This window comes from Podarcis vaucheri, assembly GCF_965113315.1.
Source record: "Podarcis vaucheri genome assembly, chromosome: 2".
NCBI classification, from domain to species: domain Eukaryota; kingdom Metazoa; phylum Chordata; class Lepidosauria; order Squamata; family Lacertidae; genus Podarcis; species Podarcis vaucheri.
Window position 1 is genome coordinate 270,001 of NC_138760.1, and position 56,037 is coordinate 326,037.

The 56,037-nt window shown below is 45.4% G+C and overlaps 2 protein-coding genes across 2 annotated transcripts; one reads left to right on the forward strand and one right to left on the reverse strand.

Moving 5' to 3' along the window:
• Nucleotides 1–2,038: 2,038 nt before the first annotated feature.
• LOC309527596 (olfactory receptor 13H1-like) lies at nt 2,039–29,128 on the reverse strand. The gene is made up of 3 exons (XM_082214418.1): nt 28,223–29,128; nt 3,818–4,232; nt 2,039–3,494 (listed from the first exon to the last, which is right to left on the reverse strand). The coding sequence occupies exons 1-3, from the start codon at nt 28,260–28,262 to the stop codon at nt 2,951–2,953; spliced, it is 999 nt and encodes a 332-aa protein (XP_082070544.1). The 5' UTR covers nt 28,263–29,128; the 3' UTR covers nt 2,039–2,950.
• Nucleotides 29,129–37,960: 8,832 nt separating this feature from the next.
• Nucleotides 37,961–39,150, forward strand: LOC309526314 (olfactory receptor 13H1-like). Its single transcript, XM_082212225.1, has one exon. The coding sequence runs from the start codon at nt 38,111–38,113 to the stop codon at nt 39,041–39,043; it is 933 nt and encodes a 310-aa protein (XP_082068351.1). The 5' UTR covers nt 37,961–38,110; the 3' UTR covers nt 39,044–39,150.
• The last annotated feature ends 16,887 nt before the right edge of the window (nt 39,151–56,037 follow it).

The window sequence follows — 56,037 nt, forward strand, 5'->3', positions numbered from 1 at the left end:
CCCTAACCCTAACCCTAACCGTAACCCTAACATTAACCCTAACCCTAACCCTAACCCTCACCCTAACCCCAATCCTAACCCTAACGCCAACCCTAACACTAACCCTAACATTAACCCTAACCCTAACCCTAACCCCAATCCTAACCCTAACGCCAACCCTAACCCTAACCCTAACCCTAACCCTAACATTAACCCTAACCCTAACCCTAACCCTAACACCAATCCTATTCTTCCCTAACCCTAACCGTAACCCCAATCCTATCCTTCTTATGCTGTCCAAAATGCCCTGCCATGCAGCTATCGTGGAATTGCTTGAGAATTCTGCCCCCAAAGGTTTTCTCCTGGAACATACAAGGCCCCTTTGTGGTACAGTAGCCTCCCTTTCACTTCAAAACCCCCCTCGGCACCCCCTTTTTCTCTCAATTCCCCCATTTTTTGTCTGGCAAAGACATCGTCTCTGAGCAGTTGCATCAGTTCATCCTTGACTAACGTCCCCCCGCACATCCATTTGCTCTCCAGGAACATCAGTCTTGCCACCGGAGGACCTTCCCCCATCATATACCGTATTTTTCGCACTATTGGATGCACCGGTCCATAGGACGCACCTAGATTTGGGGGGGGAAATAAAGGCCAAATAAATTTATCCAACCCCCCCCCCGCCAGGCGCAGGGCTGGGGCGGGGGAAGCCCGAGCTTCCCCCTCCCCCAGAACGGGACCCAGAGCCATGCCGAAGATGCACGCAGCTTTGGCATCGCTCTGGGAGCTTGCGGGGGGAAGCCCTCCGCCAGCCTCCAAACCATGTCGGGAGACAGCGGGATGGCGCGCTGCGCCTCTCCCGCTGTCCCCCGAGTTTGCGGGGCTGGCCCAGCCTTCTAACCAAGTCGGGGGACAGCGGGAAGGGCGCGCTGCGCCTCTCCCGCTGTCCCCTGAGTTTGCGGGGCTGGCCCAGCCTTCTAACCAAGTCGGGGGACAGCGGGAAGGGCGCGCTGCGCCCCTGCCGCTGTCTCCTGAGTTTGCGGGGCTGGCGACGGGGAGGAGCAGGCTTCTCCCCCCGCCAGCCTTCTAGCCAAGTCGGGGGACAGCGGGAAGGGCGCGCTGCGCCCCTGCCGCTGTCTCCCGAGTTTGCAGGGCTGGCGACAGGGAGGAGCAGGCTTCTCCCCCCGCCAGCCTTCTAGACAAGTCGGGGAACAGTGGGAAGGGCGCGCTGCGCCCCTGCCACTGTCTCCCGAGTTTACGGGGCTGGCGACGGGGAGGAGCAGGCTTCTCCCCCCGCCAGCCTTCTAACCAAGTTGGGGGACAGCGGGAATGGCGTGCTGTGCCTCTCCCGCTGTCCCCCGAGTTTGCGGGGCTGGCGACGGGGAGGAGCAGGCTTCTCCCCCCGCCAGCCTTCTAGACAAGTCGGGGGACAGCGGCAAAGGCGCGCTGGACCTCTCCCGCTGTCCCCCAGGTTTGCGGGGCTGGTGATGGGGAGGAGCAGGCTTCTCCCCCCGCCAGCCTTCTAACCAAGTCGGAGGACAGCGGGAATGGTGCGCTGCGTCTCTCCCGCTGTCCCCCGAGTTTGCGGGGCTGGCGACGGGGAGGAGCAGGCTTCTCCCCCCGCCAGCCTTCTAACCAAGTCGGGGGACAGCGGGAATGGCGCGCTGTGCCTCTCCCGCTGTCTCCCGAGTTTGCGGGGCTGGCGACGGGGAGGAGCAGGCTCCCCCCCGCCAGCCTTCTAACCAAGTCGGGGGACAGCGGGAATGGCGCGCTGACAGCGAGTCAGAGGCAGGGAGGGAGGAGGATGAGCCTGGAACAAGTCATTCTGTACACAGAGGAAGTCAGGGGTGGGGTTTCAACAGACTTGCATGCTGGGTAAAAAAAAGGAAAAAGAAATCAGACGCGGCAAGTGTGCCAAAAGGGTTGGACGTTGATTGAAACACTGGAGATGTACTTTTGAACTTTGTCAATAAATCAAATAGATTGGAACTGGATGTGAGCCTGGAGTTTTATCTATGCTGGCTTGACAGCATAAAGCCTCTGACAAATGGTACCCAAAATGTACTTCTGAGGGTTGTGTGATAGATCTTTCACATGGTAAATAGAAGAGTTGGACTTTGCTTACTGTGAAAGATGTTTAATATGGTTTAATCTTACAAAAAACATTTTATGCACATCATGTACCACTCAAGTTTAAATGATACTAGAACATGGTGATTTAAATTTTTAACATTTGGTTAGCTGGCCTAAAAAGTGTGTTTTAATGCAGAATTTCTGAAGACAAGCTAGGAAACAATGCTCCCCAAGAGAAAGAAGGAAGGAAAAGCAAACCAAAAACCGATCTCATGCAGCTAGTTGTGATTAAAAAAATAAAACTGCTTCTGAGATCATACAATTTTTGGAAAGAAGGTGTCAAGAAATCTGCAGAGAAGAAACTGTAAATATCCTTGCCTTTTACTCTTACTCAAGCAAAGATGGAGAACCTGGGGGCCTCCTGATGCTGCTGGAATACAGCTCCCATCTTCCCTGATCACACTGGCAATGCTAGCTGGGTCTGATGATAGTTGGAGTCCAAAAACAGCTGGAGGACCACAGGTTCCCCCAGCCCATGCCTATAGTTAGATTTGTAAACTGCTTGGGGTACAGTTAAATATTTTCCTTTCCTCACTATGAGAAGCTATATTGCCACCATAACCACCAGCAGCAATAAAAATATTGGACTAGATTCAATTAAATAAGTTGTGCTAGTGGGAGCCAGCATGACTCATGCTAGTGCAAATGGGCATGCCCCCCCATTCTGCTCCAGAGAAGCACATTGAAGTGGAAACCCTTCCTTTCAGACAAGCAGAAATTCTTACACTGATGGCATGATCTTCTTAGCACTACTTTGAACTCCACCCATTTGCAGAATAACAAAGCACTTTACGTATTCCTGCTGATATCTATCAATATAGAATTTAATTTCTGAAGTGCTTTATTCCTCCACTTTCCTTCCAATTGCTCTCCACAGGGCTCCTTTCACATCCCTGTTCCTCAGGCTGTAGATCATGGGATTGAGCATGGGAGTGACGATCCCATAAAACACAGCCACTACTTTTTCCTTGTCAGTGAATGTTTTGGCTTGAGGCCTGAGGTACATGGCCAAGGTTGTGCCATAGAAAATTCCCACCACAGCCAGATGAGAACCACAGGTTGACAAGGCCTTACTACGGCCTTGTGATGAGCGGATACGCAGAACAGCGACACCAATGCGACCATAGGTCACCAAAACAAAGGAGAAGGGGAACACCAGAGTGAAGACACTGGTTACCATCATGCTGACTCCACTGGCTTGGGTATTAGAGCAGGCCAATTTCAACACTGCCTGGAGCTCACATTTGAAATGATTCACCACATTGGGCCCACACAAGCGTGCCTGCATACTGAAAAAGGGAACAATGGTCAGGAGGAAAGAGCTAGACCACAGGCTGACTGCCAGAGAGATGCACAACTTTTGGCTCATGATTAAGCTGTAACGTAAAGGTAAAGGTAAAGGTACCCCTGCCCGAACGGGCCAGTCTTGACAGACTCTGGGGTTTGTGCGCCCATCTCACATCTATTGGCCGGGGGCCAGCGCTGTCCGCAGACACTTCCGGGTCACGTGGCCAGCGTGACAACGCTGCTCTGGCGAGCCAGAGCCGCACACGGAACGCCGTTTACCTTCCCGCTGGTAAGCGGTACCTATTTATCTACTTGCCCCCGGGGGTGCTTTCGAACTGCTAGGTGGGCAGGCGCTGGGACCGAGCAGCGGGAGCGCACCCCGCCGCGGGGATTCGAACCGCCGACCTTTCGACCGGCAAGCCCTAGGCGCTGAGGCTTTAGAGGGTAGCATATTGCCACAAGACGGTCATACGCCATCATTGCTAGCAAAAGGCACTCGGCCACTGCCAAAAACAGAGCAATGCTCATTTGTGCAAAGCATCTGCCCTTGGGGATTGTGGGCCTGTCTGTGAAGCAGTGGGCCAGCATCTGTGGGACAGAGGTGGTGACATAGCAGACATCAATGAGGGAGAGGTTGCTGAGGAAGAAATACATGGGTGTATGGAGGTGCAAATCCATCACAATGAGCACCACAATAAGTCCATTCCCAGCTACAGCAACCATGTACATCAGCAAGAAGAGAATAAACAAAACAGCACGTGCTTTGGGGTTTCTGGAGAGGCCTATTAGAACGAATTCAGTCACTGCAGTTGTGTTGCCCCATTCTTCCATGTTACCTGTAAAAAGTGATATCAAATATCATTGGACCTCATGTAGGACATTCCAGCCCTTCTGTTTATTTCCTCAGTTGTGAAATGTTATAAATGGAAAACAAATTTAAAGTTCATGTGTAGAGATCATAACTAAGTCCCAGCCACTAATGAAAGGCAAATGTAAAGCTTTTGTTGATTAATCTAATTTTGTTGTTGTTTGGTCGTTTAGTTGTGTCCGACTCTTCGTGACCCCATGGACCAGGTCAGATCCCCTTCATGGATCACTGCCTTGTCGTGGCGAAGGGGCTTGAATAACTCAGAGAAGCTATGAGCTATGCCGTGCAGGGCCACCCAAGATGGACAGGTCATAGTGGAGAGTTTTGACCAAACGTGATCCACCTGGAGCAGGAACCGGCAAGCCACTCCAGTATACCTGCCAAGAAAACTCCATGGGCAAAGACAACAGGCATATAATCTAATTTAGGTGATACATTAATATTCACCAGGTTGTACTGCAAACTGACTAACATTTGATAGCAGATTAAGAAATTCAATTGGCTCTGTGTAATTAGGAAACCATAGAGGGTATTTTCCCTTTCTTCATTTGAATTTGGAGGGTGCATTGTACTGGTTTGCACTATGCAGAAGCAGTGGTGAAAAAAGTCCATGTGTTCCCTATGAAATCTTTGGAGAAGATAACACTTTCCCTCCATTCTACTGAGTATTGGATATTGTGTATGCATCCATTAATGCCAAACAAGCATAGATCCCCAGGTCACAACATGCATTGGGGAGGCGACAACCATACATTCACCACCAGTCAAGCCATGAAGGGTGAAATAATTTGCAAGCAAACTCACTCCACCTCACCCAAAGCCTCATTTAATTCATGTTGTAATGAAAGCCAAGAATAATCTCAGATTTAACCTTTGGGGGGGATATTAAGGTGCCCTCCAGATGTTTCTGGATCACAACTCCCATCATCCCTGGCCTTTGGCCAAGCTGGCTGGGTGAGCGCCAGCGATTAATGGCGGATTTCCCTCCGAGCTCCGGAGGGAGTCTGCTCCGCGAGTTCGGGTCTTGCCGCTACGGCGAAGCGGGGACCCCAAAAAATCACAGGCGGCGAAGCCTGTGAGCGAGGAGACTCGGCGGGCACCTTTGCGCCCCCCCAAAACCGGGAGGAAGCCTTTTTAAAGGCTTCGGAACGGCAGCGGGTGAGTGGCGCGGTGTTGAGAGTCGTCACCCGGTCTGTGGAGCGAAGCCGCGTCGCCATTATCGGAGAGCGCTGATTTCTTCCTGAAAATTGGATTTAAAAGCAACTACCCGTGAGTAGGTTTTAAAGACTTAACTGGATTCGGAACAAATTAACAAGAAATTGGGCACTGAAACGGGAAAGGTATAAAAAGGAAGTCTGCCTTTCCGGTCTGCAGACAGATCAAAGCAAAGAGACTGCAAAGCTGTAACTTAAGATGGGCTAACTTTTGAAAACGAGTAAATCCCACATCAAAAAAAGCAACCCCCCTCTTGCATGCAGGAGCTGAGGGGGAGAAAGAGGTACCGTATTTTTCGCTCTATAACACGCACCCGACCATAACACGCACGTAGCTTTTAGAGGAGGAAAATCCATAGGCATGCCACCCGTAGGCATTCCCTCCATAGCACGCACAGACATTTCCCCTTACTTTTTAGGAGGAAAAAAGTGAGTGTTATGGTGCAAAAAATACGGTACTTTATATACCTGCTTGAAAAGGAAAGAGTGAAAATTTATCTGCCGTTTTTAACCCTGGGAACGGACTGCCTGACAGGGAAGCCGACTGGAGGGCTGTCAATTTGCTGAGGGGAAAACTTTAAAACTGACGTTTGATGTAACTCTGTGGAAAGATACAGTATTACTGGACTGCCTTTTGTTGTTGTTTAGTCGTTTAGTCGTGTCCGACTCTTCGTGACCCCATGGACCAGAGCACGCCAGGCACTTCTGTCTTCCACTGCCTCCCGCAGTTTGATCAAACTCATGCTGGTAGCTTCAAGAACACCATCCAACCATCTCATTCTCTGTCGTCCCCTTCTCCTTGTGCCCTCCATCTTTCCCAACATCAGGGTCTTTTCCAGGGAGTCTTCTCTTCTCATGAGGTGGCCAAAGTATTGGAGCCTCAGCTTCACGATCTGTCCTTCCAGTGAGCGCTCAGGGCTGATTTCCTTCAGAATGGAGAGGTTTGATCTTCTTGCAGTCCATGGGACTCTCAAGAGTCTCCTCCAGCACCATAATTCAAAAGCATCAATTCTTCGGCGATCAGCCTTCTTTATGGTCCAGCTCTCACTTCCATACATCACTACTGGGAAAACCATGGCTTTTACTATACGGACCTTTGTTGGCAAGGTGATGTCTCTGCTTTTTAAGATTTTGTCTAGGTTTTGTCTTCCGGTTCCGGTCGCGGACGGCGAGGAAGCGCGGAAAGCCAAGCTAAGGGCTTTCCGAATATCTCGGAGATAAGGGGTGTCGCAAGGGCACTGCGCCCCCCAAAAAATTGGAAGCCCAGGGGGGAACCCCTGGGGGAAGGTTTCCCAGCGGCGCGGAGCGGCGTTTTACATCCGCGGGTCCTCCCCGTACACCAGAGAGGAGAGACAGGGCGGAGCCGCAGGCGCACAATGGGGAATTACCGTCTCCGAGCTACGATGCCTCAAGCTTCCACCGAAAATTGCGACGAGCCACTACGGGTTTAAAACGGATACCCCATCGTTTCTGGACTTAAAACAACAAAGAAGAGAAGGAGTAAAGATGGGTGAGTCCGGGTATTAACTGCTTTACATACGGTCCCCACCCGACAGAGGGCGAAAAGGGCGCAGATTCAGAGAAGCACAGTTAGTAAGAAAGCAGAATAACTCATAACGACCGAACTGTGTATGCGCAGAAGGAGGAGGGTTATTTTTTCTCTTTACAGACTTAACTAAAGGAACGAACTGAACTTCCATTTATCGGAAGTTCAAAGACTGTTTGCCTAAGTGACGTATATTTTCGCTAGGAACTTGAAGTGGATCCACGAGTACATTTGGACGCTTATTTGGATGCTTATTTCGGGATATTGCTCAAGTTTTGTTTCCCTCTGTGACTCTTTATTGGCGAGCCAGTGGGCACACACAGCGGTAAGCGTCAAGGGAACAAACTCAAGAGAACAGGAGAAGCACAAAGGGGAGGAGACAAACAGAATATGGTCACACCCTGAAGAGACTTACTGCTGATAGCCGGGGATAATTGCTGATTAAGGACTATACCAGCTCTCCCTTTTTATTTACTTAAGATATATGGGACTTTTACTTAAGATATATGGGATTTCTCCTTTTGGGCCGATGTAAGAGTCTTCTGTTAATGTTGTAAAGGAAGTTAAAGACGGATATCTATTTGTAATAGAAGTAACAAAACCCCATCTTCTCCTTAGTGACTTAGACTGATTGTCACTTATGGTCTTTTGTAAACTGGTGTATACCCCCTCACTTATTTAATCTCTACCCCCTCCCCCTCCACCTAACTAACTTAGTAGTAGCTCAACTCTCTGTACAGATATTGTTATATCCCTCTACTAGCCTCCCTGATTGACCTCTCTTTTGTATATCCTGCAAAGTTTACACAATGACCCGTCTGTTCCCCCTCCACCCTTTGGCCTCCCCATGTGCGTCTTTTGGATAACTTCCCCGATATTTTGGTATTCTGGAGATAAGGGACTCTGTTAAGTTTTGGGTACTTTGTGTGGGAATTTGTTGGGAGTATAATGGTACTCTTCTAGGTAACTAAACAGACTATCTGGGACAGCCGCACAGAGGGGAATAAGGAGATTGTGAGCCCTTAAAGGGAGAGAACCAGCACTGGAAAGTTCAACGGGTAAATAGGAGCAAAAATGCAGGGGAAGAATGGGAAAGGGGGGGGGAACACCAGGGGAAAGAAAAATCTCAAGACAAGAAGAAATTAAAGACTTGGATTTTCTGTGGTTAAAAATTAAGGAGGAACTCAAGCAGAACGAAAACAATATAGAGAATAAATTAGAGGAAATGCAAGATAGGATAGACAAAAGAATAGAGGGAGCTATAGGAGAGCTTGGAAAGAAAGTTCAAGAGTTAACAGTCAAAGCAAAGACATTTGAGGAATCTAACAAAAAAATTCAAAAAGACATGAGAGAACAGAAAAGGGAGACAGAGAAAATGAAGGAGGAGTTGCGAGAGTTGAACAAATCACAGGAGCAGATATGGGACAATATTGCGATGACTGAAATGCGACAAAGACAAATGCACTTAAAATTTAGAGGCATAGAGGAAGAAATGAAAGAGAATATTAAAGAAAAAATAACTATAGAACTAGCAAAATGGCTAGAGATCAAAGAAGAGGAGGTCGCGTATACAATAGAAAACGCCTTTAGGATTAAAATGAGAACACACCAGAACAAAACCAGGAAGTCCATTGGGGATTGCCTAGTAATGTTTAACTCAATAGGAATGAGGAATCTGATACTTAAAACAAGTTATCATAAAAAGCTAGTAATAGGCGGTAGACCAATAATTGTCCTGAAAGAGATTCCGGTCAGGCTACTACGCAAGAGGGAAGGGTACAGACACATAATAGGTGTCCTGAGAAGGAACAACATCCAATATAGATGGGAATTCCCTGAGGGAATTGCTTTCTTTTTCAAAGACAAGAGATTCAAACTGAACAGCTCGTTAGAGGTAGAGAAGTTCCTGAGAAGATACGAGAAGGAACTTACCAAAAAGGAGAGTGGAATATTGGATAGAAAGGACGTGAGGGAGGGAGGAGGTGAGGGAGGGGGGAGGGTGAGGCTGCAGAGAGGGGAGGGGGAAGGAGAAGGAGAGGAGGTTGAGGGGGAAAGTGTAGCGGAAGGGGAAGAAACAGGGGAAGAAACAGAGGAAGAGGAAGAAAAAAAGAATTAATAATCGGACACAAACGCTACATCTTTCCTAAATAATGTCTTTAACTTTTTTAACATGGAATGTCAACGGTCTAAATGAGAAATCCAAAAGAAATAAAATATTGAAAGTTTTGAAAAATAAGAAATGTGATGTGGTATGCTGCCAAGAGACCCATGTGGCTAAAAGGCATAAACATATACTGATCAATAAAAAGCTGGGAAAGGAGTTTATTAACTCAGAAGTGAATAAAAAGAGAGGGTTGGTCATCTATGCTAAAGAGAAACTGGAACCTAAAGTAATATGCAAAGATGAGGAGGGGAGGATCCTAGGGATCCAGATTACCAACCAAGGGGAAAGATTTAACGTAGTATCGATATATGCCCCTAATACAAATAAAACCGAGTTCTACAAAAAAACTGGAACAAATGCTATTAGAATTAGAAAATTATAAACTAATTTTACTAGGGGACCTGAATGGAGTCCCGGAACCTAATATTGACAGAAGCGAAAAGAGAAGGAAAGGGAAGCAAGGGAAACTCCCAAAAACTTTTGATGATCTCCAAGAAAATTTAGATCTATTGGACATTTGGAGATACAAAAACCCTACAGAGAAACAGTTTACCCATTTCTCTGGAGTACACCAGAGCTGGGGCAGAATAGACCAGATCTGGGTCTCCAGAGAGCTTACGCTGAGAGCGGGGAGGTGTATAATAGAGCCCAGAACATTATCGGATCATAATTCAATTTTTTTGGAAATAAAAGGTACTCCATCAGGCCCGTATAGATGGAGAATGAACGATTATCTACTGGAACAAGATGAGATTACTGATAAGGCAAAGAATGTTTTGAAAGAATATTTTGACCATAACCTGCATAAAGAAACAAAAATTAATGTGGTCTGGGATGCCAGTAAGGCAGTCCTTAGAGGCTTTTTGATCCAACAGAACAAATTTAGGAAGAATTTGAGAGAAGCAAAGAAGGAAGAGGTAGTTAAGCAACTAAAAGAAGTAGAGGACAAATTAACAAAAAACCCTGGGGATGAGAGGTATATTCAAATCTATAAATTATTACAAACTCAATACTCAACACTGCTTAATCGTGAAATAGAATGGGGAATAAAGACGATGAAACAAAGATATTTCGAATCAGCAAATAAAACTGGTAAGTTGCTAGCGTGGCAACTGAGGAAAAGGCAAAAGCAAAAGGTGATTAATAAAATTAAATTTGAAGATCAAATAATAGAGGACCCCAGTGAGATCAAAGAAAAGTTCCTTCAATACTACGAAAATCTGTATAAAAAGAAAGAGGCGGAAGATACAAACGAGATAGGTAGGTATCTGGAAAGGAACGGGAAAGAAGACCTAACAGATGAGGAAAAGATAATGCTAAATGAACCAGTAACGATGGATGAGGTCAGAGATGCAATCAAGAAAATGAAACCCGGAAAAGCCCCTGGCCCAGATGGCCTCTCTCAAAAATATTATAAAACCTTAGAGGAACATCTGATCCCGGTACTCTGTAGTGTAATTAACAATATCCTCCAAGGAGGGGAAATGCCGGATTCGTGGAGAGAGGCATATATCACATTAATACCCAAAGCAGACTCCGAAATACTTAACATAGCAAACTACAGACCAATATCATTGCTCAATAATGATTACAAGATTTTTGCAGGAATAATGGCAAACAGGTTAAAGAAATATCTGAATAGAGCAATCCATAGGGACCAAGCCGGATTTCTGCCGGGTAGGCAGATAAAGGAGAATGTGAGGCATGTAGTTAACATAATTGAATATTTGGACCTTAGGATTGATATCCCTGCCGCCCTAATCTTTATAGATGCCAAAAAGGCTTTTGATAATGTATCCTGGGAATTCCTCATTAAATGTATGGAGAGGGTGGGAATAAGAGGGCCATTCCTAGAGGGCATTAGAGCAATCTACTCAAACCAGAAAGCGAAACTTAGTATTAACGGTAATTTAACAAACTCATTTAAGATCACAAAAGGTACAAGGCAGGGGTGTCCATTATCACCCCTGTTTTTAACATGGTACTGGAGGTTATATTGAACAAGATTAGAGGTACTCCGGAAATAAGAGGGATTAAGATAGGTAAAAAAGAATACAAGGTTAAGGCTTACGCCGACGACCTAGTAATATCAATAGAAGAACCTCTAGAGAGGATAAATGCAATCATTGATGCAATGGAGGAATTTGGGGGACTATCTGGGTTCAAATTGAATAAAACAAAAACAAAAATGCTGGTAAAGAACTTAGACGAACAATCAAAAAACAGAATTGAACTAGAATCTGGGATAAAGACATCAAAAAAGGTTAAGTATCTGGGTATTTGGCTCTCAACGAAAAATATAAATTTGGTGGAGGACAATTACAACAGAACATGGAGAGAATGTAAAAGAGATCTGGATAGTTGGAGTAGACTACACCTCTCATGGGAAGGCAGAATGGCCGCCATCAAGATGAACATCCTCCCCAAAATGATATTTCTATTCCAAAATATCCCGGTAATCAGGGGTACAACGATGTTTAAGAACTGGCAGAGGACCCTTTCTAGATTTATTTGGCAGGGCAAAAGGGCCAGAATTAAGTATAAGCTGCTTACGGATAAAAGAGATAGAGGTGGATTTGCGCTACCGAACCTACAACTATACTATGAGGCCTCGTGTTTATGCTGGGTGAAGGAATGGATTGTACTGGACAACACCGACTTACTGGATTTGGAGGGTTTTAATGCTAGGTATGGATGGCATGCTTACCTATGGCAGGATAAGGGGAGAGTGCACAAAGGTTTTTCTAGTCATATCATAAGAGGGGCGCTACTGGAAGTGTGGAACAGATGTAAGAACTTGGTAGAAAAAGATACCCCTTTATGGCTGTCACCTATAGATATTCTAGTAAGTAAAAAAGTGAATATGGAAGGTAGAAGATGGACCTATGCCGAACTTTTGAAAAGATCTGAGAAAGGTTGGGAAATTAGGCCCTACGAAGAGTTAAAAGATAAATTAACGGGGTGGATACAATTCCACCAAATTAGCTCTTTATGGAATGAACACAAAAAAGCTGGGATGAGCAAAAACAAATCCAAATTCCAGTTAGAAATAATAGAAGGGAAGTCTAAACACCTAACTAAAATGTATAACCAACTATTAGACTGGGATACTATGGATGAGGAAGTTAAAGAAGTTATGATCAAGTGGGCCATAGACATAGGACATCCCCTAGAATATGATAAATGGAAAAAACTATGGACCAAGGATATGAAATTCTCAGCATGTGTCAGCCTCCGAGAGAACATGGAAAAGATGATGTACCGTTGGTACATCACTCCAACAAAATTAGCTAAAATGTATAAAACCGGAGACAAGACCTGTTGGAAGTGCCAAAAGAAAGAGGGAGACTTCTTTCATATGTGGTGGTCTTGTGATGTAGTAAAGAAGTTTTGGGGCTCTGTCTATGACGAATTAAAAAAGATGCTAAAGTACACCTTCCCAAAAAAACCCGAAGCATTCCTTTTAGGAATGACGGGTAGTGAGATCAATAAGGATGACCAAACCTTATTTCAGTACGCAACCGTAGCCGCTAGGGTGCTGCTAGCGCAGAAATGGAAAAACCCCAGCATCCCAACAATTATGGACTGGCGAACCAAACTAATTGAATATATTGACTTAGCAATAATGACGCAGAAGATTAGGCATCAGAAAAATACGAAATTTATTAATGACTGGAATAAATTTTTTTCATACATGGAGATGACATTAGGAAATACCAAAGTCACAGTAGGTATAATTTAAAAGCTGTGAGGTAAAACATGACGATTAGTATAAGACACTGCTGTAAATATCGTTGAGATAGAGGTCTCGTCGTGGTGGTGGGAAGTCAAGGATCGGATATATTGTATATCGATTTTTGAACTATTTTATTGTCTTTTTATCTTTTTTGTGATTTGCTTTAATATTAACAATGTATATGTATTTTTTAGAGGTTGGGTTACAATAAAAACTTTTTAAAACTTAAAAAAAAAAAAAGATTTTGTCTAGGTTTGCCATCGCCTTTCTCCCAAAGAGCAGGCGTCTTTTAATTTCGTGACTGCTGTCACCATCTGCACTGATCATGGAGCCCAAGAAAGTAAAATCTCTCACTGCCTCCATTTCTTCCCCTTCTATTTGCCAGGAGGTGATGGGCCCAGTGGCCATGATCTTCGTTTTTTTGATGTTGAGCTTCAGACCATATTTTGCGCTCTCCTCTTTCACCCTCATTAAAAGGTTCTTTAATTCCTCTTCACTTTCTGCCATCAAGGTTGTGTCATCTGCATATCTGAGGTTGTTGATATTTCTTCCGGCAATCTTAATTCCGGCTTGGGATTCATCCAGCCCAGCCTTTCGCATGATGAATTCTGCATATAAGTTAAATAAGCAAGGAGACAATATACAGCCTTGCCGTACTCCTTTCCCAATTTGGAACCAATCAGTTGTTCCATATCCAGTTCTAACTGTAGCTTCTTGTCCCACATAGAGATTTCTCAGGAGACAGATGAGGTGATCAGGCACTCCCATTTCTTTAAGAACTTGCCATAGTTTGCTGTGGTCAACACAGTCAAAGGCTTTTGCATAGTCAATGAAGCAGAAGTAGATGTCTTTCTGGAACTCTCTAGCTTTCTCCATAATCCAGCGCATGTTTGCAATTTGGTCTCTGGTTCCTCTGCCTCTTCTAAATCCAGCTTGCACTTCTGGGAGTTCTCGGTCCACATACTGCTTGAGCCTTCCTTGTAGAATTTTAAGCATAACCTTGCTAGCGTGTGAAATGAGTGCAATTGTGCGGTAGTTGGAGCATTCTTTGGCACTGCCTTTCTTTGGGATTGGGATGTAGACTGATCTTCTCCAATCCTCTGGCCACTGCTGAGTTTTCCAAACTTGCTGGCATATTGAGTGTAGCACCTTAACAGCATCATCTTTTAAAATTTTAAACAGTTCAGCTGGAATACCATCACTTCCACTGGCCTTGTTATTTGCAGTGCTTTCTAAGGCCCATTTGACTTCACTCTCCAGGATGTCTGGCTCAAGGTCAGCAACCACACTACCTGGGGTGTACGAGACATCCATATCTTTCTGGTATAATTCCTCTGTGTATTCTTGCCACCTCTTCTTGATGTCTTCTGCTTCAGTTAGGTCTTTACCACTTTTGTCCTTTATTATGGTAATCTTTGTACGAAATGTTCCTTTCATATTTCCGATTTTCTTGAACAGATCTCTGGTTCTTCCCATTCTGTTGCTTTCCTCTATTTCTTTGCATTGCTCGTTTAAGAAGGCCTTCTTGTCTCTCCTTGCTATTCTTTGGAAATCTGCATTCAATTTCTTGTATCTTTCATTATCTCCCTCGCATTTTGCTTGCCTTCTCTCCCCCGCTATTTGTAAGGCCTCGTTGGACAGCCACTTTGCTTTCTTGCATTTCTTTTTCATTGGGATGGTTTTAGTTGCTGCCTCCTGTATAATGTTGCGAGCCTCCACCCATAGTTCTTCAGGCACTCTGTCCAGCAAATCTAAATCCTTAAACCTGTTCCTCACTTCCACTGTGTATTCATAAGGGATTTGGTTTAGATTGTATCTTACCTGTCCAGTGGTTTTTCCTACTTTCTTCAGTTTAAGCTCAAATTTTGCTATAAGAAGCTGATGATCTGAGCCACAGTCAGCTCCAGGTCTTGTTTTTGCTGACTGTATAGAGCTTCTCCATCTTTGGCTGCAGAGAATATAATCAATCTGATTTCGATGTTGCCCATCTGAGGATGTCCATGTGTAGAGTCGTCTCTTGTGTTGTTGGAAAAGCGTGTTTGTGATGACCAGCTTGTTCTCTTGGCAGAACTCTATTAGCCTTTGCCCTGCTTCGTTTTGATCTCCAAGGCCAAACTTGCCAGTTGTTCCTTTTATCTCTTGATTCCCTACTTTAGCATTCCAATCCCCTATAATGAGCAGAACATCCTTCTTTGGTGTCACTTCTATAAGGTCTTGTAAGTCTTCATAGAATTGGTCAATTTCAGTTTCTTCAGCACCAGTAGTTGGTGCATAAACTTGGATTACTGTGATGTTAAAAGGTCTGCCTTGGATTCGTATCGAGATCATTCTATCATTTTTGAGACTGCATCCCAGTACAGCTTTCGCCATTCTTTTGTTGACTATGAGGGCCACTCCATTTCTTTTACGGGTTTCTTGCCCACAGTAGTAGATATGATAGTCATCCGAACTGAATTCGCCCATTCCCGTCCATTTTAGCTCACTGATGCCCAGGATGTCAATATTTATTCTCGCCATCTCATTTTTGACCACATCCAACTTACCCAGGTTCATTGTTCTTACATTCCAGGTTCCTATGCAATATTTTTCTTTACAGCATTGGACTTTCCTTTTGCTTCCATGCATATCCGCAACTGAGCGTCCTTTCGGCTTTGGCCCAGCCGCTTCATCAGCTCTGGATCTACTTGTACTTGTCCTCCGCTCTTCCCCAGTAGCATGTTGGACACCTTCCGACCTGAGGGGCTCATCTTCCAGCGTCATAACTTTTATATGCCTGTTGTCTTTGTCCATGGAGTTTTCTTGGCAGGGATACTGGAGTGGCTTGCCGGTTCCTACTCCAGGTGGATCACGTTTGGTCAAAACTCTCCACTATGACCTGTTCATAGTGTTCAATTGGGACTGCCTTTAGCTTGGAATAATTTTGAAATTGAAACTGTGGCTTTTTCTGAGACTTTGGGGACTTTTAAAGGAGACATTTTGTTGCTAAAATTGTAAAGTGAAGTTGGAAGTATCCCCCCCTAGAGGAGATTCTGTTGTAACAGTAACAGTTAAGACATTAGCAGCTAAGCCACTGGAAATTTCCTTTTGAAAACAAATCCACAAGCGTGGGACTGACCTTGGCTGTGTGTGAGAGTGTTATGGCAGATGAAAGAATCACTAGGTCTGGAAGACAATACAAGACTGACACTCAACACCAGCGAAGGGCCTCAGTATCTGGGGGCATAGGAGCAGCTGCAGCTGTGCAAATAAAATCAAAAGCTATGCCATCAGACGCAGTGGCACAAGCACTTTGCAAAATTAATGAATCTTTGGAATTCTTAACGAAACAGGGAGCTGAAACAATTAAACAAGGCCTAGAAACTAATAAACAAGTGGCTGAAACCAACAAACAAGTGGCTGAGATCTCTTCAAAAATTGATTTGAATACCACAAGCATTAATGAATTGGGAAAGAAGGTGAGCTCTAATACACAGTCCATTGAAAAACTTTTAGAGGAATCGGCTACAATATTAAAATCTGCTCCCACAATATTAAAATCTGTTAAAATCTGGCCTGAAGGTGCTATTCACCAGCTGCAGGACTGTTTTGAGAGAACCAATTGGGATATTTTCGATAGTTCAGACCTGGAGGAGCACACGGCGGCAGTTCTGTGCTATATCAATCACTGCACAGACACTGTCACAGTAAATAAATCCATCCGGTTTTACCCCAATCAGAAACCCTGGATGAATAGAGAGGTCCAGTGCCTGTTGCGGGAAAGGAACAGGGCTTTCAGGTCGTGCGAGGTGCAGCTTTACAGTGTAGCAAGAGCAAACTTGAGGAGGGGTATTCGACGGGCAAAATTGGACTATAGGCTGAGGATTGAGGATAATTTAAGGAGCAACAACACAAGACAGATGTGGCAGGGGATTCAGCATATTACCAACTACAAACCTAACCTTGGTGCTGTCGACGGTGACCCCTGGCTGGCAGAGGAGCTTAACCTCTTCTTTGCTCGCTTCGAGAAGGAGCCACCTGAGACGCCGGTATTACAGCCACCAGCCCATAGGGGCCCCTCATTCACGGTAGAGGAACATGAGGTGAGACAGGTTTTGAGGATGGCGAATCCGAGGAAGGCGGCTGGACCTGATGGCATCACTGGAAAGGTGTTGAAGGGCTGTGCGGATCAGCTGGCGAGGGTCTTTACTAAGATCTTCAATAAGTCCTTACACCAGTCTATTGTCCCACCCTGCCTGAAGTCGTCAACTATCGTCCCTCTGCCTAAAAAATCCACAATCAGTAGTTTGAATGACTATAGACCAGTTGCACTGACTCCAATCATCATGAAGTGTTTTGAGAAACTGGTGCGCCGTCACATTATCTCCTGTCTTCCATCAACTTTTGACAACTACCAGTTTGCATACAGAGCAAATAGATCCACAGAAGACGCCATCAATACCACTCTCCATGCTGCTCTGTCCCATCTGGAGCAGCCGGGGAGTTATGTGAGGCTGCTGTTTGTGGATTTTAGCTCTGCTTTCAACACTATCCTCCCCCATAGACTAGTGTCCAAGCTAGAGGCGATTGGACTCTCCAACTCCACCTGTCTCTGGGTTTTGGATTTTTTGTCAGAACGTTCCCAGAGGGTTAGAGTAGGGTCACACATGTCCACAGCCCTTAGCCTTAACACCGGCTCACCACAGGGTTGTGTGTTGAGTCCCCTGCTCTACACTATCTATATGTATGACTGTACAGCCATCTATTCCAGCAACAAAATCATCAAGTTTGCTGATGACACTACGGTGGTAGGGCTCATTTCAGGAGGGGATGAGTCCGCCTATCGGGACGAGGTGGAGCGGCTCTGTGTTTGGTGTGGAGAGAACAATCTGGCTCTTAATACGGCTAAGACCAAGGAATTGGTGGTGGATTACAGGGGAAAAAAGGCGGACATTCAGCCCTTGTATATCAACGGGGAACGGGTGGAGAGGGTGGCGGAATTCAGGTTTTTGGGAGTAGCTATCGATCAGGGCATGACTTGGAGCGCACATACCACTGCTCTGGTGAAGAAGGCCCAGCAGAGAATTTATTTCCTCAGACTTTTAAAGAAGAACAATCTGAGTGAGAGACTGCTGGTGTCCTTCTACCGAGGCTCCATAGAGAGCATTCTTACATACTGTATTTGTGCTTGGTTCTCCAGTTGTACAGCTAGGGAGAGGAAGGTGCTCCAGAAGGTCATAACCACAGCCCAAAGGATTATTGGTCATCCTCTCCCATCTTTGGAAGAACTGTACGGTTCCCGTTGTCTTAGGAAAGCAAATAACATCCTGCAGGATTCATCTCACCCGGGACACTGTCTGTTTGCACTACTGCCTTCTGGCAGAAGATATAGAAACATCAAGTCAAAGACAAATAGACTGAAAAACAGTTTCTATCCAAGAGCTGTGGCCCTTTTGAATGCTGTAACTCGTTAGTGTGACCTGGGAGTTTGATGGGTGTGGTGTGGGTGTGGCTGGAATGTGGTTTGTTTGGTTGTTGTTGTTGTCTTGCTTTTGTTGTTTTAAGGGATGGCATCCAATTTCGTTGCACTTTGTGCAATGTTGCACTTGTGTAATGACAATAAAGAATCTATCTATCTATCTATCTATCTATCTATCTATCTACAACTCGAAAGATTGCAGAGGAAGCCAAAGGTATCGCAGAGGAAGCTAAAGGCATTGCATCTGCTATCCAGGAGATGATACCACCAGAATGGAAGCAAAGGCTGTGAAAAAACTCAATATGGAGGCCAAATGGCCGAAATATTGGGAGATTTTGGAACAAGAGGGGGATAAACTGAAACTGCAGAGTTTTGAGAAATTAAAAGACAAAGTGCGAGATTGGCTCCATTATTATCAAATAATGGAGGTTTATAAGTTGGACAGGAAAATTGGCTTCTAGGTGGAAAAATCAAAATTAGAAACAGAACTGATAGAACCCAATACTAAGAATTTGTCAAGAATGTATAACTTGCTGTTGAAATGGAATACACAAGATGAAACAGTGAAATCAGCTATGATTAAGTGGGCACAAGATATTGTTCATAACATTATGTTTGCTGACTGGGAACAGTTGTGGACCACCGGTATGAAATTTACGGCATGTAATGCCTTAAAGGAAAATATTATGAAAATGATTTATAGGTGGTACATGACTGTCAGGGAACTGACATCAGAGGGAAAGGAGGTGATAGGGCTCCCAGAGACGGGGAGAGACTCAACAGCCAAAGCAGGGACCAGCAGGGGGAGCGCGGGGTCTCTGGAGGAGGATCTCAGTAATACTGAGAGAGACGCAGCAACGCAGGCAGGAAGCAGGGGAGAGAAAGGGGTGAGAGACACGTCCAGCGAAAATAGTGGGGAGGTGTCAGAAGCAACTGCAGGGAGACCCATGCTTCGGCGGAAGCTGTCACGTCGTGAGTCCAGGAGACGTGTTTCCGTTAAGGAACTTCTTTGTTGGAGGCGTTTCCGCAAACAGCCACTGTCGGACTCTAATAGTGACTAGAGCAGACATGTCTGAGGAGCTCTGTTACACACAGAGGTTTGTGGGGCCGCACAAACTCTGAAGGGGCACCATTTTAAGCACAAGCAGCTAATCATCCCCTGATAGCAGTCCGACAGTCTCTGTACGCTGCCTGTGCAGGAGAAAGCATCATGAGCGACCCAGCCGGAGCCGGAGTAGCAGGGGGAGGAGCTGATCCAAGCTTGGAAGAAAGATACCGAGCATTGGAGGTCCAACTGGCGCTGCAGACGGCGAGGCTCGAGGAGAGGAGGGCTCAAGATGCAGACAAGAAGGGGAGAACCACTCAGTTCCCCAGAAAGGTACCAGGATTGGTGCAGAAGTTTGGGGGGGACCCCAAGGATTACCATGCCTTTAGGACTGAAATGCAATATGCCCTGAATGTCCAGTTTGATGAGTTCCCTGATGAGGAATCTCGAGTTGCTTTTGTAATTGGGCATCTTGAGAAGGGCGCGCGAGACTGGGTTCGACCCCTGATGGCAACGCACAACGATATCCTAAAGGACACTATGAAATTCTTTCGTGCAATGGATATCATGTTTTCCAGCGACATTGAGGAAGGGGCGGTGCGCAGACAGTTAATGGCTTGCAAGCAGGGAAGCAGATCTGTCCGTGAGTACTGGACTGAATTTACCATGCTGATTCACAGATTGGGGTGGGATTTATCGGCAGCACCCATTCAGATGCTATTTGAAGAAGGTCTTTCTTCAGCTGTGAAAGACGAGCTGGCCAGGAGCCCCAGGGCGGTGTCTATGGATCAGCTGACCAAATCTGCGCTGACCATTGGAGCGCGCCAGGAGGCAAGAGCCTTGGAGAGGCGGGAAGGGAGAGGGGAACGTTGGAAGGAGTTACGCATTCCAGACATTCCTGAGCCAGCTTTCCCGCCGGCAGAGCCGATGGAAATCGGAACAGCCCGCGCGCGCGCAGTTTCAAAGCCCAGTGAGGGGGCGAAGAAGGAGGGAAAGGGAGCCCGGAAATGCTATCTCTGCCAACAGCCAGGCCACTTTGCCAGAGTCTGCCCCCAGAGGAAGGAATGGCAAGGAATGGTGGGAGCTGTTGAGGGGGAAGAGCAGGGAGAAACGGAGCAGGTAAAAGCCAACGCCTGGTTGCCATCAGGGCACTGCAGCCAGGTCAAAGAGCAGTGAAAGTGCCCCTTCCCCAAGTGCCAGTGCCAGAAGCTCCTCGACCTGCTCTAGTGATTGAAGTGTCGCTAGAGCTGCAAAATGGACACCCCCTAAAAATAAAGGCACTGTTGGACTCAGGCAGCTCCTGCAATTTTATGAGCAAGGAGTTTGCTGCTGAACACCAGATACAGACTATCCCTTTAAGCAACCCCCTGCAGGTGACCACGATCGATGGCAGGGAACTGTTGGGAGGAGGAGTCAGCTTGCAGACCATCCCAATGATAATGAGGGTGGCAAGGCACACAGAACTGATAGCGTTTAATGTGGCCACCTTGGGAGGTGCTCCCATTATTTTGGGAATGAGCTGGCTAGCCCTACATGATCCGCTGGTGGGCTGGCATCAAAGAGTGGTTTCCTTCGGTTCCGCACATTGCTTAGAACACTGCAGGGGGGAAAAGGGGTCAGCAGGGGCCCAAGCCACCCTGGCAGGGACTGAAGTAATGGAGAAGGGGAAGGTGCCACCACAGTATGCTGATCTCAGCGACGTGTTCAGCGAGAAGGAAGCTGACCAACTACCTCCGCATAGACCCTTTGATTGCCAGATCAATTTACTCCCCGGAGCACAGCTTCCTGTAGGCAAGTTGTATGCCATGTCAGACAGGGAAATGCAGGAGTTGCGAGCGTTCATTGACAAGAACCTGAAGAGAGGCTTCATCAGAGAGTCCAAGGCAGCGGGGGGTAGCCCAGTGTTTTTTGTGGACAAAAAACACACGGACAAGCCGAGGCTGGTATGTGACTTTCGGGCCTTAAATGCAGTGACCGAGCCGGCGGCTTTTCCTATGCCCAGGATTGATGATATTTTGACCAGGGTGCGGAAGGGAAAGATTTTTACAAAGCTGGACCTAAGGGGGGCGTACAACCTGATACGTATAAGGAAAGGGGATGAATGGAAGACCACCATGTTCACCCCTTTGGGGGCATTTGAATACTTAGTTATGCCTTTTGGATTACAAACAGGCTCCGCGTGTTTTCAAGCTTTCATGAACCACGTACTGGGGCCTTTGCTCTACAAGAATTGCGTGGCCTTCTTAGATGACGTGTTGGTGTATTCGGAGAATGAGGAGCAACATGTGAGAGACGTCAGAGAAGTGTTGAGCAGGCTGCAAGCCAACAGACTGTGGGTGAAACTGGAGAAGTGTCAGTTTCATACCAAGGAGGTGGAATTCCTGGGGTACCGCTTGTCAGATAAGGGGTTGGCCATGGACCCCGGCAAGGTTCAAGCGGTGCTGGAATGGAAAACACCCAAGACCAAGAAGGATGTGCAGAGGTTCCTAGGGTTTGGAAACTTTTATCGTAAGTTCATCCGAAACTTCGCCCACCTGACGGCGCCCATCACGGACTGTCTCAGCAGCAAAAAGAAGTTTGTTTGGACGGGGGAGGCGGAGCGAGCGTTTGAGGAACTGAAAAGGGCCTTCGCCTCTGACGAACAACTTCTACATGTGGATTTACAAAAAAAGCTGAGGGTCGAAACAGACGCGTCGGACAGAGCCATAGGGGCGGTGCTTCTTCTGCAGCCGGGGAAGGAGGGGTCAGAGTGGCGACCGTGTGCCTTCTTTTCGCGAAAGCTGAACAAGTCTGAGAGGAACTACACGGTGTACGACCGGGAACTTCTTGCAATTTATGAGGCCTTCCGGAGATGGAGGCACCTACTAATTGGTGCACAACAGAAGGTGCAAGTGTGCACGGACCATAAGAATCTAGAGTATTGGAGAACTGCGCGAGTGCTCAACCAACGGCAGTTGAGATGGGCCCAGGAGTTCTCCAAATTTAACTTTGAGATTTGTTACGTACCAGGCCCGGAGAACGTTAGGGCGGACGCTCTCTCACGCAAACCTGAATATTTGGAGGGAGAGGGTGCACCCGAAGAGACCCATGTCATTCCCGAGGACCGCTGGGTGTGTGGGGCGGCATTGGTGGGGCAAAGGGAACTGGTAGAGGGAACGGGGCAGGATGAATACGCCCAGGACAAACTCAGGAGTCTTAGGAGGGAGGGAGACAAACCCGGGGGTTTTGAGGAGAGAAATGGGGCGTTGTACTACAAGGGAGCGTTATACATACCTGAAGGGGAATTGAGGGAAAAGGTACTCAAGCAACTGCACGATAACCCCACAGCAGGGCATTTTGGGCAACACAAAACCATGTGGCTGGTTACCAGGGAATTCTGGTGGCCCAAGGTTAGGGAAGATGTACGGGAGTATGTGAGAGGGTGTGACCGATGCCAACGAGCCAAGGGGGAGAGGCGGGCGCCGGCAGGTTTATTAGAACCACTACCCACGCCGGAAAGACCGTGGGAGGCAGTGGCAATAGATTTCATGACTGATCTGCCCAGGTCCAAAGGGAAAACAGCCATTATGGTGGTGGTAGATCTGTTAACCAAGATGGCCCACTTTATAGCCTGCTCACATGCGGTCACAGCAGAAGAAACCGCCAAATTGTTTGTGGAAAATGTGTTTAGGTTGCATGGCGCCCCCTTGAGGGTGGTTTCGGACCGAGGGAAACAATTTACTTCCAGGTTCTGGAGGAAGCTCATGAGCTTACTGCATGTAGAGGTTAATTTCTCTACTGCCCGTCATCCAGAAACCAACGGGCAGGCGGAAAGAGCTAATGGTGTCCTCCAGCAATATTTGAGGTGTTATGTTAATGACAGAGAGAATGATTGGGTGGAGAAGCTGGCGTTGGCAGAATTTGCTTACAACAATGCAGAGAACGTGTCCACGGGGATGAGCCCTTTTTTGGCCAATCACGGGTGTCATCCCCGAGCCTTCCCAGGGGGGGAGGGGGAGAACTGGAGCGTTCCAGCAGCAGAACAGTTCGTTGAAGAAATGGAAGCGATCCATCGCCAACTCCAACTTAATTTAAACCGGGCGAAGGAGGAATATAAGAGGCAGGCAGACAAAACCAGAAGGGAAGGGGAAAGCATTAGGGTGGGAGACCAGGTGTGGCTGTCCACCCAAGGGTTACCATTTAAAGGAGGTTGTAAGAAGTTAAGACCCAAAAGACTGGGCCCATTTGAAGTCACGCAACAGGTCAACCCAGTGGCTTTCAGACTCCGGTTACCGAACCACATGAAGTTGCACCCAGTGTTCCACAGATCGTTGCTGTCACCGTATATAGGGGACAGAGAGGGGAGGGTCAATAGGGGACCAGCGATGGAGGAAAAAGAACACAGCTACCATGTAGCGGAGATTCTAGATTCCAGGTGGAAGGGAGAGCAAGTAGAGTATTTGGTAATGTGGGAAGGGGAACCGGAGTCGGAAAACACCTGGGTCAGGGCAGAGGATGTAGATGACGAGGTTCTAATTGAAACTTTTCATCAGAGATTCCCTCGTAAACCCCAGCCAGTGGCGAGGTTCCGGAGGGAATACTTCGCCACCACCGACGAAGAAGAGGAGTTGGAGGGGTTCTCTGATTCCGAGGTGGAGGAGGATTCAGCGAGTCGGAACGAAGACCGATGGAGGGAAATGTTCGAGACGTCTGAAGATGAAGAGGATTCGTTTCGGGGTTTCAGCTCCTCACCGCCCAGAGGAGAGGGAGGGGGCGGGGGGGAAGGGGGCCCTGGAGGGGAGGTGGATGTCAGGGAACTGACATCAGAGGGAAAGGAGGTGATAGGGCTCCCAGAGACGGGGAGAGACTCAACAGCCAAAGCAGGGACCAGCAGGGGGAGCGCGGGGTCTCTGGAGGAGGATCTCAGTAATACTGAGAGAGACGCAGCAACGCAGGCAGGAAGCAGGGGAGAGAAAGGGGTGAGAGACACGTCCAGCGAAAATAGTGGGGAGGTGTCAGAAGCAACTGCAGGGAGACCCATGCTTCGGCGGAAGCTGTCACGTCGTGAGTCCAGGAGACGTGTTTCCGTTAAGGAACTTCTTTGTTGGAGGCGTTTCCGCAAACAGCCACTGTCGGACTCTAATAGTGACTAGAGCAGACATGTCTGAGGAGCTCTGTTACACACAGAGGTTTGTGGGGCCGCACAAACTCTGAAGGGGCACCATTTTAAGCACAAGCAGCTAATCATCCCCTGATAATGACCCCAGTCAAGCTTGCAAAAATTTACCACTTGCCTGATAATAAATGTTGGAAATGTAAAGAAACTGAAGGTACTTTTTTTCACCTTTGGTGGACGTGCCCAAAGATTAAGGCTTTCTGGGAAACGATATATAATGAAATGAAAAAGGTATTTAAATATACCTTCCTTAAGAAACCAGAGGCCTTTCTCTTGGGCATTGTTGGCCAATTGGTGCCAAAGAAAGACAGAACATTCTTTATGCATGCTACAACAGCAGCAGGAATACTCATTGCAAAGTATTGGAAGACACAAGATCTACCCACCTTGGAAGAATGGCAGATGAAGGTGATAGACTACATGGGATTGGCAGAAATGACTGGCAGAATCCGAGACCAGGGAAAAGAGACGGCGGAGGAAGATTGGAAGAAATTTAAGAACTATCTTAAGAAACATTGCAAAATTAATGAGTGCTAGAATGATGTGGTTTTAGAAATCAAGTGGAGTACAGCTATAAAGATTAAGTTAAAAGAAAAGAAAGGTTGACAATTAGATAAAATTAAGGGTGAGGATTTGCTGAACTAATTATTTGAAATGGGAACGCAGAAAGGGGAGGTATGAGGAGGTTGGTGAAGTAAGTTTTAAGAAAATAAGGTTCTGAAATTATACTTGTTCTTTTTTTGTCTGTGTTTGTGTGTTTTGTTTGTTTGATATGATTTGTGAAACTTCAATAAATATCTTTTTTTTAAAAAAAAAAGAACGGACCTCTGGAACGAATTAAGTACGTAACCAGAGGTACCACTGTACTTGGGTGTTGCCCTGACATATCTGTCTATGCTAATCTAGTGTAACCATCCACTTTTGTGACATGTTAGTGATGTAGCAATGATGTATTGATGCTGCTGTGCGAACTGTATTCTGGGATATGGTGGCAAAGTTTTAAAAGTGAATGTCACCCCATGCTCAGGGTTCTTACTGCTGTTTGAACCTGTTGCGCAACAATAAAGGATCTAAGTCTAAAAAAAAACAAAAAACAAAAACAAAACCCAGATGTCTGTACAGCCATATGGGTAATCACTCACTCATGGCATATGGACTGGAATAGATTTTATTCTGTGTTTTATATATCACTAATATTTTCAGTTTTATTTCTAAACACTTTAAAGATTTATCTGTCCAAAAACAAACAAGCAAACAAACTGCTCCAAACTAGATAACAAATGGCTGACCTACTTACTGGTTAAAACATTGAGAGGATCATTTTGCTGTTCTTTCATAAGGGAGGTTCACTATAGTTTGGTCCTTGTGTTCATTTTATACATAGCTCCAGGTCAGATTTCATGCTTTATCGTCAATCTATATTAGGGTTGTCAAACGTCTGGAACTTCCTGGACATATTCAGAATACTGCAGTCGTCAGCAGTGTCTGAGCAAAAATTGGCCAAAAAAGGCCTGGAAAATCCGGACATATGGTAGCCCATGTTGGCAGTTTCATTTTTGCCTGTTTCCCATAAAAGTAGCTCAAAAATTGCATTTTAAGCTCAACAACTTTGGGCAAAACTAAACTTTTTTTTTAGTTAACCACTCAACAACTTTTCTGTTTGAAATATGGCAACCCTATATTATATTATGAGCCTATAAACTTGTCTTTCTCAAACTAGAGCTTTCCACATATTGGACTTGGTCAATGTTCAGGGATGAAGGCAAGTGTAGTTCAACACCTAGACAATGCCAAGTGGTGGAATATGCCAGTAAGTGTGGTAGTTCTGTCACCTTTTGATTTTAAAAAATCTGGTTCTTGACTGTGGTCAGTGGCGGGGTCTGAACTGTAGTATTCTGAATGATAGAGCCTGGTTAACTCTAGTGGGAGTTGAGCTGATAACAAACCCTTTTCTTCCTTGTTTTGCTTTTTGCATTGGTACTTAGAGATATAGAGAGTTTAGCTTGGTACAGGAACTGCACAAGTCAATAGAGCAAGAACAACCCCCTGAGATGCTACTGCCAATTTGCAAAATCCAGCCATAGTTAAGCACCTTTAAGAGCTGGTGATTTCTATGGGACAGAGATAGTCATGGACGTACAACCCTCTCTGAATGGTTCATATCTCTCTCTCTCTCTCTCTCACACACACACACACACACACACACACACCACAAACAGACAAATTTCAGAGAGAATCTATATTTTAAATATTCTTCACTGAAGTCCTGCAACATTTAGAGAGCACCAGGTTGGGGAAAAGTCCTGTAAGTGTGACAGTCTTGCCAACCCCTGTCAAATTGCTGTGCCAATATCAGTCTTTTGTCCTTCAGCTCAGCAGACTTTAAAAAAAACCCTCTTAAGTCTGATCTCCTCAAAATGGCTCTGTATTTTACAAAATAAATAATCCTAGTTGCATTTTAAGAATGGCTGAAAATTTGCAGATACAGGATGGCAGGATTTCAAACATGCAGCAGCCACTGCATCACAACTACTGCTCCATTCAGTTCAGGGCAGGCAGAAGTGTGTGTGTGTGTGTGTGTGTGTGTGTGTGTGTGTGTGTGTGTGTACGCGCGCGCATGTACACACACACACACACACACACACACTTATATCCTTTGTGCATGGACTCATTAGTTTCATAGAAATAAATGGGGCCACTGGAACACAGAGAGAACATCTCTGTCAGGGTCAGAAGGGCAACTAAAGACAATACTTTTAGCACCTGATGATATTAGTTGGAGAGAGAGTACCTACGTTACACTGATATTTTTATTAGCTGCAGAGAGTTAGTCATGTGCTTACCTCCTTCACTGAAATAAGAGGAAGTCACAAATAATATATTAATTACTGGATCCTATTCAAAGTTTGGATTTGGGGACATCAGCCCCTTCCCACACCACACAAAACCAACCCACCTGAGAGAACCCACGTATGAAGTATTGTTTTCAAAGAATGGATTTTATTACCTTCACACCACAAGCTACTTAGCAGAGAATGTATTGCAGATTTGCCCATTTTTGAAAACCTAAGCAAGCTGTTGGGCTGTATTTGACTTAGTGGTTCACATATTGTTCAGATCTTCCTTCAAACCAAACCTCCCCCACTCCTCTCACACTTGCTAGCTTTACTCACAAGGAGCAAACTAAAACATTTGTTTGTTTGTTTGTTTGTTTGTTTGTTTGTTTGTTTGTTTGTTTGTAGTATTTCCTTAGGAGATTTTTCTCCTGCTCTTTGACTTTGACACACTGAAGGTGTTTCACAAAAACAAGAGACAGAAAGTGCAGTAAAGAAGAAGAAGAAGAAGAAGAAGAAGAAGAAGAAGAAGAAGAAGAAGAAGAAGAAGAAACAAGGCTCTAACAACATGTTTGCATCACAGTGTATTTGGGGAGATGAAGCAACCATATAAAATATCTCTAAGTGTATTCTTTAGGTCCTGAATTAGTGCATGTAGATTCTCAACTCAAAAAGATACTCTTCGTCACCCTTATATTTTATGGAATATCTGTCTACCATAAGGGTCTCCTTCTATATTGAAAGACCATATACAACAGTTTACTAGAAACAGCGTCAAACACATCTTCAAAACTTTTTATCACACTTACCTCTCAAAAAAATCACTCCACTGTGAATGCGCTTGAACATTCAGCAAACATCCGTTTTAACTTAGTCCTACTTATTGAAATTTAAATCTTTAGATGACTCACTAGTGTTGTAGAATCTTCATCTGGCTAAGAACAAAACATAGTTTCGTTGGAACCAATTAAGATTTACATTTTTATGGTATGGCCAAAGTATTTATATTATCTCCAAACATTTTTAAATCCATGATCTTATGTTGGAAATTCAGAACTGTTTATGAGATTCCAGAGGGACCACATCCCATGAGAATAATTAATGAAGCTAGAAGCAACTTCTAAGAATTTGCAACACCAAAATATCAAACATAAACTGAAAAGGATATGACTTTTATCTAGGCTTCTTAAAAGTGCACATTGTGTTGCAGAAATTCACTCAAGTTCTGAACTCCTGAACCCTTGAATTTGGTAATTGCTATATCAGATTTTTTTCTGATGAAAAAAGTACCAAACATTTGGCTCAATAGCTTCTTAAATTTACAGCACTAAAATATCAATGATAGACTTAAAGAATGGGAGGAGATATTTCAGTGTTGCATTATTATGATCTTTCCATCAGTGTGAGCATCGCACTTTGTCAGTTGGAACAATCTCCCCCCCTGCTGTTCTGGGGGTTCTCCTGACCTTCCAGAATGGATATGATGGAAGTGCAGAGGTACTTGTGGGGTGAATGGGGAAACCTGACTTTGGGCTAGCGGAAGTCCTTGCACGGGCTTTTGCTGGCACATCAGGTTAGTTGAAGCCGGCCTCATGTGACTTTCCTCTATTTTTTCATTTCAGTTCACTTTTAATTTGTATACTTCCTTTCTGTTTTACACAAGGCAGTTTACAACAACGAAATATACAACAAAGATCACACACCTTATAATCTGATACAATTCCGCCGTCTTGTCCTTGCCGAAGTGCCCAGCACTGGGCGCGTCGTGCAACTGCTGCAGGACTTTCGCTCGGAGTTCGTCTCCAAGCACGTAGAGCACCCCTTTGCGGGTGAGCAGTCCGTCGCGTATCTGGAACTCGTCGTCCTTCGCTGTGCCTCTTCGCACCTCCTCCATCTTGGATTGTGCGAAGGTATCCGTCTGCAGCGCGCGACGCACCACGTCCAGGTCCACGGTGGCTGAAGCGCATGCCCACGCTGTCGGTGCGAAAATGTGTTTGGCCGCCACCGGTGCCGCTTCCTCGAGATACTGCGGTTTCCTGGATAGTGCATCTGCCATGACGTTGTTGTCTCCCGGGATGTATTCTGTCCGGAAGTTGAAATCCGCGAAGAACTCCGCCCAGCGGATGTGTCTTTGGTTCAGGAACCGCGCCGTGCGCCAGTACTCCAGGTTCTTATGGTCCGTGCGGACCTGCACAGTGTGTCTGGCTCCGATGAGGAAGTGCCGCCACGCCTTGAAGGCTGCATGAATGGCCAGCAACTCCCTGTCCCAGATGGTGTAGTTCTGTTCCGACTTGCTGAGTTTCCTGGAGTAGAATGCGCAGGGCCTCCAGTTCCCTTGCGGATCTTGCTGCAACAGGACCGCCCCCACCGCTCAGTCCGAGGCGTCCGTTTCAACCCTCATTGGTTTGCCGGGGTTTACGTGTAGCAGCTGTTCTTCGGATGCGAAGAGACGCTTGAGTCTCCGAAAAGACTGTTCCGCCTGGTCCGTCCAGGTGAACTTCTTCTTCTTGGAGCTGAGGGTGTCCGTGATAGCCGCCGTCTCCTTCGCGAACCCCTTGATGAACTTGCAGTAAAAGTTGGCGAAGCCGACGAACTTCTGGACCTCCTTCTCAAAATCTCAAATCTTTATTACGGTCATAGACCAGCATAAGTAGGGTGGAGCACAATCATTTAGAATCTATAAAACATTTTGGAAAGTTAAACAGTATTAAAACAGAGGGTATATCTAAAGAACTATAAAAATCGAAAAGAAACTAAAATAATTTGGTACTGGTATCAGGACAGAGTTCTGCTTCATGAAAACCATGCTGTCCTTTTCAAGTTTCAAGTTTCATTGCGGCCAAAGCCAGTGACACTAAACCCCACAAGATCGGACAAGAAGAAATCAACAACAACCTCAGAAAAGGAAAACGGTTACGCAAGGGAACTTCACAGTGTGCCATTCAACAGAAGAGATTTACGCTTCCTAATTACTAAAGTGCAAAATTTAGCCACCTCATATGATATTGAGCTTGAGGAATCTTCCAGGAGGTATTTTCGGAGAATTTCAGGGCAGGATTCCAAATAATATTGAAGGGGTATAAATTTTGATAGAAGCGGTAAAATAAGTTGAACTCGTTCTTCACTATAAAATTCACAGAATAGGAGAGTGTGTGTGACAGATTCTACCTTATTAGACATACAAGGGCAGAGACGCGCATGCATTGGAACCCGCGTGAATTTGCCGTACAGCACTGCTGAGGGCATTGTCTCAAAGCGGGCTCTAGAGAAAGCCCATCTATAGGCTTCGTTAGTGATGTTGGTTAAGTAAGAGGCAGCTGCAAAATTAGGCCAAGCTTTTAAACATCTATATGTCTCCGGGAGTAGGGCGCCTTCTTGTTGTAATTCGATATCATAAAGTCTCCGAGTGACAATAGCTTTTGCCTTGTTCAGACTTCCAATAAAAAGATTTTCAGGGTTTAGACCAATTTGTTTGATCTTGTTAGTTATTTGCATAAGCCAAGGAGGATAGGGAACTGCGGCCAGGAAACAAGGTAATAGACCCTTAGGAGTGTAGTGGATTTTCAGCCAGAGGGATATTGCTTGTTCCCAGACTTTTAATTCCACTCTGGGCAGTCCTGCCTCTTGCCTCAAGACTGCATTAGGTGTACACTGCATTAGGTGTCCGTGATAGCCGCCGTCTCCTTCGCGAACCCCTTGATGAACTTGCAGTAAAAGTTGGCGAAGCCGACGAACTTCTGGACCTCCTTCCGATTGCGCGGGCTCTTCCAGTCCAACACCGAGCGGACCTTGGCGCTGTCCATGGCGAGTCCCTTGTCGGACAGCTTGTAGCCCAGGAAATCCACCTCCGTCACGTCGAACTGGCACTTCTCCAGTTTGGCGTAAAGTCTGTGCTCCCGCAGTCTCTGCAAGACCTCCTTGACGTCTCCCTCGTGAGCCTCCTGCGATTCCGAGAAGATCAGGATGTCGTCTAGGAAGCATACGCACTTCTTGTAGAGGAGGCCCGCTAACACGTGGTGCATGAAGGCTTGGAAACAATGGGAGCCATTTTGCAGACCAAACGGCATAACTCGATATTCATAGGTGCCTAAAGGTGTAAACATGGCCGTCTTCCACTCATCGCCCTCCCGCATGCGTATAAGGTTGTACGCCCCTCGTAGATCCAACTTGGTGAAGATCCGTCCCTTCCTCACCGTCGCGAGCAGGTCGTCAATCTTGGGCATGGGGAATGCTGTGGGCTTTGTCCTGGAATTTATGATCCTGTAATCAACTACGAGTCTCCGTTGGGGCATGTCTTTCTTCTTCACGAAAAACACGGGACTGCCCCCCACTGCTTTGGATTCTTGGATGAATCCCCGCTTCAAGTTGTGATCTATGAACTCCCTGAGTTCTTGCATTTCGTCCTCAGACATGGAATATAGTTTCCCAGTCGGCAGCGTCGCCCCCGGTAGGAGGTCAATCGTGCAGTCGTAGGGCCGGTGGGGAGGCAGCTTGTCCGCTTCCTTCTCGCAGAAGACCTCCAAAAACGCCTTGTACTTGTTGGGCACCGCCTGCACCATGCCTAGGTGTAGCTACTGTTCATCTTCCTGTCCCTCCTCTCCCTGGCCGGGCTGGATGCAGTGTTCTGTGCAGTAGGGGGAGCAGAAGGTCAATTGCTGCTGGTACCACGCTAATGCCGGGCTGTGCCTATCCAGCCAACTCATGCCCAACACTATGGACGTGTCCAACAGGTGGGTGACGTTGAAGCTGATGACTTCGCTGTGATTTCCAATTTGCATCACCATAGGTGGTGTTTGCTGTACCACCTGTCCACCCAGCAGCTTCCTGCCATCGACTGTGATGACGTTTAGGGGCATCGTGGCCGATAGGAGCGCTATGCGATGTCGCCTGATGAAGTCCACCCCCACAAAGTCTGCATTACTACCAGAGTCAATGGTAATAGGGACTTCCAGGGTGAATCCATTTGGCAGTTGGAGTGATGCGGTGAGTTGCACCACTGGTTTGGGTGGGAGGGGGTCCGTGGGCTGCAAAATCTCTGGGGACTGCTTCACTGACTCGCCTGGCTGGGCCCCAGTGCCTCTGCTTCCAACCAGGCTTCATCGTTTAACTGCAGCTGTTCCCCCTGCTGAACTGCTCCTCTTACTGTTGCTGAGGCTGCAGTGTGCTTCTGGATCCTCTGGGGACACTCTTTGGCCATGTGCTGTGCACTGTCGCAGATGTAACACTTCCTGCTCCCTCTAGGAGCCTTCGTCTTGACTGCTCCTGGTGTTTGGGCTCTGGTCGCTGTCTGAGCCATGGCACCACCTATCTCCATCGGCTCTTCTCCCTCCCCCAGCGGAGGCGTGGAGTGCGCGTGCCCTGTTTCTCTGGGTATGAAGGGAGGTGCTCTGGCCCGTGCGCGTGCCAGACGACCCTCATCCCTGCTCCAAGGGCGTTCTTCCAGGCGTACCCCTATCGTGAGCGCTCTCTGGACGACTTCTGCGGTAGTGTTAGGTCTCTCCCCCCTTGCCAGCTCATCTTTCACGGATCCATTTAGCCCCTCCCAGAACAGATCCCTCACGGCAGCGGAGTCCTTTTCCCAGCCCAGCACATTTACCAACGCAAAAAAGCGGGAGTGATATTGTCTCACCGTGGCTTTGCCCTGCCGCAGCCCGTGCATTTCCCTCCTGGCCACATCCACATCTACCGTTGATTTAAAACAAGCGTCCATAGCCGCGATAAATGCTTTTGAATCTTGGAGGGCGGGATCATCTTCGCACCATAAATTGCGCAGCCAGGATTTAGCTTCCCCATGCAGATGAGTTATTATGAAGCCTACTTTCTCCTCCTCATCTCTTTCCAAAGCAAATTGAGCGCGAAAATTATGTCTGCTCTGAAGTTGGGATACTGCTTCAGGTCCCCGTCGAAGTGGGCTACTATGCTGCCCCCCCTCTTCCCGAGGCTAACTCCCTCCGGCTTGGGTCCTGGCAGCTCCTCTTTGCCCAAACATTCCCACCTGGCTTGCAGATCTCGGCAGCGCACTTCTGCTTCCTCTTCCTTCTTTCTGGAGGTTGCTACTTCTGCGTAAAGCCTCGTGACTGCTTCTTGCAGTGCTGCCACCTGCTCCTCAGTAGTCATCTTTGCCTATCTTCATGAGCTTGCAAAAAAAAATTTTTCTGGGACGGAGCTTACTGTCAGAGCTGCCCAAGGTCCCAGCTCACAAAGGACCAACGCCAGTTCGTTGTTATATACAAAAGTCTTTATTGAAGTTCAGTTTGTCTTTCACATCAGCAGCGTGCAGCTCTACGTCTGAAACTCTAGACCGCCGAAGCTCTGTCTGAGTCTCCTCCCCCCTGACACCAGTTTAAGACCCTAGCCTTGCTCCACCTCTTCCTCTGCTCTTTCCTCCTCTGGGTCCGCCTGTCAGCTGGGGTCTCGCCCTTCCTAGACTCTTCTGACGCCGATTCCCCTGAGTCTTCTCCCTGCTTCCGGCAGGCTTTAGGACCTGGTTCCCGATCCGGGCTTTCTGCTGTCCCGCGTGCCTGTACATTTGAACTTGGCGCACGCGCCCAGCCGGTAACCTTCCTCCTGACCGTTACACTGCTCCTGTCACTGCTGCCCCCTTCGGGAAGGCTAGCTGGGCTTGACCTCCCCTCCATTCCCCCACTCTCCAATAGAGGCGTGGTCAGTCTCGACTCATCTTCTCTCCCTGCTGGAGGAGCCGCTGGTCCTGACACTTGGGACTCCTCCCCCCCCCACTACGCTCTGGTGGGGAAGCTGGCCCTGATCTGGGAGTCCCCGCTGGCCCCCCTTGCCCTGACCATCGGCGCCTCCTTCTGGGAATCTTCTGATTCGCTGGAGAAACTCATGGAATCTCTCGGGTCACTGTCATACTCCCCTATGCTGCCCTCAGATCCTTCCCCTTCGCTCTCCATCTCCTCTCTCCCCTGTGCCTCTGTCCCTGAGCCCCTGACACATATGTTTACTGTGTTATCAAGCCGGGAACCTGGACTCCTGACTCTAGCTGGTCTAGAAAAATACCATGGTCAATGATATCAAAAGTCACTGAGAGATCCAGCAGAACTAGGAAACAGCTTTCATCTTTGTCCCTAGCCTGCTGGAGATCATTGAACAATTAGACCAAGGCAGTTTCAGTCCCATGATGAGGCCTGAATCCCATTTGGAAGGGATCCAAATGGTCTTTATCCTCCATGGATGCCTGGATCTTGTTTAGCTATCGACCACTCAATCACCTTGCCCGAGAATGGAAGATTTGAGATTGGGTCATAGTGACCGGGTATAAAGATGGTTTTTAAGAAGTGGTTTAATAACTGCTGCTTTCAGTGGATCTGGGAAGACTCCCTCACAGAGGGAAGCATTCGCACCCCTTGAAGCCTATTGCCCAGACCTTCCTGGCTCACTCTTATGAACCAGGATGGGCAAGGATCAAGGAGACAGGTGGTCTGTCCACATCCTCGGAAGTAACAGATTGGAATTGATCCCACGCAACTTGACCAGTCAGAACTCTAGCACCTTCCCACCCCAGGCTTGCTCACACGGTGGAGCGACTCTGGGTGACTTTCTCTGCAAAAATGTTTACAAAATCATTGCAGGAGATCTTGGAGTCTCCACCAGGCCCCAATGGCAAAGGTGGTTCAATTAGATCTAATGGAAACCACCTGAAAGAATCTCCTGCTGCCCTTTCCCACAGATTTAACAGAAGATCCACTTTGCTGCTGCTATTGCCACTTGGTAGGCTAAACATTGATCTCTAATCCATGTTCGGCCTGATTCAGAATAAGTTTTTCACCACTGGCACTCTAGCCGTTTCATCTCTCTCATTAATCTCTGATTCCCATCTCTCTCATTAATCTAGATGAGAAGCAAAGTTCTGCCATCCAGTTCTGCTAAAGATAGGAATGATTTATCCATATTTTATGCATTCTTATAAGCATTATTGCCCACATATGTACGATATCATTTGAATATAAACTCCAAGACTCCTAAAGTAACCAACACATAAACAGTAACATACAGCAATGCCTACAACTGTAGAAAATATGTGTATATTAAAATACAATGCTGTACAAATATAATATAGTAAATAACTTGACTCTATATGTACTATATGTATTTTTTTGCATGTTATTGTGTGCATAAACTTTCATATAATTAGCTGAGACTTTTAAAAAGAAATCTGACAATGCACAAGCTGCTCAGAAGTGGGTGCTTGATGTGGTCTGATGCAAGCAAAGCTCAGTTGGGTCAGAACACCAAATCCTATTTAAAATAGATTCTGTCTCCATTTCTACATTGTATTACCCCGTTACAGCTCTCATCCGTTTGTAGTCAATATGTTTAGTTCCATTCTGCCCCATTGACCTTTGGCTGCAGAATTAAGTACAGTGGTTCGGGAGCCCCATTCGCATGCTGAAGCGAACGCAACCTGCGTCCGCACATCACGATTTGCCGCTTCCGCGCATGCATGTGACATCATTTTGACCGTCTGCACATGCACGAGCGGCAAAACCCAAAAGTAACACATTCCGTTACTTCTGGGTCGCCGCAGCGCACAACCCGAAAATACTCATCCCGGAGCTACTTTAACCCGAGGTATGACTGTACTCCTCTGATCAGAAGGAGATCATCTTTTTATGCAACTGGGTCCAGTGACTCATACTGCCCCAAGCTCTACAGCTTAAGGAATATAGGTTCTCAGAGACCAGAGTTACAGCCTTGGGTTGTTAATTAATTGGAAGAGTTGACTGATCAATTAAACTGCCTTCATTGGTTCACAGTCTAATATGAGCCACAGTATTTGATTCTGATCTGAAGTGGAAAAATCTCTAGAGTTTCCATTACTTATCATTTATTATTAATGCTGTGAGGCAATAGGGAATCTGCCACTCACACTCCATAGGGACATGCAAACCATTAACCATTAAGGCAACTTTAGAAAAAAGGGAGGCTCTGATATAAAACTGGAATAACAATATTCTTTGGAAATCTAGCTAAGATTTGCTCTCCTTTTCTCCAGTGTCTGGTATGCTCGTTTCCCTGATCTTACGAGGGGTGAGGTAGAAAACTGGCTTCAAAAGCCTGCAGAATCAAAATAAGAGTTGGCGTCTGTTACCCTTTTGAAGTTGATCCACTTTGATAACCAAGTACATATCAGGCAGCTCAACCCCACATTTCTTCAGGTGAGACTTTTTTGTTTTTATGAAAGAATAAAACCATGGGAGTAAGAGTGGGAACCTCCTTCTCCAGGAGCTTTCTTTTTAAACCATTTGGAAAGACATCTGTTAAGTCTTGGTAGAATCCCAGCAGGATATATTAATTAAGAAAAACTCACCACTGTCTCTTTGAAATTATCATTGGTAGAGTGTAAATTATTTTGAGGCAGGGGTTCAATAAAGATATTTTGATTCTGGTCTAGGAAACATGACAGATCTCAAAATGCAGGTTAAATATGAATGGGCTAAATGTTCACATTCAGATACTGGATTTGCCACCACATGCTGTACAGTAATGTGTGAGGAAATAGGGTGGGAAAACCCTTAATATCTGCTTTGAAGGAATACCTAAGTTTCCAACTAAGAATATAGCTTTGGAATTATGAGCCCTGATTAATCCCTTTGTGCTACAGACTAAACTGCATATTGTTGACTTCTGCATCAGGAGAGGCAAGTCCTATTTTTTCCATATGGTAGTCGGGGGGCCAGAAGTATATTTTGCTGCACAAGACAACCCTTGCAAAGTGTGCCAGTGTCTCTATTCAAGTAAACATGACATAGTACTGAGAACACAATAATTTAATTAATTATGGCATTCTCACTACTATTACCAATGTTAACCTTTGGACCATGGCTGAGTGATATACAGTAGCTAAAAAGAGGTGTCACATGGAAGTGAAAAGTCTATCTCATGCAAATAATTTTTGAAAACAAATTCATTTTTGAGAACTGGTGTCACACAATGACATTCTGGCTAGTTCACAATGCCACTCTCTTCCGCAATGGTCTTATGGCTGTGGTAATTATTTCTAATTTCCACCTCCCCACCCCTATGTAATTCTTCCTCAGCAATCTTTCCTTAATACACACTACACCACTAACAGCCTACCAGAAATCCTAGCCAGTTGTTAAACTTACAGAGTTAGCCCACTGCTTTCTAGATATTTTGGACTAGAAATCAGTATGGCCCAAGGTCACTGATGGTGTAAGTTGCAGGGCAAGACTCCAACAGAGACAGTCCAGTTGGAGGAGGGAGAAAGGTTGTTTTCTGCTGCTCTAGAGAAGCGGACACGGAGCAATGGATCCAAACTACAAGAAAGAAGATTCCACCTAAACATTAGGAAGAACTTCCTGACAGTAAGAGCTGTTCGACAGTGGAATTTGCTGCCAAGGAGTGTGGTGGAGTCTCCTTCTTTGGAGGTCTTTAAGCAGAGGCTTGACAACCATATGTCAGGAGTGCTCTGATGGTGTTTCCTGCTTGGCAGGGGGTTGGACTCGATGGCCCTTGTAGTCTATTCCAACTCTATGATTCTATGATTCTATGATTCAGTTGTCTTAGCAATGACACCGCCAATTAAAAATCAGTGCACACGATTTTATTACCTAGATAAATGTTCATTCATTGATTCAAAATCTGGTTTACTCCACTCTATTTTAGCTTCAACATCTTTCACTTTGTTCCTCACAGACTAGTTGAAGAAGGTTATGACAGGTGAAAACAATACAATGGTTACAGAGTTTGTTTTGGTGGGACTTTCGAATCACCCGAGAGCTCAGATGGTCCTCTTCTGGCTGCTTCTGATAGCCTATTGTATTACTCTCTTTGGCAATGGCCTTATGGTTCTGGTAATTATTGCTGACTCACACCTCCACAACCCTATGTACCTCTTCCTCAGCAATCTCTCTTTGATAGACATCTTCTTCACCACAAACAGCATACCACCAACCCTAGCCAACTGTTTCATTGCTAGAGCTACCATTCCTGTTACAAATTGTTTGACCCAAATGTACTGTGGACTCTTCCTTGCCATGACTGAGTGCTTTCTTCTGGCTGTCATGGCATATGACCGTTTTGCTGCTGTGTGTCATCCCCTTCATTACACCTTAATCATGAACAGTAGGCTCTGTATCAGTTTAGTAGCCTCATCCTGGATTATTGCTTTTCTGCTGGCTGTGGTCCCCGTATTTTTCATACCAGTAAGCTTTTGTGGCCCTAATATCATCAATCATTTTTCTTGTGAAGCCCAGGCAGTCCTTAAATTGGGCTGTTCCAATGCCCGCATCAATGAGATCTTCTCAATTGCTCGGGCTATTCCAGTTCTTGTTGTTCCTTTTCTCTTCATCATGGTGACTTACATTCGCATTGGCCTGGCAGTGCTAAGGATCCGCTCGGCAGAAGGTCGAAGCAAAGCGTTCTCCACCTGTGGCTCCCACCTGATTGTGGTCAGTTTATTTTATGGCACAGCCATGTCTACGTATCTTCAGCCACATGGCAGATCCTCCTCTGATCGGGACAAGCTGATCTCCCTATTCTATGGGGTGGTGACTCCTATGCTCAATCCCATGATCTACAGTTTGAGAAACAAGGAAGTAAAGAGAGCTGTGTGCAGAGTGATCAAGAAGAAACTGCCAAAATGAAATTAGTCATATTGTGAGAAAATCTGCCCATTACAACTTCTCTGTCGTTCTCTAATGGTAGGAAATCAGCTGGTTGTGTTAATCTGGTTATTGGAAAGATCAATATTAAGCAGGCCTTCAGTGCAAAAGAAGGCCCCACTTTTAGTTCCCATGTGCTTGTGGTCAGTGTCTTGAATTGCTCAGTTTATTACTATTATTTTATTATTATATATTTATTTATACCTCACCCTTTTTAAGGCAGTTTATAGCCTAATTGAGATGCCCCACTTCTCCTTAGAATACAAACAGTTCTGACATATTTTATGTTTCATTATATGTGTTATACACATTGTTATATGTATAATATTATGCCCATTTTATGGCCACATACACTCCAGGTTTACTATATGAATAATAAATATATTTTTGCTTATAATGTGTTTTAATTTGTGCATCAGTCAGGATTACTTTTGCAAAAAGTGCATCAGCAGCTCAGCACATTATGCATAAATGGAGGGCTTCAAGTTAGAGTTGCCACTAAATTCCACCTGTTAACAATTCCCCTCACCCTCAAAAAAGGAAGTCTCCGCTCTGAAAAAATGCCAGAGGCTTCTTGTCAGAAGAATAAAAATACTTAATAAGAATATATTTCCCTAATGGTGCAAGATTAACTGGCTACGTTGTCTAGCTATTAGGAGTATCCAACCACCACAACTTTGTTGCACGGTATTAGGGATGGAATTTTCTGAAAATCTGTATATTAAGTTTATCTGTATGTTTTTTTTCTGATTTCCAGCTTCCTCATTAATCTTGAGAAGAAGAAAGGTCCCCCCCCCCAATGTTCTGCTAAAAATACAAACAATTCTGGCATATTTATATGCATTATTATATGTATAAAATCATTTACTCATAAATTGCTATCCATAAAAATATCGGCGCAGTTTACTATTGTACATATAATCGTACAGTAAAAACCGTATACAAAGTTAAAATCAAAAATCAGTTAACTATTGAAGAAATATGTATTCTAAACTGCCTGCATAAGCCTCATGGAAAACAATTAGAAATTGAAAGTGGAAGGCCCTGATACATTTCAGGTGCAACATGAAAACCAGGCAATCAAAAGGATGTCAACAAAAATCCAAGATCTTGGAAAAGACAAATGGTGGGGTGCTTTACTTGGCTGGAGTGAAAACATGTCTGAGGCTCTTACAATCATAATGTGTTCTATTGTGATTGTTGAAATATGTCAGTTCTTGGTCACTATTACAGTGGTAACTCGGGTTAAGAACTTAATTCGTTCTGGAGGTCCGTTCTTAACCTGAAACTGTTCTTAACCTGAAGCACCACTTTAGCTAATGGGGCCTCCTGCTGCCGCTGCGCCGCCGCTGCGCGATTTCTGTTCTCATCCTGAAGCAAAGTTCTTAACCCAAGGTACTATTTCCTGGTTAGCAGAATCTGAAACCTGAATCGTCTGTAACCCAAGGTACCACTGTACAATGATAGTCTTGGGGAAAAATGGATCACACCACAAATGTGCCAGCTATGTGGGCTGTAAGTGTGTTAGAGAATTTATTGGAGATGGAATGCTAAATAATAATATGATCTTATTAAAGGAGATCAAAACACCTCATATACAGTAGATGGAGACTAAACGACAGCTTACTGAGGAAAGCTGTCCTTAAAAAAATTAAGGCTCTTAGATTTGGAAGGATATGGAAATTGGTGTGGGTGGCATGCCTAATTGTGGTATAATAAGGCAATCTGAATCATTCTATAAGAAGAAGTATATATGGAGTGTGGACAAGATATCAAGATCTACTTGAAAGAAAAACACCTTTATGGCTATCCCCTATAGAAACTAGTACACATTATACATGCAGGTGAATTGGAGTAGATACAAAGACATATTTTGTTTTTCTGGGAATGTTTGCAATTTGAACAAGTTTGAATAAATCCAATGAAGGGTATTGGATTGGTTGGTATTTTAAAAATGATTTATTAAAAAATGATTTATTAAAAGGTTTTATAGACCTGTTCTGACATTGAAAAGATGTTGCTTGAAGGAAGAGTTTCTCCCCTTCCTGCGCATTGCAGTAATCCAAGTGAGAGATAACTAGAGCATGCACCACTCTGGCGAGACAGTCTGCGGGCAGATAGGGTCTCAGCCTGCGTACCAAATGGAGCTGGTAAACAGCTGCCTGCCGGACATGATCAACCAGTGTGACCAAGGCAGTTTCAGTCCCATAATGAGGCCTGAATCCCGACTGGAAGGGATCCAAATGGTCCGCTTCTTCCAGGCGTGCCTGGAGTTGTTCAGCAACCACTCACTCAATCACCTTGCCCAAGAATGGGAAATTTGAGACTGGGCCATATTGGCCGGGTCTAAAGATGTTTTTTTAAGAAGCGGTTTAATGACCGCCTCTTTCAGCAGGTCTGGGAAGGCTCCCTCACAGAGAGAAGCATTCACCACCCCGCAAAGCCCATCACCCAGCCCTTCCCAGCTAGCTTTTATAAGCCAGGTTGGGCTTATAAAAGGAGACAGGTGGTTGGCTTCACTTGTCCAAGCAGCCTGTCCACATCCTCAGAGGTAACAGACTGGAATTGATCCCATACGACTTGACTAGACAGGACTCTTGCACTCTCCTGCCCCAGCCCTGCTTCCACGGTGGAGTCTACCTCTTCCCGAATCTGGACGACTTTATCTGCAAAAAACTTTGCAAAATCATTGCAGGAGATCATGTGGCCCGTCTGGGCCCTGATGGAGCAGGTGGTTCCACTAAATTGTAAACCACCTTAAAGAGTCTCCTGCTGCTGTTTTCTGCAGATGTAATAGAGGCGGTGAAGAAAGTCTTTGCCATCGCTATCGCCACGTGGTAAGCTCGACATTGAGCTCTAACCCGTGTCCGGTCAGCTTCAGAATGAGTTATTCGCCACCAACACTCTAGCTGTCTCAACGATTGTTTCATTGCCGTCAGATCTGTGGAAAACCACTGGACTGTCCGGGCTCCATGCAATTGGAGAGGGCGCTTCGGAGCCAAATAATCAATAGCCCTGGTTAACTCCACAATCCAGAGGGCCACCAGGGAATCAGCTGAAAGGGATAAAGCATCCCCTACCACTCTCTGGAAACCATTTGGATCTGTTAAGTGGTGGGGGCGGACCATCCAAATCAGTCCCACCTCCCTGCAGAGGGGAAGGGTCATGGAGAAGTCCAGTTGCACCAGGAAGTGATGTGACCATGGCACTTCTTTAGTTTCGCTTTTACTTAGTGTCAGATCACCAACATCCACAGAGGTGAACAACAGGTGTCACGGTCCAGTCTACAGGCGAACGAAGTCCCGGCTGAGGAGTGGAGGAGTGTCACTGGATCGAGGGCTCGCAGAAGGCTTGCGGGTTGCTGGGGTTGCAGAATTGTAGGGTTTTGTGAAGGCTGCTGCCGAGCCACTGGCTTATTTTCCGTTCATCTCACCTTATTCTGCTGCGGGGGTTGCTTGTGTTAGAGGCGGGCTGTGGGGGCCGCCATCTTAGCAGCGGCCACGTGACCAGTTGCCAGGGGAACGTGGGGGCCGCCATCTTGGCCCACATGGTTTACTACTGAGGCTGTTTTTGAGTTGTTCACACGCTGTGCTTCTGCATTGTTAGCTGTACTGCCTTGCTTCCATATCTCCCTCATTCTGGCTGTTGGTATTCTGGGGTTGGGGCTCTTAAATCAGGCTATATTAAGGAAGAAATTGAATATAAATAATTTAATCTAATCTAATTAATCTAAATAAATAAATAATAAGAATGATTTTGCATGCATACTTACAAGTTAAAAATCTATTTGGAATTGGTCCTCTGGGGTTTTGGCTTAGAGTTCAGGTTACCCCCCCATGCAATTTTTTTTTAAAAGTGATTTGGCTGTGGTTCATTTAGATTGCAGTGGATCAAAGTTAATTTTGGTGCAAGTTTGTTTACGTTCATAATTTTAAAAAATATTGATTTGATAGTAAATATATGAGGTTTTATTGTTCAGTTAACAATTTATTTTGGAGTTAATGGGTGGTATTAGTAAATTACAGGCTATTACTGTGCAGCTGCGATTGGTGTAGCGGCTACTGGGCCTAAGTTTTATTGTGCAGTTGGCAACTTGTTTTGAAGTTAATTGGGGGTTATATTGTGCTCCTTATTTGTAAATTTCGGACTATTGCAGTGCTGCTGTGCTTGGTGGGGCTCAAGGCCTCAAGATTAAGAGGCCTATTGGTTTCAGTATTCAGTTCATTTAGTTAGTCAAAGTTAATATTTTTATCTCCTGGCAAAGGGGCAAGGTATTAAGCTTCACTGGTTCAAGTAATTCAATTTAAAAGGTCTATTGGTTTCTGCTTGTCTTGGGTAGCCAACATTTACTTACTGCCTTATATTTATCACTATTGCTCAGGCCTTCCAACTGCTGTTGGTGTAATCAGTACTAAGCTAGACTTTGCAGGCGATGTTAGTAGTATTTATGTGTAATGGTTTGGCTCTCCCACAGAAACGAGACACCGGCAGTAATTATCTCAGGTTTATTGCTCAAACACATAAATCACTCCGGAGCTCCTTCACTCAGTGTCTGACTCCAAGTTAGCAGTTGCCAAGTCTAAACTCCGCCCCTTCCTCTTCTTCCAACAGTGGAAGAAACCCTTCCGCTTCCGTTCTTTTTCCCTCCTCTCACTGACCTTTTCCCGCCTTCGAGTCTTTGGGCTAGCTATTCCCAGCCTCTCCCCTTCTGTCTCTGAGCTAAGATTGGTGTTTAGAGTTTTGCTATCTTCTGCTTGTCTGCTCTCTGAAACACTGCCACTGGGCTGCCCCTCCTCCCTCTCACATTCCAGTCCACATTCCAGTGTCCTTATCTCTCTTGGCTTGCTTAGATTCCCAGCCTCTGTCAGCTCCGGAACGAAGCTGACATTATGTAACAGTCATAGCACCAGGAAAACATCAGGTTTCAGTGGCTGCCAGCACCAGGGTTAAGCATGCTCCTGTTACCAGGTCCCAGTCTGCCCAGTCTGGCAAATGTCCCTCACTTGCAGGGCAGGCAGTGGGGCAATTAGGTTAAACCTTAGAATCATAGAATCATAGAGTTGGAAGAGACCACAAGGGCCATCGAGTCCAACCCCCTGCCAAGCAGGAAACACCATCAGAGCACTCCTGACATATGGTTGTCAAGCCTCTGCTTAAAGACCTCCAAAGTAGGAGACTCCACCACACTCCTTGGCAGCAAATTCCACTGTCGAACAGCTCTTACTGTCAGGAAGTTCTTCCTAATGTTTAGGTGGAATCTTCTTTCTTGTAGTTTGGATCCATTGCTCCGTGTCCGCTTCTCCGGAGCAGCAGAAAACAACCTTTCTCCCTCTTCTATGTGACATCCTTTTATATATTTGAACATGGCTATCATATCACCCCTTAACCTCCTCTTCTCCAGGCTAAACATGCCCAGCTCCCTTAGCCGTTCCTCATAAGGCATCGTTTCCAGGCCTTTGACCATTTTGGTTGCCCTCCTCTGGACACGTTCCAGTTTGTCAGTGTCCTTCTTGAATTGTGGTGCCCAGAACTGGACACAGTACTCCAGGTGTGGTCTGACCAGAGCAGAATACAGTGGCACTATTACTTCCCTTGATCTAGATGCTATACTCCTATTGATGCAGCCCAGAATTGCATTGGCTTTTTTAGCTGCCGCGTCACACTGTTGGCTGATGTCAAGTTTGTGGTCAACCAAGACTCCTAGATCCTTTTCACATGTACTGCTCTCAAGCCAGGTGTCACCCATCTTGTATTTGTGCCTCTCATTTTTTTTGCCCAAGTGCAATACTTTACATTTCTCCCTGTTAAAATTCATCTTGTTTATTTTTGCCCAGTTCTCTAATCTGTCAAGGTCGTTTTGAAGTGTGATCCTGTCCTCTGGGGTGTTAGCCACCCCTCCCAGTTTGGTGTCATCTGCAAATTTGATCAGGATGCCCTTGAGTCCATCATCCAAGTCGTTGATAAAGATGTTGAATAAGACCGGGCCCAAGAGAGAACCCTGTGGCACCCCACTAGTCACTCTTCTCCAGGATGAAGAGGAACCATTGATGAGCACCCTTTGGGTTCGGTCAGTCAGCCAGTTACAAATCCACTGAGTGGTAGCATAGTCAAGACCGCATTTTACCAGCTTCTTTACAAGAATATCATGGGGCACCTTGTCAAATGCCTTGCTGAAATCAAGGTAGGCTACATCCACTGCGTTCCCTTCATCTACCAGGCTTGTAATTCTGTCAAAAAACGAGATCAGGTTAGTCTGACATGACTTATTTTTCAGAAATCCATGCTGACTATTGGTGATCACAGCATTCCTTTCTAGGTGCTCACAGACTGTTTGCTTAATGATCTGCTCCAGAATCTTCCCTGCTATTGATGTCAGACTGACTGGGCGGTAATTATTTGGGTCCTCTCTTTTCCCCTTTTTGAAAATAGGGACAACATTTGCCCTCCTCCAGTCTGCCGGGACTTCGCCTGTTCTCCAGGAATTCTCAAAGATGACTGCCAGTGGTTCTGAGATCACATCTGCCAGTTCTTTTAATACTCTTGGATGCAGTTCATCTGGCCCTGGAGACTTGAATACATCTAAACTAGCCAAATATTCTTGTACTATCTCCTTAGTTATTCTGGGCTGTGTTTCCTTTGCTGAATCATTTGCTCCAAATTCTTCAGGTCGGGCATTGTTTTCTTTATCGGAGAAGACTGAGGCAAAGAAGGCATTGAGTAGTTCAGCCCTTTCTGTGTCCCCTGTTTGCATTTCACCATCTTCTCCTCTGAGTGACCCCACAGTTTCTTTGTTCTTCCTTTTGCTACGAACATACCCATAAAAGCCTTTTTTGTTGCTTTTAACCTCTCTAGCAAGCCTGAGTTCATTCTGTGCTTTAGCTTTTCTGACTTTGTGTCTACATGTGCTGGCTATTTGTTTGAATTCCTCTTTGGTGGTTTCCCCCCTTTTCCATTTTTTGTACACATCCTTTTTTAATCTTAATTCAGTTAAAAGTTCTTTAGATAGCCACCCTGGCTTCTTTAGGCACCTTCCATGTTTCCGTCTCATTGGTATTGCCTGACGTTGTGCTAGATTGTATCCCCCCATTATTACATTCCAATCGTGGGACTTATCCCACCAGGTTTCAGTGATGCCTATTATGTCATATTTAGTTTGCTGTACCAAGAGCTCAAGCTCATCTTGTTTATTTCCCATGCTTTGCGCATTAGTGTACAGACATTGAAGTCCATTAATCATTCCCCCGTGTCTCTTATTTAAAGATTTTTTCCTCCCACCACTAGGTCCGTGTGCTGTTTTCTCCATTTGGTCTATGACATTTGGATGATCATCTTCATTAATTGATAGGCTCCTACCTTCAGGAGCACTGTCTCCCTCCCCCACATTAGTCAGTTTAAAGCCCTCCTGATGAGGTTTCTGAGATTTTTGGCAAAAACATTTCTCCCAACCGTTGTGAGGTGCAGCCCATCACTTGCCAGAAGTCCATCTTCAAGAAACTGCAGTCCGTGATCTAAGAATCCAAACCGTTCCTGTTTACACCATTTGCGAAGCCAGCTGTTCACTTCCACTATTTTCCCCTCTCTCCCTAGGCCACGTCGTTCAACTGGGAGGACAGATGAGATGACAATTTGTGCATTTAGTTGCTTCAATTTCCTGCCGAGAGCCTCGTAGTCTCTTTTGATCTTCTGGAGGCTATTGCTTGCAGTGTCATTGGTTCCCACATGAACCAAGAGGAAGGGGTATTTGTCAGTGGGTTTTATGATTCCTTGCAGTCGTTCAGTTACATCTTGGATCTTAGCCCCGGGGAGACAGCACACTTCCCGAGACATCTTGTCAGGCCCACAGATCACTGCTTCTGTTCCCCTCAGTAGGGAATCCCCTATCACCACTACACGCCTCCTCTTGGGTTTGGTCGGGGTTCTTCCGTGAGCTGTCCATTCCAAGGTCGCCTGCACATTCCTTGGCAGGGATGGCAAAAAATCCACCCTCCTTGCGCAAATTATTTGATGAGTTTGATTCCATGATGCAGCGATTCAGGCCAGGGGATTAGGGCCAGGGTTCAGACCCTCAGTCTTCCCCCGACTCAATGTCCCCCTGACACTGCAACCAGCTGTTCTAGTATGTCTCAGAATAGTGATGACGGGGAGGAGATGCCTTGCACGTCCCAGGCTTTATTCAGTAGCTCGCAGCTGTCTAGTGTGGCACCACAGCCTGGGACTTCCACACCCAAGCCCTGCAATAAGCAACCCAATTCTGCATCGTGTGTGCTGGTCAAAGCTTGTACTGCCATTGCTAACACCCCAGAGGACAGGATCACACTTCAAAACGACCTTAACAGATTAGAGAACTGGGCCAAAACAAACAAGATGAACTTTAACAACAAGCATTTTTCTGAGAGAACTTCCTGGTGAGCACATGGTCCTTTGTTCCATTGTGCAGTGGGGAGTAAGCAACCCCCCCTCAGAGTTCACAGTGACCCAAGGCAGTGAAGATTTGTTTTGTATTTTGAGATTTTTGAGATTTTGATTTTAGAATTTTGAGAAATTTTTGAATTTTGAATATTTTTCAAATTTTTGAATTCTAAGATGGCTAGAGCAGCTTTTGATAGTGATGCAAAACTAGGAATGCCTGTGCTAATGAATACATTTTTGTGCACTGGAAGCAGCGCTTAATAGTATTTTTAGATTCAAAACATGTTTTGGATGCTGTAGAGCAGTGTTTCCCAACCTTGGGCCTCCAGCTGTTTTTGAACTACAATTCCCATCATCCCTGACCACTGGTCTTGCTAGCTAGGGATGATGGGAGTTGTAGTCCAAAAACAGCTGGAGGCCCAAGGTTGGGAAACACTGCTGTAGAGAACCCTCAGCCTACATGCGCAACTGAGGAGGATTTAGCCAAGATAAGAGCTTGGAAAGACAAGAACAGCAAAGCCAGACACATAATTTTGAGTGGACTTCGTGATGAGCATCTATAATTAATAAATAGTAAAGATTATGCATCTCAAATCTTAAGTGATATTGAGTGCATGTATGGAGAATCTGTTGGATAAAAGCAGCAATGCAAAAGCCAGCTCCAGATGGCTGGAATGCAAAACAGGATGTTGTGGTTTGCAACTATACTGTTGGCAAAAAGGAGGAGTCTATTCTCTGTACTGAGCACCGGATGTTAGCTCAGAGTGTCATCTGACCTGTGCTGGAAGTACAGGGGTGGAGTTGTGACTCTTCTGATGGAGTCTGAAGGGTGCAGTCGCGTTTCTATGTACTGCTGAATGACAGGAATAAAACATGTAAATAGGACTCCTGTCTGTCTCATTTCCCCTCCCTGGGGAGGAATGCAGAGAGGGAGAGAAGCAGAGAGAAGCAGAGGGTGTGTTCTCCTCACATCTAATGAGGAGAATCGCCGGTTTACGACCTAGCCTGCCGGGAGTAGCAGACGGAAGGTAAACAAAGTATCTCACTCAATTGCCCGGGGGAGGCCAGTTTACCTCTGACTGTGAGCTGAGATACTGACATATGGTAGCAGAGGATGGTTTCGATCCATCGACCTCTGTGTGAGAGGCCGGTGAATTGTCCTCCTCTGCTCCAAGGGAGGAGAATAGCGTCTGAGAGCAGCCAGAAGCTGAACAGACGGCTGGTGGAAATAGGAAGGTGTTTTCCAAGCAATGGAGCTCAAGGTATGCTGCATTTCTGGCTAAAAGTGTGAACGCAGAATGATTTATTTCTCTGGTTCACGGGAGCTGCGTTTGAAAAAACAACAGCTCCGGAAGGAGAGGCCTGCAGCTCAGAAGCTGAAGCCTGCATTCCACGAATTCTTGTGGTTTTGAGATAAGCCTTCCTGTATGCACAGTTGCTAAGCGACGCCCATCAGAGACGTGGAAATTTACTGGCTACGCAGGTGGATCTGAAAGAGGGCCTGGGAAGTGAAAGTTTTGTTTTGACTATCTTTCCGATGCTGTGCAAGGTCTGAGAAACAGCTTGCAGTTTGCCTGGAAAGGCAGTAAACAATCCAGAAGAGGCTATTGGAGTTTTAGCAAGGCTGGAAAGTGAGAGAGAGGCTTGGCTTCAAGATGAATGCCAAGAAGGGGGGAGCCCTGCCTTATTCATCTCCCCTGACCAGTGGCAGTTATTCATCATGGTCTGGAAAGACAACTACCCCAGAAGGGTGAGCAAGGATGATGCTGGCCAAGTTCCTAAGAGCTCATCGAAAGCTGAGGAGAGCTTTGACCCTAGATGGGGGAGTGAAGGAACTGTTCAAGCTGCACTGGAAGTGAAGGACAGGGGGAGGGAAGAATAGAGTTCAAATCTCCCCACTGCTGATGCTACTGGAGAGCGAGTTGTAGCATTGAGCGCTGTCCGATGTTACAATTGTGGACAGACTGGGCATCTACAGCGAAACTGTAGGAAGCCGTGCCAGTCAAAAGGAGCGAAGAGCAGCTCTACAAAGCCTGAGGCGTCAGGCAAAAGCCGTACTAAGTGCCAGGTGAAACCTGCAAAGGCTATGATGGCGAAAGGAACCACGCAAGATGTTGGGAACGCCTTCATAATCGACACGGGCACCACGGTTCATATGTGCCCATACAGAGAACTGTTTTCGACGTTGAAGAAGCAAAGCTTCGCTGTGAAGCAGGCCAACGGTCAAGAGTTGGAAGCGACCGGAATTGGGACTGTGTATCTTGAGAGTCTGAACTTGACTATAAGCAATGTTTACCTGGTTCCAGAACTGAGATTTAATCTGCTGAGTGTGTCGCAGATTGCAAAGAAAGGACTGAAACTGACCTATGATGCTAAAAGCTGCAAGATCTACAAAGATGGAGAACTGTATCTTACTGCCAGAGAGAAAGATGGACTGTATTTGTTGACTTTTGATCAAAGTGATTACATGACATGTAATTCTTCTGATTCTAACGAAATCTCTCTTGCAGGTGTGACCAACACGAGCACCAGGAAGGTGAACAAGAAGGTAAACAGAGAATTTCAGCGGGTGTATGCTGATGTGATTGGTCCTCTAGAACCATCTAGAGGTGGTGCAAAATATTACCTTGTGTGTGTGGATTGTTTCACTAATTATTCTTGGGTTTTTATGATGGAGAAACCGCAAGAAACTTTAGAAAAGTTTCAGGAGTTTTGTGACAAGGTTAAAAATATGCATGATGCTAACATTGATTGTCTCTTCACAGATGAGAAACAAGTTTTTCTGTTACAGAAGTTTCAGAAGTTCCTGGATGGAAAAGGGATAGACCACAAAGTTGCTGTTTCAGCCGAAGCGTGGAACAGAGGGGTCTGTGTGAGGGTGAACAAAGAATTGCAAAAGGGGATGAATGCGCAATTGCTGAGTTCACATTTGCCACATGAATATTGGGCGGAGTCTCTAGCATCCTATCTTCACGTGTGGGTGAGAAAGGTCTCAACAGAGTTGGGATGTTCTCCTTTTGAGAAGCTGTTCCACAGAAAACCTTCTGTTGCCTATTTCAAGGTTTTCGGGTCTCATGTGAGAACAGAAGCTCCAGGTGGAGTAAAGAATGCCAGGGGCATTTTTGTGGGATATGAAAAGGGTCTCTACAGAGTAATTTTGTCTGAATCTGGTCAGGTGATTCTCACAAAGTTTCTAGAGAGTGCTCCGGAACAAGAGCGAGTAGTACACACATTTCCCACAGGTGACAATTCAGATGATGATGATTTCACAGATCACAGTGGTACTGATGATGACAGTGATAGCTCAGAGAGTTCAGTTATAACAGTCATTGAGAGAAAATCTCACACAATGGATAGACCTTCACAGGTGAAGGAAGAACCACTGATCGATACTGGTTCTCAACAAAGTCCAGAGGTTGAACCAGTGAACACAGAGGATCAGCACCTCATACGCAGGTCTGAGAGACTTACAAAGGGTGTACCACCAAAGAGGTACTCAAAAGAGTTTGCTAACTTAGCTGTTGCATGTGTTGCTATTGTTAACAACTCAAAGCAGGTTAAAGCAGTGTCTAAGTCAGAGACAAAGACACAACAGAGAGTAGCTAGCCAAGGTAATGCAGAAGCACTCATTCCTTGGAAGCCAGACAACCAGAGAGGTACACTGGTGGAACCAGTGGTGGGGAGTTCCAAGGGTGGAACTGAAACAACAGGGGACTGTTATATGTATAACAACTGTTTGTTTTCTTCTCTGGATCACGTTTTGCCTATTGATGCTTTTGGGGGAGATTGTTGGATAAAAGCAGCAATGCAAAAGCCAGCTCCAGATGGCTGGAATGCAAAACAGGATGTTGTGGTTTGCAACTATACTGTTGGCAAAAAGGAGGAGTCTATTCTCTGTACTGAGCACCGGATGTTAGCTCAGAGTGTCATCTGACCTGTGCTGGAAGTACAGGGGTGGAGTTGTGACTCTTCTGATGGAGTCTGAAGGGTGCAGTCGCGTTTCTATGTACTGCTGAATGACAGGAATAAAACATGTAAATAGGACTCCTGTCTGTCTCATTTCCCCTCCCTGGGGAGGAATGCAGAGAGGGAGAGAAGCAGAGAGAAGCAGAGGGTGTGTTCTCCTCACATCTAATGAGGAGAATCGCCGGTTTACGACCTAGCCTGCCGGGAGTAGCAGACGGAAGGTAAACAAAGTATCTCGCTCAATTGCCCGGGGGAGGCCAGTTTACTGTGAGCTGAGATACTCACAGAATCTACCAAGAACTCCTACAGAACCTTGATGTGTAAATTAAGCAGACTGAGGATGAATTCAAAAGAAGAATTCACAGACCACATCAACAAGTTTACTGAGATTATTTAAAGGATTGATCTTATTCCTAAACCTTTTGATGAAGATACAAAGACATCATTTTTGCTATCGTCCCTAGGACCAAAGTTCGATTCATTTGTTAGCATAGTGGACCACAGAGAAGGTCTAACTTTTATTTTTATTTTTTTTTAAATTCAAAATTATAACAAGACATATTATCCAAAAACATATCATCCTTGTTCCCCCCCATTTTTCCTCCCTCCCCCCTCCCACACAACCCCCCCACCCCCGACTTCCCTCAGTTCCAGTCTTTGGTTTCTCTAAGAATGAAGTTTTCTGCATGTTACAAAGTTGTATGGATCCTCAAACTATTTCGCTGATTATTACCAATAAAAGGTTTGTGAATGTTTATTCAAAACCTGCCAAGGAGTCCAGTTCGCTTTGTTGCGTCTTCAGATACTTTGTAAAGGGTTCCCATTCATCCTTAAAGTCACAGTTATCCTTGTCCCGTAGCTTATATGTCAATTTTGCCAGTTGACGACTCTTAACGACTGTAATAGGTCTTACAGGAAAAGGCAAGGGGTGAGAAGGTGAGAAATGGCTTAGTCATGTATAGTGAGATAAGAATTCAATGTCTTTGTTCAAACCAGGTCTCACCATGGTTTTAAGTTTGGTAATGAGTTGTAATTCAGCAGCTTCTCTTTCCAGTCTATTTCTGAAATTCCTTTGTAGTAAAACAGCTACTTTGAGATCTTGTATAGAATGTCCTGGGAGATTGAAGTGTTCTCCTACTGGTTTCTCTGTTTTGTGATTCTTGATGTCAGATTTATGTCCGTTTATTCTTTGGCGTAAGGTTTGGCCTGTTTGTCCAATATAGAGAGCTGAAGGACACTGTTGGCATTTGATGGCAATACACAATGTTAGACGATGAGCAATTAAATAGTCCCGAGATGGTATGTGTGATGTTGTTGGGGCCAGTAATGGTGTTGTCCGGGTGTATGTGGCAGCAAAGTTGGCATCTGGGTTTATTGCAGGCTCTGGTGCCAGTGTCCGTGTTAAGTCTGGTTGTAGTATTATTGTGGGTTAGGAGTTGTTTAAGATTGGGTGGCTGTCTGTAGGCTATGAAGGGTCTTCCTCCCAGAGCTTGAGAAAGAGAACTGTCATTGTCCAGGAGAGGTTGTAGATCTCTGATGATGCGTTGTACTGTTTTAACTTGGGAGCTGTATGTGATGACTAGAGGTGTTCTGTTATTTTCTTTTTTGGGTCTGTCTTGCAGCAAGTTCTCTCTGGGTATCAGTCTGGCTCTGTTGATCTGTTGTCCAACTTCATCTGCTGGGTATTTTAGTTCTGAGAAGGTTTGCTGTAGATCTCTTAGGTGAGAGTCTCTGTCTGTAGAATTGGAACAGATGTGGCTGTAACGTAGTGCCTGGCTATATACAATGGACTGTTTGGTATGTTTGGGATGGTAGCTAGAGGCATGTAGATATGTTTGTCTTTAATAAATTTAATTAAAGAAGCAGACAAAGGTGGAGCTGTCGTCATCATGAACAAAACTGACTACATTCAGGAGGCTCACAGACAACTTTCCAATACCGCCTTTTACACAAAATTGGACTCAGACCCCACACAAGAATACAAGAAAGAACTAAACAAGATTGTTAAGGAGCTACCCCCACACATCCAAGAACAGATCCTCACCAACACACCAACAGAACCTCGACCAGGAACTTTCTATCTTCTACCTAAAATACACAAACCAGGAAATCCAGGACGCCCCATCATTTCAGGTATTGGCACTGTTACAGTGGGTGTCTCCGGTTATATGGACTCTGTTCTGAAACCATATGCCATCAGTGCTCCCAGCTATGTACGTGACACCACAGATTTTCTGAGGAAAATACAATCTTTAAATAATCTTCCCAACAATACTATACTAGCTACTATGGATGTGGAATCTCTGTATACCAACATCCCACACAACGATGGTTTACAAGCTATAAGGAACACCATTTCAGATAAAACCACAATGGACCTTGCCACCAAACTCTGCCAATTTGTCCTTACCCACAACAACTTCAAATTCGGTGATGACCTGTTCCTTCAGATCAGCGGCACAGCAATGGGCACCCGCATGGCCCCACTGTATGCCAACATCTTCATGGCAGATTTAGAACAACGTTTCCTGAACTCCTACCCACTCAAACCTCTCTTGTACCTGCGATACATTGACGATATTTTTATCATCTGGACACATGGTCAACAGACCCTGGACACCTTTCACCAGAAATTTAATGATTTTCACCCCACAATCAACCTTACAATGAATCAATCTATGCAAGAAATACATTTTTTGGACACTACTATAAAAATACAGGATGGGCGCATAGACACCACCTTATACCGCAAACCAACTGACCGACAAACATATCTACATGCCTCTAGCTACCATCCCAAACATACCAAACAGTCCATTGTATATAGCCAGGCACTACGTTACAGCCGCATCTGCTCCAATTCTACAGACAGAGACTCTCACCTAAGAGATCTACAGCAAACCTTCTCAGAACTAAAATACCCAGCAGATGAAGTTGGACAACAGATCAACAGAGCCAGACTGATACCCAGAGAGAACTTGCTGCAAGACAGACCCAAAAAAGAAAATGCCAACTTTGCTGCCACATACACCCGGACAACACCATTACTGGCCCCAACAACATCACACATACCATCTCGGGACTATTTAATTGCTCATCGTCTAACATTGTGTATGCCATCAAATGCCAACAGTGTCCTTCAGCTCTCTATATTGGACAAACAGGCCAAACCTTACGCCAAAGAATAAACGGACATAAATCTGACATCAAGAATCACAAAACAGAGAAACCAGTAGGAGAACACTTCAATCTCCCAGGACATTCTATACAAGATCTCAAAGTAGCTGTTTTACTACAAAGGAATTTCAGAAATAGACTGGAAAGAGAAGCTGCTGAATTACAACTCATTACCAAACTTAAAACCATGGTGAGACCTGGTTTGAACAAAGACATTGGATTCTTATCTCACTATACATGACTAAGCCATTTCTCACCTTCTCACCCCTTGCCTTTTCCTGTAAGACCTATTACAGTCGTTAAGAGTCGTCAACAGGCTCATCTCAGCTATCTGCCTATCTCCCATTCCCACCACCCTTCTGAGTAATATCCCTCCCCACCTTCTCACTATATAGAAGGATCTGGCAACTTCTGTTTCAGTGTATCTGAAGAAGTGTGCATGCACACGAAAGCTCATACCAAGAACTAACTTAGTTGGTCTTTAAGGTGCTACTGGAAGGAATTTTTTTTTTTTTTTTTTTTGCAAATGAATTTTTATTGTTTTCCTTACATATTCTTTTCCAACAAATTGTAATAGCACCATACATTTCCTTTGACTCTGCCAAGTCACAACCCCCCTCCCTCCCCACAACTGGTATATTTATCCTCTTTCCATCACACACATCATTCTCAAGTTAGTACTATTATACATTGGAGGTATTATGTCAATCCTGCTAGTGTCTTGACCTCTTTACAATTCTTCTTTAAGTATTCAATAAAATTACTCCAGTTATTTTGATATCTTTGATCTCCCTGGTCCCGGATCCTCCCTGACAGTTTGGCAAGTTCTGCATATTCTGTCAACTTCGCCTGCCACTCCTGTATAGTTGGTATATCTTGTACTTTCCATCTTTGGGCCAGAAGGGTCCTCGCGGCAGCTGTAGCATACATGAACAAATTTTGATCTTCTATTTTAATTTCTGTTCCTATTAAGCCTATTAGGCTTACTGGAAGGAATTTTTTTATTTTGACTATGGCAGACCAACACGGCTACCTATCTACAACTAAATCCTTTCTTACTGTCTTCTTTATGTGTTTCATATAGTTGTCGATAATGCAACACTGAAGGTCTAACTTTTAAAGACATGACCAGTCATTTAAGGGAGGAATGCAGAGGAAGAGCTGAGTCTCCCATAAGAAATGCTAGAAGCAAGGACAGTAATTATGTGTCTAGGCAATTTACAAAGTCCAGAGAGATGCCCAAGAAAGTGGTTTGCTTCAATTGCAACAAGGAAGGGCACATTGCAAAGAACTGCAAAGCTCCTAGAACAAGGAAACCCCACCCCTTTCAACCAAAAAGGGAAAAGAAGGTTAAATCTGAATGCATTTTGCTACTGCAAGAAAATAATTTAGCTGTCCAGAATCATGAAAATAAACGTAATAAG

Excerpts from the sequence above, each read along its gene's own strand:
- LOC309527596 (XM_082214418.1), bottom strand. The coding sequence starts at position 28,262 with ATGTTCAAGCGCATTCACAGTGGAGTGATTTTTTTGAGAG. Across the intron at positions 4,233-28,222 it reads TGGAGTGATTTTTTTGAGAG|GTAACATGGAAGAATGGGGC; the intron begins GTAAGTGTGATA and ends CACTTTTTACAG. Across the intron at positions 3,495-3,817 it reads CTAAAGCCTCAGCGCCTAGG|ACGTTACAGCTTAATCATGA; the intron begins GCTTGCCGGTCG and ends ACCTTTACCTTT.
- LOC309526314 (XM_082212225.1), top strand. The coding sequence starts at position 38,111 with ATGACAGGTGAAAACAATACAATGGTTACAGAGTTTGTTTTGGTGGGA.